The 60,948-nt window shown below is 40.4% G+C and overlaps 1 protein-coding gene across 1 annotated transcript; it reads right to left on the bottom strand.

Moving 5' to 3' along the window:
- Positions 1-30,962: 30,962 nt before the first annotated feature.
- Positions 30,963-55,168, bottom strand: LOC102564503 (transmembrane protein 182). Its single transcript, XM_006266099.4, has 5 exons — positions 54,965-55,168; positions 52,022-52,139; positions 49,103-49,201; positions 43,894-44,031; positions 30,963-32,933 (listed from the first exon to the last, which is right to left on the bottom strand). Exons 1-5 carry the CDS (start codon positions 55,115-55,117, stop codon positions 32,704-32,706), a joined length of 738 nt encoding a protein of 245 aa, XP_006266161.1. The 5' UTR covers positions 55,118-55,168; the 3' UTR covers positions 30,963-32,703.
- Positions 55,169-60,948: the final 5,780 nt, after the last annotated feature.

The raw sequence follows: 60,948 nt of genomic DNA on the forward strand, positions 1-60,948 counted from the left end.
AAGAAATAATATTTTGGGTTAAGGAGGCTAAATGATCAAATTCTTTCCACTGATATTGTCCCAGATGGAATAGAATGGCAGGAGTTGGAACTAGGTCACAATTGCCGAGGTATATTATAGTTGAAAGTGGTTTGGGAGTGCATGAATCATGTAAATCCACACAGAGAAACAAGAACCAGCTAGCAGCCCAAGACCTAGGGAGGATGTGATGAGACACCTGGAGGGTCAGAGGTGTAGTCCACTTGGAAATTGTGATGCGTGGTCCAACCCTTTCTAAAGAATTGAGGATGCTCTTATGACTGTATCAACTTTTTATTTACATCTGCTAATTAAGTCTTGCTTTCCTTTCTTCTTCTACATATAGAAAAATAAAATAATTGAAAATAAGGGTTGGAAGGGAATTCAGGAGGTCATCTAGTCCAACCCCCTGCTCAAAGCTAGATCATCCCAGCCAAGGCTTTGTCCAGCCGGCTCTTAAAAACCTCCAAGAATGGAGATGCCACAGTCTCTCTGGGTAACCTAGTCCAGTGCTTTACTACCCTCCTAGTGAGAAAGTTTTTCCTAATACATTAAAAGCTCTGTTATCTGGCATCCCCCAAGACTGGGGGATGCCAGATAACAAAATATGCCATTTAATTGAACGGCCCCGGCCGTCGCTTCTCCCACTGTGTCTGGGGCATCCCTCCGCCCCTCCCACGGCATCACCATCCCATCTGCCACATCACCGCCTGTCCCATGGGCCCTGTGGGCCCTGCAGAACAGGGAAGCGGGCCCTGCACAACCCCGTGCAGCCTGTTATGCCCCCAGGCTGTGTGGGCTTGGCAGCGCAGGCTGCTTCACCCCCAGCCATGGGGGCTCAGAGGAACTGGAAGTGCTATGGTGGGCACTTACGGTCTCACTTTATCTTACAAGCCAGCATGCCAGTTAGCGGAGCATGCCAGCTCGTAAGATGCTGGATAGCTCAGCTTTTACTGTATCTAACTTAAACTTCCCTTGATGAAACTTGAGACCATTGTTCCTTGTTCTGTCATCTGCCACCACTGAGAAAAGTGAGAACAACAGAGAGACTATGCTTGTTTCTCTCTATATAGCATTTTATGGAGCTGTATGTGGAGAATGTAATATCAAAATATAATTAGTCTTATTTCACCTATGCCATTGGAAAGTAATCAAAGAATTTCAAATGTGCTGACCTGAGTCCTGATGTGGATTAGTTCATAGCCCATTAAAAGGTCCTGGCCCATTTGTCCTCTTCCTGAACCATCTCTACTACCTCAGACTTCTCACCTTCACCCCTTGCAGTCATGGGCAGGGAGGGTCCAGGTTATGTATACTCTCAGTTTAGTGGCAACTCGTGTTGTCTGTACAATGACAAGCTGAGATCAAAGTGTGTGATTGTACATGCAAACAGATGTATACTGAGCTAAGGAAGGTCTTCTCTCAGTTGCCTGTTAAGTAATGGCTGCAAGGAGCTACACAAACCTGTTGGGGGGTGGGGGTGGGTTGTTTGGGGGGGGGGGTTGCTAAAAAAAGTACATCAGAGTATAAGCATCTAGCAAATTATTAGAATGGAATGTACCAGATCTTGCAGTCTGGTAGAAAAGTACAGACTCCCTATAAATTGTCCTGCAAGTGTTCACAACTGAATATACAGATTTCAGAGAGGCTGGCTTTACACTCCTGCAACCCAGCTCTTTCAATAGTGACCTGGAGGTGCCAGCCCTAGGCTAAGAGAACACTTCATTTTTCTGTATCCATTTGGGCCTCAAACTGCTAGAAAGGGTTCCAATGAGAAGCAATTATGATGGTGTGTAAAGTGATTTACACATGCAAGAAGTAGATGAGGCCACTAATAAATGATAAAAAAAACCCTAACAGCCAGGTGAAGATTACAAATTTTGGTTTCTTTTGGCTTGGTCTAGTTTCAGACCGTTCCCTTACAGTCAAAATTAGAATTGTGGAAATATTGAACAAGTGAAATTTACTTGACATATTAATGGAAACAGTATGAGGAACAAATAACAGGGCAGTGCCTGAAAGAACCCCTAAATTCTTTACCTCTAATGCTGGGGGGGAGGGAAGGGGAGCATTTCAGGAAAGTTTAATGTGAAACTTCCAACTAATTTTCTTTTAATAACCATGTGGTATTTATTTAACTTCTTATATCCGCCTGCATTTAAATAAATGTGTAGTTTGGCATGTTCTTGAGCTATAAACTAAAATGTTACCTAATATCCTCAAAATGGTCAACAAGGGCACCTAGACACATGTGCCTTGTTCTGCAAACTGAATAAACCTGTTGGTCATGGACTTTTTCGGTAAAAACTGCCAACCAGAAGATTTCATTGGAACTGTCAAAGAAATCTATCATCGCTTTCCTTGCTTGGCTAAGGCACGGAGGCATCCAATACTCTGTAGCCATTGGAAAGTCTCTAAAACAACATATTAGAGTTGCTAGGAGTCTTAAGGTAGAATTTCAAGACCAGGTTCTCAGCAGGTGCCAATTGGCAAAGCTTCATGGAAGTCCATGGAGCTACACTGGTTTATACTGTCTCAGGATCTGGATCTGCCTATATTGTTCTTTAGCTAGACTTCAGAAGTAACAACAGGTTCTGCATAATTAACCTCTTCTCCATAAAATTCAAGGACTGGACATTATGTTTTTGGTAAATAAATAGGAGTTGATTTAAAATATAATCATTCTGGAGCCCATTGAGACAGTTACTTGGGAGGTCAGGTCAGAGATAGAGTTCTTGAGCCAGACTCTCTCTCATATTCAGTATTAATCCTTGCTCTTTGAGTTCCCAGCTACTGCCTCTTGGCTGGCTACCCTGGCTATATTTAAACATCTTGTACAATTACTCCTTCCACTGATGGCAATCAGTCTGCTGCAGTCCATTGTCAGTGTATCAATCGAAAAGAAAAAAAGCATCTTAGTCAAAAGTCCTGTTAAAACTTAATTGATTGCTTAAATTGAAAAAAAACCCCACCAAATCTTAATTTGTCTCTACAAAAAAATTAAAATGTGTCTATGTAACTCACCATGAGAACATTTCAGAGAATAAAATAATAGGTATAAAATAAGGATATTTGCTCTTCTCTAGCACCTTCCATTCAAGAAGGTCAAGATACTTTATGACCAGTTAAATCCATCTCACCCCATCCCAGTGAGGTAGGGAAGTGTGTAGTTCCATTTTACAGATGAGTACTGATAATGAGTCAGTAACAGCCCTTGTTCCTCAGTTCTCATTTTGTTCTTTAGGTCCTTTTCTAAGTGCAGTATTCAGGAAAACAAAGTGGGACTGAACCTCATAACTCATAGATTTACCTTTTTCTTCTCTCTCTGCCCCTTCCACTGTAAGGTGTTCCAGGCTAGGGACAGAGATTACATGTAAACCGGTATAAGTGACTGGAAATTGGTTCAAAGCTGTAACACAACAGAAGTACAGTACAGATAAACCACTTTCAAAATGGCCAAAACTCATTTAAGATACACCTGGATGGATGTATTATGAGACGTAACTGATTTAGGTTAAATCAATTTATTGAACTTCTGTCCCAGATCCCCTCCAGATGCAAGTTAACTCACTGTCTCACAGCATCCCAGGTTTGCACCTCCTCTGCAAACCATGCTTTGTAAGGTGGGTGGGCTAGCCTTGGTCCAGGCTGCTTCAGGGCGGCATGCTCTAGCACCCCCCAGCATCTGGCCTGGCCCACTGCAGGAATGTGGCTACATTTCTGGAATCAAACATGAATGTCTGTTCACTTACTTGTTAGTTCAATCTCCTCATTTTAGACTAACCTACGAAGATTGAATTGATTCAGCCTTGGACTTTTTGACTGGCTGTACTTAACCCTAGTCACTACTTATATTCAGCTGAAAAAGAACTCACTGAGCTCCAATCAAAACATCAGCAAATGGCCTATTTTGAGGCCAGTATTTTGACACAAAGTGGAATGTTTTGTGGGGTTGAGGTAGACTCACCAGATGTAAGTGTTCAGTATTACCCTGCAAAGTAACTTAAATTCAGAGAAGCCTAAAGTTTCTCCCTCCCTAGGCAGCCACTCTGTGGTTGAAGTTTGCTCAGTGTGGAAATCATTGAAAGTCTGACCATTGATTTAAATGTAGTTCGGATAAGGCACTTACAGCGTTCACCTACATGAGACACTACTGCACAGTAGTGTTGATGGGCACTAACCGTGACTCATTGATACTGCACAGTAGCACCTGAAAAAAATCATGCCGAGATGCTACCACACAGTAACACCAGTACTAAATGACTGCACAGTAACAACTGCGCAGTCCGCTGCTCATATAGACATGGCCACAGTGTATGTCATTAGACACTGTCGTAGGCCCTATGCTATGTTTAGTTCAAGGAATACCTTGACCTGATGTAATGTCAAATAAAGCAGTTTTCTATTAGAGTTTTTTTCTTGTTTATATATAATCTGCTTCTTCTGTATAAAATTTAAATCACAACAGTGCTAATTAAAGAAAATATTTTCCAAGGGTATTATAGGTATGTCATCCAGCACTTAAGGAAAGCAGCAACCACATTTTACATGAAATGGAACAAATTTCAAATTTGCAGTGAAATGCAAAAATGCTCACATTTTTTATTTTTATGTATTTATTTATTTTTGTTGCAAATATTTCACTCCCTCTGCAGTCAGTGTTATGTAATTGCAAAAACACCAACAGAATTTCTGATGCTTCTTGGTTTCTGATGTAAAAAAGACACTGCTGGAACAACAGAATTTTATACTGTTCTCTGGAAGCTATTCAATTCCAGAAAAACACGAGCATCAGAAACCTATCTAAAAAGACTAAAGCATTAAAGAATTATTATTCTTATTATATAGAGGCAGGTTTCAGGGAGTATCTGTTTTCTAAACCTTGACCTTGCAATATCCTGCAACTGATCTTCATGTCTTCATGAACATTCTGGCTTTTGTTGCTGCTGCACCATTCAATCAGTCCCAGTGAAACATTGCAGCTGACATATTGTCACGTAATGGACCCTACCATTTTACTGGGATGAAAACAGTGAATCAGCTCTGAGAGATTTTCAACATAATTGTGGGAGGCATTGATTTGATGACTTTTTTATTTTAGAAAGAAAACATATAGAGATGGTAACCCAATCTTTTATAATTCAGAAGGCAAACTGTAAGCAGCTTAAAATATCAAGGCCCTAAAAGTTTAAAGCCGAAATACTGAACGTCAAATGACCAGGACACATATTTGTTACAGGTTTTGATGAAAACTTGTCAGGAAAAACATTATAGTGGTTATTTTACACACACACACACACACACACACACACACACACACACACACATACACACACACACACATATATATATATATCCTATATCTATCTATCTATCTATCTATATCCTCTATATCTACCTATATCTATATCTATATAATGTCACAAGAGGTATTACTGCACTGGTGTTTCCTCTGCTGTAAACCCTGGGCTATTCTTGAATACACACACAAATGCAGATGGAGCATCAAATGGCAGATCACATAAAAATGAAATTCCTTTGCAGACTAGCTTATGTATAGTTTAGCATCTAATCAGCCCTGGATTTGCTTCTTACCTGCAGCGTGGCAAATGACGTCAAAGACAAGTCTGTATCTCTTCTGTTCTGTGCAGTCAAACAGGTTGTCAGTGAAGGAAAAGGAGAAAGAATTTTCAATTACACGGCCTCTTTAGATCTGACACAATAATATATCAAGCATTTTCTTTGACTGCTTAGGAAATAAATGTGCAGAATTTTTGTTGACACAATTGGCAGCTGTGTACCTTAAACACTCATTGCTACCAAAATGTCTATTTTGTCTCCTAACTGGATGGATTTTGTTTGAATTTGCTTAGTGCTCTCAGTAGCTGTTTATGCAAGATGTGCCTCTGTCTGCTTTATTTTTCTGGGTTCATGGTTAACATTTTTAATTTATTTTTCCATAACCTTTCTTTTTAGCCTTTCTTTAGTCACATGATTGTGTAAAATCACTGATTCTGAAATCTATGTTTATTTTAATTATGCTACATATATCACATAAGGAGAAGTAATGAAACAGCAAAGCCCAAATGTTCTAACATGTAAAATTAATAAAGGAAAGTGAGAGATCACAAATAAACTATGAAATTACAGTAACTCACCAAATAGCAGGCTGACCGTGTTCATACTCCAGTCAAAGGGAGCTTTGCTTTCAATAGGATAAAGTAAGGATAATATTTAGTATGTAAATAAAATTTACATTCATGAATCTCAAAGTGTTTTATAAATGTGGGTAAATAGTTCCATTTTGTAGATGTGGAAAGTTAGCCACAGAGTTAAGTGACTTACAACAGATCATTAGTAAATTAATGACAGGGTCAGGTGTGGAAACCAGGTCTCCTGACTGAGCTTGGTGACTTCTCCAGTGAAACAGGCCTTAGGGATTTTCTTGAAGTGGAAAATGCTTTCTGTAAACAGATGCCTAAAGAAAACCACAGACTGAGATCCAGCTCTCAGCTGAATCATTGACCAGGAGTCTTAGTAGAGCCACCAAATATATGCTGCATCTCTCACACACAGAGAGCAGGAATTCCTCTGTGAATCACCAACCAGGTATCTGGCCCTGCAGTGTGGAAATGTAAAGCTAGTCAGAAATTCTCCTGAAAATATCTATCCTTCAAAGGTCAGGAATTCATCATCGTCAAAATGTTTGGGGAGACCATTTGATTTTGACAAACCCAGATAAAATGTTATGCTGCTATAGCCCACAGCCAACTTGCTCATGCCTCCCCTTCTTAGATGGTAAATGGCAGTACTATCCACCAAAGAAATTCTTTGTTTTAATCCTATTCTCCCCATCTTTCTCTCTCTCTCAAACAACCCTCTAATGCAATCCAGTAAATGGGGAGGAGGAGAAGACACTTACTTCAGTATATAAAAAGGGAGGCTTCACTAAGAAATAAGGAAACCCTAAGCATCTGAACTGGAAAAAACACTGTATGTGATTAATATCCAAGAATAAACCAAACAAAAGAAAAAATCTTAATGAAAATGAGGGCTGAGGTGAGAAACTGGATGCCAGGCATGGCAGGGAAACTGTTTTTTGAAACTGCTGAGTTTTTAATCAGGCATTCAGACTGTCTCTGCACCATATTTCTACTGTTTATTTTTACAATGTATTCATCATATGATAGATTTGTCCAATTTAAGATGAAATATTTCAGAAAACCTTCTGTTTTCTAGAGCTATTTCAGCAATATTGTATGTAACTTGCATGTCTGTCAGGCCTCAAAAGAGGGCTTTTGGTGATCTGATTTTAAAATACTGCTTTCCCTTTCATTGGTTGTAGCTGATGGGGGTAATACAAGCAAGATTTTGCCTTATGTGCACAATTGTGAAGGATTCTGAAATAGGATAATTTTCAAAATATGAATTAATTTTCTGATATTAAATACTTTATTTTTAGCAACAGAAGGAATTGACAACCCCCCCTGAAATTGTTCAGTGAACATCCATGGGAATTATATTATGAATTCAGTTTATCTCTGCTCATCAGTTTTTTGCCATTCAGTTCCGTGCATGCTCTGTTTCAAGCCCACTGCCTGGAATGTTCCTATATTAAGGCAGTGGGGCCAACCTTTTAGGCAGGCAAGCCACAAATTAGCCTTCCACCAGCCTTGAATGCCACTCCAATCCATTTCTCTTACCCTATCTACTCCCTGCCCTGTGCTCCTGACTAATCTGATGCTTTGTTTTCTTCTCCCTGCCCTATCTGCCACTGTGCTGTTGTCCCCTCCCCAATCTGCCACATGCCATACCTAGTGGCTGCCCATGACACAGGTTGGCCACCTCTAGATTAAGGCACAGGCATTCAATGTTTCTATGACTGGGGATTCTTATTTCATCAGAATTTCAAATGTCATATTTAAATTAAATACTTTCTAACTCTCCTAGTTATGCAGAAAAGCTCAAAAAGTAAAATACATTGAAGAAGGGCTGACCGACTCTACAGACAACCTGAAACGGTAGCTCTGAGAAGCATGATCTACCTCAACACCCCCCCCCCCCCGCCCCTCCAAATAAGACATATACCTTGTTCTGGAAAGGCAGAATAAAGGCAAAAGGATGTTTCCAGAGTCATTATTGAATGCAGACACATGGAGCAGAGTCAGTCTAGCCTTCAGTGTCACTCCCTCCTTGCAAGCTCCAAAGCTCAAGATTTGTTCCCATCACAGCTGCTGCCCAATTGACAGCAGCTTTTGGCTGAGCAGCCAGTTCAACAGAGACTGTGACAGGGATAAAACTTTGCGATGCAGGTTGCAAGGAAAGCAATAGTAACCTGAGCCACAAACTCCACCCCATGAAGTGAGGAAAGGAAGCCATTGTAGCATCCCCACACCTCCATTTTGGCACAGAAATCAGCTGTAGACTAAATTCTGGAGGAAGGTGGATTTGAGAGTAAATAAGTATTATCCCCATGACCCATTTCTATGGAGAGCACCCTGACCACAACAGCAGACTCTGGGACAGAAGGAAATAAGCAAACAGATACACACGGCCTGCTAGGCTAAGTATCAGGAACCCCCTGCTACAAACTCGTATCTATTTGCTCACAGAGCAGAGGCAATTTTTACTGCTGGTTTGCTCTCTAGAAAGGCAGAATCCTACCACCACTCTTCCAAGTGGGTATGGCTGTGATCTACTTAAGGCCTTGATCACTTTGATCCTGTCTTGTTCATGGAAACTAAATGTTAAGTAAATAATAGAGAAGGTTCCCAGGTAACCAATTTTACAATCATAAGTTGAAGTATTCACAAGAGACACTAGATCCTAGGAGAGGTACCCCCTGAGAAAGCTGAAAAAATATCATATGGCCCATGTAACCAATCATAATTAATCAATTAAAAGCTGGAATTTTGACTATTAAGTATTGCAACAAAGTACTCAAGATCCATCTACAGACAGACTTATTCACCAAAATTATTAAGTCAATAAGTGTGAATAATGTGAATAATCAGTTCATACAAGAAAGCTATAAACTGCAAAGGAGGTGAAATTTTCCTTGGATAAGTTATTCACTTCAAATTATTCACAGATTCACAGAAACTTAGGGCTGGAAGAGACCTTGTGAAATCATCAGGGCCAGCCCGCTGGCTCTGAGCAGGAAAGACTACTGGGATCAAATAACCCCAGCAAGGTGTGCGTCTAGTCTCCTTTTGAAGTTCTCCAGGGTAGGTGCCTGCACCACCCCCACTGGGAGTCTATTCCAGAGTCTGGTCACATGAACCATGAAGAAGTTTTTCCTTATATCCAGTCTGAAACCGTCTTCTAGGAGTTTATGACAGTTGCTCTTGGTTTTTCCCTGGGGCACTTTGGTGAATAGTTGTTCACCTAGTTCCTGATGCTCTCCCCTGATATATTTGTAAGCTGCCACCAAATCCACCCCCCCCCCCCACCCAAAGTCTTCTCTTTTCTAGGCTGAACAGTCACATATCTGTCAGCCTTTCCTCATATGGCTTGCTCTTCAGGCCTTTAACTTATGAGTGGCTCTTCTCTGGACTCTCTCAAGCTTCTTCTTGAAGTGTGGTGCCCAGAACTGGATACAGTACTCCAGCTGCAGTCTCAACAGTGTTGAGTACAACAGGAGAATAACTTCCTTAGTTTTGCTTGAGATGCTTTGGTTGATGCATGCCAGCGTATTGTTTGCTCTGCTAACGGTAGCATCACACTGGTGGCTCGTATTCATTTTATGGTCAATTATGACTCCCCAGGTCCCTTTCAGACATGGTGCTAACTAGCACAGTACCACCAAGTCTGTAAGTTTGTTGTGGATTTTTCCTCACCAGATGGAGCACTTTACGCTTCTCAATGTTGAACAGCATCTGGTTCTGGTCTGCCCATCTAACTAATCTGTCTGGTCCACCTGGATCATTAGCCTCCCTGAGGTGTGGCCACACTTCCCCACAGCTTAGAGTCATAGGCAAACTTTGCCAGCATGCTTTTCACCCCCACATCCAGATCATTGATAAAGATGTTGAAAAGCACTGATCCAAGTACCAAAAACCTGGGGGACCCCTCTGGCTACCTTCTGCCAGGTCGATTCACTCAGTTTTAGTAACAATGAAGTGAAATATGGATTTCAAGGATAATATACTAGGCAGGAAGGGTTTTAAACAATACAAGCAGAAAAGGGTAGAAATAATATAGCAACGGTAACAGTGCCAGTGAGATCCTGGAGAACCTTTCTGTTTATGTGTGTCCAAAAGTTGGGCATACTTTTTGTCTTTAGTTAAACAATAGTGTCTCAAAGAGCACTTGTATGTCTCTATTTCCTCAATCTATGTGGCATTAATAGACAGAACATCAGTGACATTCCCTAAAAGGTCTACTATGAGCCCTTTAGTTAAGAAGCCATGCTTACTATGAGCATTTTTATTAAACCTTTATGGTACATTCTGTGGACCACAAAGTTTATTGCCCCAAGATAAAGTTTAATAAATCATGGATCATCCTGGCTGGGTTTGCAGCAAAGATTATGTTTTGTTTTCTGTATATTGTCATGAACAAACTAGTACTGGCAAACGCCTCTACTCATGTTCAGAGGTCTTGGATATGTAGTCTAAAACCATAAATTTATGTATCTGTTGCTGCCATGGATGTTCATCACTCTGCAAAAGAGCCCAAAATGTTATATATGAAAAACAGAAAATCCTGTGAGATTTTATTTTAAATTTTCTTGCCCTGAGAGCATTAACATTCGAACTGATTGTTACTTTAAAAAAATTAATATGTTCCAGATTTTGTATGAACCAGAGCAATTCCATTGGCTACAATACAGTTATGTGAATTTACTCTAACTGAAGATCTAGCCCTGTTTTTAATTCTGTGCTGATAATATTCCCAGCTTTTTGAGACTCCATGTTTGCATCATGCCTTTGAATGAGTTAGTCTCTAAGGCCACATACAGATATTCCGTTTCTCATAGGAAAGTCACTGCTTTTCCTGGAGAAACCATGATTGAACAGATAGATGTTCAGAATTTTTCTCCCAAAGCAAAAATGGCCACTGCAAAAGAAGAATAACCTGAGAACAATAAGGATTGAATCATTGGCACATTGGCCCAGCACGAGCACCAGCCGGCAAGGCATGCCAGACAGCCAAAGAGGCCTGTGTCAGGCAGCAGGGATAGGGGCACTCTGTAGAAGGAAAGATCAGACCCTTTGGCCCTTTGGCTGCCACTGGTGCTGAGCTCCAAGGGGCCTGATCCGTCCTTCTATGGAGTGCTCCTATCCTTGCTTCAAGACACAAGCATCCCTGCCCCCCGACACCTTCTTGTGTCTCTGTTGGGGCTCGGGTCTGTGACAGCCCAGAGCAGCCAAGCAGCTTGTGAGTCTAGCACATCTCCTTGTAAGAAGGGGGCAGCTGGAGGGGCTGCAAAGGCCTCTGGGATGCCGACAGACAGCAAATTAGCATGAATCAATAGGAGATCTGGTCTAACCTAAACTGATTAGGTCTGTTACTACCTCCATCCTTGTCTGCCTTAGACCATTTTTAGAGTCCCCACATTGCGTTGCTGAGAGGTACAGAGTAACCCTGAACAGTCTGAGTCAGCCAATCAGGGCTGCCATGTGCACTGCTGCCACTGTCTCCAGGCAGACAAAGACTAAGTACAAATATTGAAAAAGCCTGAAGCAGAATTGATCAAACCTTTGTTTATTTTTCTAAGCTGCATAGATTGGATAGGGAGCAAATGGCACACAAGTTTGTCATTTGGTGGGGGGGCATGCAGAAGCCTGCACTGGGTGAGGCTAGAAGGTGAGGGTGCTCCCAGAGTCCCAGAGATTTCAGAGGTCAGCTGAGCATGGCCAAGTGAGGCCATCCTGTTTGGCAGCCAGGAACACCTGCCTGTCCCCATTGCCCAGCACAAGCCTCTCAGGCTCCCCAGCATGTCTTGTCAGAGCCCAGCACCATTTTTAAACTAGTCTATGTGCACCATTTTTCATGTGTTTTGAACAAGAATGAAACATAGATATTTCTTTTGAAATAAAAAATGTGCCATTGTTGCAAAAACAAATTAAAACTATAAGCCAAACTTTTAAACCATGAATGCAAAAGGGCCAAATTCTGGATCCATGATAGATAATGGGGGTTTTGCCATTCCATTTGGTGGGTTCAAGGTTTGACTGTATTATACCTGGAAACCAAATCAAAATGGTCTGATTTTTTCTTCCTCAGAAGCCAGTGCCATTTATCTAGTACCTCTGAAAACTAAATTTATTTAGGTCTCTAAAAATGTATTTTTAAGTGTTCAGGTCTGAAAAGGTTAAGCACAATATACAATAGAGACAAATATAATGCAGAGTCAGAATTTTGCACGGCATCTTAATTGCAACAATTTTATGTACTCCAAGCCTAGATTCATAATGATATAAGAGCATTTTTGCTTGATGCATCAATTTTCTTTGTAATGACTCCAGCATTTTGAAGCGTTAAGTGATAGGTCAGTCTGTCTATAAAGCAAGTGAAATTGCTGAAATTGACCAACTAAGTCAATGGATTGCAAAAGTCAGTAAGTCTATAGTATACAAGTACTTCCCTCACCTTAAAAAAAGTTGAATGACTTTTTACAGGTACTCACTCACATAGGCTTCATGCTAAAATAGGATGAATCCTGACTCTAAGCATCTCGATTAATTATCATTTTTTTAAAAGGCATTTTTTTTTAAATATGTCCCTGTATCCAGACTCTGATAAGTAGTAAAATGTCCTGTTTTCCTCATAATTAATCATTTTGTTAACACTGATCAACAGTTCTAAATTCAGGAATGCTTGAAATCTACCTGCAAGAGCAATGTGGCTTTCAAAGAATTAATGAATAAGCCTGAAGGGAATTCCATGGGTAGATTATATATTTTCAAATTTATCTAAATGCTATGCTGAAAAATCTGAGAGACCTGTAAGGAAGCATATGCATGAGACCCCACTACTAGAAAACTGAAAATCCTAAGGGAGATGGACCCTAGTGGAAAACTCTCCAAATTAGTCCAGTTAAAGAACCTGGGAGGAAAGAAGGAAAGGCAGATGTCACCTTTTTCAGTAATCAATCAAAATATCTCAGGTTCTGTTGACTGAATTCTTCAGAGTGATCCCCAAATTTCGCAGGAAGTCACAAAAGGCACAGTGAAAGCTCTGCGTATACAGGAATGGATTGAATACTTCATCCAAATTATTTTGGTTTTTCTCCTGCAGCCTCATGTTAGACTTTGAAAAAATTAAATATATTTCAGAGTCACTGAACTGTGTTCACATTAACTTACATTAAAATTATTTTTAATTAAATGAACTTCTCTTGTTTGTAGCTGGAAGGTACTTATGTGTGATAAAAACTCCATTCTAATATTCAGACTCACCACTACTTAATTAACGTCACCATTCAAAATGAAGAACCAAGGAGAAGAGTGCAAAGATAGGTTTTCTCTGATAAGCAAAAATTTAGAGACAAAAGCTCCCCCTGGTGGCTGAACATCTGTGTACTATAAACAAACAGCCTGTCGTGCATCACATCAGCAATTAATATATAACATAAGATTTACACATATAATTGATACTCTGAGTTTTTGCATGCTATCTGAAGCATGCTGGGATCAGAAATGATACCAAGTATTTTGCACAATTTATGTCAAAAGCAATTATAATTAACATTATATTAAATATTAAGTCAAGATCATAAAATGTTGATTGGTACTGATTAGCTGTATTATCCATAATTAGACATCACTGCATCCTTCACCAGGTACTGCAATGCCTTGCTTATGAGTTCAGCACTAAATTAAATGAATGATTCAGCTTTTGCACTTAGTGTTGTTTCTGCATTTATTTTAACCCTGAACCAAGTTCAAGTAAAAAATAGCATAAGCCATAAAGGACCTGCAAATACTTTAAGACCTACAGTCCAAATTTAACTTCTCCATGGGCTAGGCTGTGACATCTGTACAAGAGAGAGGCTACAGAGAGAGAATAGGAACTTCTATACCTATACGAAAATCTTGGGTACATAATTTGATAATTTGCTCTCCTTCCCTTGCAAGAGATGAGAAACATGCAGGAAATGGGCGAAGCTGTGTCTTCCTATGTATTCTCTGGCATTAGATAGTAAATGTACTGCTGGTATAAGCTAGGAGTAAATTGTTCCTCTCTCTTCCTCTCCCCCGTCCCCCCTCCCCCACCAGTGGAGAATAGTGCAGGGGTAAGAGCTTCCTTTGGCATCTCTTGGTAAAGGCACTGCTCTATACTCAAAGCTGTATATAAAGTCACAATCTAACTTCATGAGGATAATTTGCTAGTTATTTTATAACTGGTCCTGGTATAGAAATGCCCCTTGTAGAAACTTCTATTTAATTAGCTGTTTGACTCATAAAAGGACAGAATTTAGAAAAGGAATCCCAGTTAAAAATTGAAAGGATCTTTCAAATGTTTTATTTTTAGAGTAAGTCACTAGCCTGCAGCGCACATGTGTCTATTACTTTTTTGGTAAACGTGCCTGGCTGTAGTCCTTGCTGTGATTTCCATGGTATACATAGATTCTTGATTTCCTGTGATTTATAGAGTCTTGATTTCTCTGGTAGGCAGCTGAGAGGTATATGCTGCGTTATAATTGACAGTCACACAAGGTGAGATTGTGGGGGAGCCAGGAAAGGTTAAGGTATGTGTACAAGTAGAAGCTAACAATCAAATAGCACTGTTTGAAATCTGTAGGGGTAACCCCAGAGTCCTGGCCAACATTTCCCCTTGTAAGGAAACAGGTTGTAATGTCCAAGTCTGTGCGAGAGCTATTGTTCAGCATATAATGGCTGCTCCATTTGCGTGCACAGACACTAAACTACCAGTATTTTGCTCTTTTCTTTGTAAAGTACTTTGAGATAGCTGGAGAATGAAAGTCGCTGTATAAAACCAAAATCTATTCTATTCTGACAATCGGGAGCAAACCAGCTGTACCTAGTTGAACTCTGCCAGCTTCCTGCATAGCTTTCTAAGCCGAGGTATTCCTGAGGGGACTTTACAAGATCTGTTTAGAGCCTGCTGGCACATGCAGTGTTAGAAAGGAAAAATATACAGTAATAATTTCTATTTTCTGAGAGTACTCTTAGGAGTCCAATGGAAGAAAACTTTTCATACCTTCTACAATTAAAATGCATGCTGTAATCTCTTGTGCCTATTAATATTACTCAGTAAAATCAGAATAGTTACTGTTGAAGATCCTAAACTTTTTCCTTGATAGGTATAACTCAGCCTAACCATGAAAATATGCTATTTCAAAGACATTAGGGCTGGAAGGGACCTCGGAAGATCATTGAGTCCAGCCCCCTAATTTACACCAGTTAATGATCTACGCCAGTGGTTTTCAATCTGTAGTCCACAGACCACTGAGAGTCCACAGATTATGTCTAAGAAGTCCACAAAAGATGACTATGATAAATCAAAAGTATGTGAATACCCACAATTACAATTCAAAGGTGTCCATACCTCCATTCACAATTTTTTTAGGGGTCCACAAATTTTAAAAGGTTGAAAACCATTGATCTAAGCTAACCTATACAATATGCAATGTTATATCAAGTAGGAGGGTGTAACAGGAGGCCTTCCTGGGGCTAGTTCGATGTTGGCCCGCCCACCTGTCTCTGAGCTAACCACCTGCCGCTCTCGCCTACCACACCTTGATGATACATGATAATGATGTCACTCAGGCAGGAGGCTGCCCATTCTGAACCCCAATGTTAAGGGGAGTATACACAGCCCCGTTCTACCCCTATACTGTGGCCCAAGCCTCACAGATGGCATCACAGGCAGCTAAACTCAGCTGTACCCTTCACCCCATTAGCTGTGGTCCCCTCTCTGGGACCTTCAGCTCCCCCTTAGGCCCTGGCCCCATCTCAGGCCAGTCAGGATCACAAGCCTCTTGTTCTTTGGGCATCCTTCATGGTGGGCCCCTGGCCCTTCGACCCCTCTCTGGGTCCTGGCCCCAGCATGGGCCAGTTAAGGTCCCTTGGGTCAGGTTTAAGCTGCTTGCCTGCTTTTACCCTCACAACTCTGCTGGCAACTGAGCCACAGGCCTTTCTAAGCCCTCGTAGGTCTGGGCATTACCCAGCTAAGGCTGTGTGGGAGCTGGAGGTTATTAGGTGCCCCCGACCCACTTGTCACCAGGGAAGTTCACAGCCCTGGCATTTCATAGGGCTGCATGCCACCGGCGGTCCCGCCAGGCCTCCCTTTCCTGGCAGGCTGGAGTTTTAGGTCATACCCAGGATCTGGAGCCTCCTCCATCTTCATAGCCCCAGCTCATACTTCCAAGGTGTTCCTGGCCTCAGCTCGGCCAGCTGATGTCTCTCTCACAGCAGGGCAGTAGCAAACTGCCGCTTTACCCCATGTAGCCTGTCTCTCAAAATGGCCGCCACAATCAAGCACCTGGCTGCTGTCAGCTCCAGCCCTTAAAGTGGCAGGCACTCTTTGCCACAGAGGGAAGTATGTCTAAAGGTCCAATTGTGAAAAATATGAAACCAAAATGCCATTTTTTTCATTTTTCTGGGAGCTAGCAAAATGAATCATAATAAAGGTATATCCCCTAATTAGGCACTGAATGCCCTCAGCCAAGACAAAGTATAGAAGTGTTGTCACACTGAAATAGTATGTTGCCATGGAATAACTTAATGTGCACGCTCTCTCTCTCTCTCTCTCACACACACACACACATACACACACACACACTTTTATAACTTTTTACTAAAATGAGTGCAGGTTTACAATTACATTTTGAAGGGCAACATGGCCCAGCCGAGCATAATCTCCTTGGGGCTGCTTCAGGTGCAGGTTACTTCTCTTCTGCTCCGTGGTCTTCTCATCATCTTGACACGGCTTGGATGCAAGCTAGCCAGCAGGACTGCAGGGATCTGTGGTGTAAGACACACCATCTGCAATGTCTTTGAGCAGACATGTAAAGTATGGGGCTCCTTGCTTGTCCCTGTGGAGCTGAAGGAGGTGTCTAATGATATAGTTCTTAAATTTCTCTCTCCTTCTTATACTCTGCTTTCTACACATCCTTTCACAGCAGCTGATGAAGTAGACTTAGCTTCACAAAAGCTAGTGCTCAATATCTATATAGAGATATATGGATATATATCTGTAGATATTGCTATAGATACATCTATCTATCTTTATACACAGACACACACATATATCATATTTAGTTAGTCTATAAAGGTGCATGCCTACCCTGCCTTCTAGTTCTTAAATAACACAGTTCCAGTGATTGTTCAGCAATCCCAAATGATAGATCCAAAGATTGTATTTACATTGTAAATGTTTACACATTTACTATATTAGAAGTTTGAAAAAGAGTACAAATTCTACAAGTATGTTAAATAATGGCTAAAGTACACATGGCCAGGTTTTTAGACACATACACAAATCTTAAGAACAAGGTGTTTTTCAAAATGTTTACAGCTTTTCTTTTCTAGAGTTTCAGTGCTTCCATAGTGGCTGATCTAGAAAATAAAGAACATCAGTCTGATGGATCCAGTTCTGTAGCCCCTAGGCAAATATACTTTTGCTTAAAGACCAAAGGATTTTATTGTGATGGGTGCTACGACACCTGCAATTCATTGGAATCCCTCAGTCAATCCAATCTGACTGTGTCCAGAAAAGGGAGCTCAGTACCAATTATAATAGTGCTCACAAATAAGCAATGCAATGAATACGCATCTTCCAATAAGCAGCACTAGTGCCCCCATTGCAACTGAAGATACAATGGAAGCTAAAATGAACAGAAACAGTAACAGAGAAACCTAGAACAGATGGGCAGAGAGAGAGAAAGGCTTCATTTTGGTGAACCTATTGTTATTCCAATACGTAAGTGGTTAAGCACTTTAATCACATGCTGAAGTCCCATTGAGATTTAGTATAAAATTACATTTGCATCCGCTTAAAAGCTCTGTTCCATTGTCAGGATGGTTTAAATGGGCCTTGCTAAAGAAATGAGAATTAGGGCCTTTGGAATCCAAGAACTTTATTTACCTGGGGAATGCATTTTACTGTCAAATTTGATGGCATGGGGCAAAAATTAAAAGCTCTTGTAATTGGCCACGGCTCCATTCCATTCAGTAGATTTGTAGCATCTTACACTGTTTAAAGCTGCCAAATGAAGCTTGCCCAAGCATTTGATATGAAACTAGACAGTAGACTACTGCCTGTATTATTGCTATTGAAGAGAGAAAAGCAGCCATTTCAGAATGGCTGCCACTAGTGAGCTTCTACAGCCACTGTTTAAACACTGAATATTTTCATTTCAAAGTCTGTTTAAAGGCTTGTTTAATCTCAAATTGGAATTTTTCAAGTGAAAAAAGAGCTTCAGAAATGAATCTCAAAACTATTTCTCCTTCAAATTTTTCCATTTTAATTAATTTAAAATGAATGAAAAGTGCTTCATGCCCTAAGATCCTAAAATCTCCAGTGTCAACTGAAACCAGCACTTCTCATCTCAGCTTCAGCCCTAGCTGCGGGCATCTCCTGCCTTTGAAGTCTTTGAAGTGTCTGTGGCACAGGCTAAAGCTCTCTGCAGAACAAAACTGTGGTTTCTTTCTCTCTCCCTCTCTCTCACACATGCACACCCCCACCCACACCCACACATGCACACAGACACGCATGCACACTTTCTTGTATCTTACAGAAAAATAAAACACTGGTTCCCTTGCTGAGAGTGGCTTCATCCTGAGTCATGAAAACTTCACAAACTGAGAACCAGAGACTTGGGCTGAATCTGAAACAAAAATAGCTGCTGGCTCTGTGCCTGATGGTGATCCAGGGAAGAGCCTGTAGGCTGGAAAAGCTGCCTTGTGGGAGACACATTTCTTCCCCAGACCTCAGCCCTAAGGAGACAGAGTGGATTTGGCTTCCTTCTCACCATAACATTTCTTCAGTAAGGAGCTGGATTTCACTGGCTTTTGACTGGTGAAGGGAAACCTGAAAGATACAGGTGTAGTGGAAACAGATAATATCTGCCTCATTCTCAGCCTCTCTGGATTAGCCAGCTGTGGGGCTGTGGGGTAAAGTAACTTCAACAGAGATTGAGCTATGCTTACAGGCCACTTATTTGTCTCATCAGACTCCCCATTTACCAAATGAACCTGCTGAGAAAAAGCATGTAAAAGTAAAAGAGAGAGAGAATGGAAATCATTATGTAATGCCTCCCATGGAAAAGTAGGTTCCCAGAGCATGAAATATTAACAGGAGGCAGCAATCTGCATATTACATAACTACTTCTTGGATCCTCACTTCAAAACTTCAAACTCCCACGACACCTAAAAGTACCAAAAAGCAAATGAAATGGATTTTTGTTAGAGGGATTTTTAAACCTCTGCTGCCCTGTGGTGCTGCCTCTCTATTTTGTATGCTTTCTTATTTTTCAAACCCTAGGTATTTTTTTTGATCTCCGAATCACCAGGCTACAGCTGAGCTAAGGCTTTCCCCTCTCATTTAAATTAAACCTGTGCAAGAGCTTCTTACAAATGCTTAGTGCATGTCATTTATTGAATGTAAAACCAGGGTCCGGTTCTCACATAATGATTGGACAATAATACTTTAAGACCATTATACAGGTGTTGGTGTTCTCAACTGGATGGGAAATTCAAAAACGTTATTTGAGCTTTCCATTGTGTGTCTAACCCAGATCACCTGCGTGGTATGTTTGATACAGTGAAGAGCACAGCTGGGATGCCAGTCTATGTGGAGTGACTGTGTGTGGGTTTCTGTACAGTTACAATAGCTTTTAGTATTCTTCTGATATAAAATAGTAAGGCAATTTTAAGCGCAGATAGACTCACATATATCCAAAGGGAATGCTGGTTGCAGCACTGCACCTCAGAAGACATTCACCAGTGGGCAGAAAGGGTAATATTTCCACAATCATCATCCATTGGAGAATGCATTTTAGTCCACTCAGGGTTCCATAAGATTCCCATAAGATCCATATTGAATCACAGTATGGTCCCTTCCAATCAGCATTGCAGTAGCATTACATTGTCCCTAGAGTTAAGAGATGCTGGCCAGTATCAAGTGACCAGGTTATTCGCTTTTACCAGCCTGATTCTTGTTAGTTGATTTTGGCCAGGAAAGAAAAAAAACCCAGTAAAGGCCAGTAATCTTATTACACGAGTGCAACGTTGTATATTTGTTAGAAGTAGTACCCATTTTTTAACAGTTTGGCTACCTACAGCTCACATACATTCTGAGAGATCTTAGGAAGCTACAGCCAATTTCTCCCACCACCATATTACTTTACTGTACTTTCCATCTTTTGCAGTCCAGCAGGAGTTGGGATAAACCAGTGAAGCCTGATAGCTATTGATGGAATATCTAGCTTTTAGAAGACAGCATGAAGATTGCAGGATTGGATCTTATCATATCAATCATATAAAGAAACTCATTGCTCATGAAAATGAGAGATTGGAACCGTTCATTGTGTTTTCCCTATAGAATCCATTCCCGCTCCCCTTTGCAGCATTGGTTTTCTTTCTGTAAAAACTTTAAGCCAATAGACTTGGCTTGAAAGCATGAGACTAAGTTGAAGAACATTGCTTTAAACTTGAAGCATTTAAGAACTGAGATGCCTTTAAACAGGCCATCTGATGACAAAAACTACTGAAGCTTACTAAGTAAACATGTAAAGATAAGCATAAAGTCTACTGTGAGTTGTAGAAATTTTAATCACTGTTGAATTTATTCCACCTCATGAATTTCTTGCAACATGTCTTGAAATAAGAGTACAATAAATTTGATTCATTATTGATAGGATATCAGAGATACTTATTTGATTCACTAGCTAGCAATCTTAATTTTGAAAATGTTGTATTTAATTTGATAGGTGTCATGTCTAGTTTAAGAAGAAGCTATCAGATATATCTCAGTACATGAGGTATCCACCTCACTAAGCAATGGGTCTAATTCAGTGGTTGATTTGTCTGAGTTGCTAAGTTTTCCTACTTTTTTACTGGGGACAAATTCAACTGATGTCTCTGTTTCAGTATGAACTGAATCATATTCAGCATGCATTGCAATTATTTAGATGAGGTGTTAGCAGTAATAAATGTTTCAGAATTTAAAGCATTCATTTTATTGTATAATATTTCCAAAGCATTTCTGAATGGTTGGATGAATGGTTTCTTATACAGAATGATTTTTGCACTGAGGAAAGAGAATAAAGATTTTTAAAAACATCTGAAATGGAAAAAAACAATTACATTCTGTGGCTTTACAAAAATATTTCTGAGGACAGGTAATATATTTTATCAGGGTAATGTCCCCATCCTCCAAATGCTTCACTCTTTTCACCATGTGTTACATTTTTAATGGAAACCATGCAGGGAAATATTGGAAGATGAAGAGAGAAAATATAATTAACCCTGTGTTTCTCACACAATTGCCCTTTATTTTACTTTATTTTATTTTTTCCTTGCTTTTATGAAGCCATCATTAATCTAATCAGTCAAGGTCAGACAAGATTTTTTTTCTTTTTGCCAGTCCCTAAAGCTCAGACAGCTTCAATCTAACCTTTTATAATCAAATGTTTAGTACCTACCATTTGGGTTAATTAGAATGCATTCTTTACAGCTCTGATAATAATTGCTACTATATCATCAGAGTGTTGGCTGTACAGCATTTTTTCACATTGTTATTCCTTTTTAACAACAAACATCTATGTATTCACATGATTCAAACCACTGTTTTCCTTTGGGTTCAACCTATTGTTCATGCTACAGTAACTTCAGTATTTCAAGTTCCATAAGATAAGAGCATCGCAAACATTCATTACAACTCCCAAACTAAATACTGTACACATCTTGAATGGATCTCAAAGGAAAGTAATTCTTTTCTGAAATGAGCAGAGAGTGTTCTTTGGATAAAGCTGAAGAGAAAAAAAGGAAGATCCATAGAGTATCAGCTACTGAATTAGAAACATGCATTGACAGTCAGTGTGGAAAAGTAGCATACTCCAATCTATTTGTATATGGCATTACTACTGATAATAGGACTTTTTGACTCAGGAGAAGTAGCAAGGAATAACAAATAATTTCTATAAACAATACTTTACACTTGCGGTTTTGTTTTTTTTTAAGAAAAGGGGAAAAATCTTCTTATCAAATGTCAAGCACTCGACAGACTAAAAATAGATCCCTGGAATAAATAAATTAACCCAGAAGACAGGATTGATGCTCCACAGGCATCAGGGATTAAATAAATTCACTGAATTCAAAGTGGTCTTCTAGATAAGAATTCTTTGTGCTGTAGCATGTACAAGTTATTGATTATAGGATTGAGGTGCTGGGACTCTTGTAAAATGTTGTCTAGCTGATGTGTCTTAATCCAGGAGTAATATATAGCATAGTGTGAGAAGCATGGCACTAGTTTATATTTACTTATTTGATTTAATTTTGTTTGTGCTTTAATGTGCTGCGCTGCATCTGTTCCTTCTTCCACCTGCTACATGGCTGCTTCTCATTGCCACATCAGCACTTCACCAGGCAGCATTTCCTCTGGACAACTGACAAGATGTACTTCAAAAGATGCTGATTCATCAGGACAGGATGATAAGGACAGCCTGCCGAATGGGAGCAAGTGGGATGTGAGCCATGTAACTCTTGAGTAGTTAGCTTAGCCTCTACTGAGAGACAATGCTTGAAGACCTCTGTTTTCTTCTGAGTGTAATAATATGAGGGAGAAAGGATTAGCATCTTTCCATCAAAATGGCATATATTGTAGCAGGCTTACCTTTCAGAGCTTGGGTTGAGTCCTAGGCTTGAGATCCTGCTGTTTTGATTGGTGGAGCCCATCCACCAATCAGGAGGCAGCAAGAGAAATAAGATCACACCCCTTTCCTGAGGGGAGGGGAAGAAGAGCTCCCCTGGACCTGACTGAAGACTGCAAACTGTCAGGTCCAGAAGACTTCAGGGGTGGAGCCCCGGAGCGTATAAAAGGAGCTGCGTGCCCAGCACAAGGAAGATGTGTTGGGGACTTGGAAGAGAGAAGAGCGGGGCTTAGAAAAGCTGAGGAGAGCTGCTCAGCAAGGCAAAGCACTAGCCCAGGAAGAGCCCCTGAAGATTTTTATCAGCAGGGAGCGGGAGACAGCTCCAGCGGTTCGGATCTTGGTGTGCAGCATGGTGCACGGTGTCCAGACCCTGGGAGCTGTGTGAGGCAGCTTAGGTCTGCAACCTCTGGTGTGTGGCCAGAGACACGGTGCACAGGCCAGTGCACAGAGCAGGATCTTTGGAGCCCCTGGGGCGGCTCAGGTCCTCATCCCCCAGAATGAGGCTGGGAGCTCAGTGCAGGAGGCGCTGCATGGAGGGTGAGAGATCTTGGGAGCTGCTTGAGATGGCTCAGGTCTACAGCTGCTGACACAGGGCAGCAACTCAGTGCAGACGACGCTGCCCAGAGGGTCCAGGAACAGACCGAGCCCTGGTGCTGCACAAGACTGTCCAGGCCTCCAACCCCTAGCACAAGGCAAAGCGCCCACTACACGCAGCGGTGCATGTGGCCCTAAGCCAGGATGGCAGCAGCAGTCAGGCAGCAGGAAAACCCAGCAGGGAACAGAGCTTGACCTGGAGAACAAGAGGCAACCCTCCGGGACTGTGGAGTAGTAAATTACCCTGGAGAGAGAGTCCCCACAGGGGAGGGCCCCCCGCTTCACCCGAGACTTGCGAAGGGGCACCATGTGGGCCGTTTCTGGGTGATAGTGGGGGAGCTTAGGAGTCTTTGGGGTCTTCTTCTCCTTTTTCTTTCCCCCACCTCCTTTCCTGTAGTGGTACCTTAGGAGTGGGGCCCCTGCCCTGGAGGGCACCCAGGTAGTCAAAGGACTGCTGATTATATTTGTGGACTGTGCCTTACAGTTTATGTGAATAGTTTGAAGTAATAGTTTGTATATGAATAGAGTTATAAGGATGCCCAATCAATATCCTTTGGTCTAGTTTGTTCTATTGTTCATCTGTATTTTAAATGATAACTGGGTGTGTGTATATCTGTATATATATATATATAATAGGGTTTATTGTTTTGTTAATAATGTACACACACACACACACACACACATATATATATATATATATATATATATATATATATATATATATATATATATATCTTTACTCTTTAATGGTTTTGTTGTAATAATAAATCTGTATATAGTTAAGTAATTGATTGACTGGACCTGACTCTTTAGGGGACGGTGGTGGCCACTGAGCTGGTGTGGCCCTCCACAGCACACTGCCCTGCCAATAATTCCTTCAATTGGAAAGGGAAGTACAAACCCGTGTTCACCTGGACTACATATTTTCCTGGTGATGTAATGATGTACGGTAAATGCTGTTTTCTTAATCATTCTGCCCTATCCAGATTCTTGTACTGCCCTCACTGCTGTAGTCTCCTATTGTCTTCTAGTTTTAAAATTAAGCAACGTGACTAAAACCTGCCAGGTGAGGCTTGTTCTATATTTCCTTCTGCCTCTTTTTTAGGCAGTTGTGTGCAGTGCAAGGTTTTCCTTTAGAAATATTCTTTTAAATGTAAATGTACTGGCAGTGAAAGCTGATGAGATCTGTGAGAACCCTTAGTTTCTGTGGGAGTGTGCTCCATAGTCTTGAATTGGCCCTAGAGTTCTGTCTCCTGTGGAGGATTAATGTTATACTGGATACTTCCAACTGTGCAGTTGTTACTATGCAGTCATTTAGTTCTTGCTTTACTAAATGGCTGTGGAGTAACCACTGATACTGCACAGTCCTTGCACCACAAGGGTAATTTCTGACCCTAATGTGGACTAGCGGCAGCATCACAGTTCATACCCACTGAAGCTACATCGCTGTAGCGACAAGCTACCTCACCATAGCTCATCACTATGGTGACATAGCATCTCATGTTGACATGCCCACTTTTGCTAAAAAGCTTCAGTCTGCCCAAGGAATGAAGTTGTTGATGATTGTCCTCATCAGTGGCTCTTAGCATTTTGGGCCCAGGCCACTGAGGTCTTTAAAAGTAAAAATTAGCATCTTGCACTTGACTCATAATTCTATGGGAGAACAATGAAGAGAGTAGAGGACAGCCCAGGTATCTCTGTAGTAGACCATGTTACTAAGGAGATAGGTTGCAGCTTTCTGTGATAACATGGTCTGTATCACACATATACCTGGTCTGTCCTCTCCTCTCTTCATTGTTTTCCTACGCTTTTTGGCAAACTCCCACATCCAAAGTTTCCTTATATCTAGCATTGGCGGAAAGTAGGGAAATATGGCCCATAACAGTTCAGACTGCTTATCATTGTGAACAATGATCTCATCATGTTGGCTACCCACACCTTTCTGTCTGATCATATACTTGGTCATATCCTTAGGTATGAAATAAGTAGTGAATTGCTCATCAAGAATGATGGATGAATGACGACTTTCTTGATGGCAACTTTCTTGATGGCATTGTGCATCTAATTGTCTTCTCACAGCGGCATTTTCTTGGGAATCATTTGCAAGACTTTCTTGATTACATCATGCATTTAATTGTTTTCTCAGAGTGGCCTCCTCTTGCAATTCATTTGCACCACATTCTTGATGGTGTTGTGCATCTAGTTCTCTTCTCACGGTAGCTTCCTCTTGGGACTCATTTGCATGGCTCTCTTGATGTCACTTCAAGTTCAATCACCTTCTTCATGTAGCTTGGTCCTCAGGGCTTAGTCCATCCATCTGTGTGTCTGTCTGTATGACAATATGTCCGTAACACTCTTTAAGGGTGCCAGGAGCCTGGCGCAGCAGGGGGGGCAAACAGAGAGGCCAGCTGAGGAAAAGCCAGAGCCAGGCTCCTGGCTACTGTGAGGCTACTTTCTTGATAGCATTGTACATCCAATTGTCTTTTCACAGTAGCCTCACAATAGCTGGGAGTCCAGCTCCCACGTTTCCTCAGCTGGGCCCTCTCTCTGCCTTTCCCACCATGCCAGGCTCCTGGTGCCCTTAAAGAGTGTTATGGACAGACAGAAAAACAAACAGATGGACTAAGCCCTATATATACATCGATTAGTCCTGAGGAAGTATATGACCATGTATATGATCAGATAGGAAGGCAACAAAGGTGTGGGTAGTCAAGGTAATGAGAATGTTGTCCATAAGGATGAGCACCCCTAATTGCTATGGACCATATTTCCTTAATTTCTACCAATGCTAGATGCACGGAAATCTTGAACATGGGAGTCTGACATTCATTTTGATTAACCCATTCCTGGTCTCTTGCACCTACTCTTTCATTATGAAATGTATGTACAAGGACTCCTGATTTGGAACTCATGCCCATAGCAGACTCCATTGTTTTAAGTACCAACATAAAGTACCACAAGCCCAAATGTCCACCTGTAGATAACGTGTATAGGCCCAGCAATTTATTCACCCCACATCTTATTGAATGTTTTTTCTGTGCTTTCAAGGATGTAATGCAGTATTAGAATAGGCAGATATTAACATGGCCACATTGCTCACGGATTATCAAGGGTATGAATATAATGGTTTCTGTGTCTTTGTCCCCTTCCTTGGCTCTTTCAGTGTGTTGTGCTGCGGTGTTAAGCCTCCTACTCATCCTGGGATGGGATCCTCTCTTACCTGCAATTCAAATAGACTATCCAGTATATTAACTGCTAATCACCCTGCAGGTCTGGCTGGTTTCTAGCAACTGTGAGATTGACCTACAGCTTTTAGGAACCTGTGATCAAGCCCAGTTGGGCTGACTCTCCACCCCCACACCCAATTGCAGTGGGTGGGCAGGGGAGTGAGCCCAGTTGGTCTGTGTGGAAAAGAATTACCCGCTGAAGCTGGGAGGCAGCGGGATGCTGCGCCAGGAGGCAGCGGGGCGCCGCACCAGGAGACAAGCACAGGAAAAGTGAAACTGCGGCAGGCAGAGCTGCCATGGCAGAAGTTCAGAGAAAAAAATTGGACAAGCTGGAAGGAGCCAGGGACATCTCCTGCATCAGCGTAGGCACATTTTTTACGTGCCTACCAGGGATGATTGGCTAGCCAGATGCCCAGGGCCAAGATAAAAGGCCCGGAGGAAGAGCAGTGGGAGGGGGGGGTGGGGACTGGAAGCAAAACCCCCAGCCAGTCCGGAGGGACAGGAGCACTCCCATGGTCCCAGGGAGGGGACCTGGTGGGCACTCCAGGAGCGGGAAGCCTGAGGGATCCATGGCCAGCATGAGCCGGGGGAGCTGCCCACAGAGCCAGAGTGGGCACTGACTGGCACCACTGAAGACTGGGTTCCAGTGGGGACCCAGCGGCACCTTAAAACAGATGCCACTGATGGGCAGTAAGGACCCCATCCAAGAAAGGGACGACATGATGGGGAATAAGACGGTGCCAAGGACAGACGATGCCTAAACAGGGAAAAGGGGGCTACAGAAGATGCTTAGGGAAGGAACACCACTGATTGAGTGTGGCCATCAGACCCTATGAATTCGAGCGTTGAAGACCATCTGGGACATCACCCTTGACGATGTGAGTGATAACATCACGGTTGGCAGTAGGTGGGGTGTAGGGGAGGTGGAGCCCCACATAAAAGGGAGCAGTGGAAGCAACCAAGGGAAAGCTTCCAGGGGACAGGACCAAACATTGTCCTCCTGATTCAAACAAATTAATCATCAAAGACGTGATAGGAAGGTCCCTGGGGAACTGCCCCGAAGTTGCTTGGTGACCAGAACATCCATTCCGCAAAGCCATGGCAGGGTTTGAGAGGCATCCCTACCTGCGACGTGCAGGGGAGAGACACGGGAGGTTGCAGCCTGACTCTCCACCCCCATACCCAATCGCAGCGTGGAGGGGGTGGAGTGAGCCCAGTTGGGCTGACTCTCCACCCCGCACCTGATTGCAGCAGGGGGGGTGGGAGTGAGCCTGTTGGGCTGACTCTCTGCCCCCACACCTGATCACCGTGCAGGGAGGGCAGAGTGAGCCCAGCTGGGCTGACTCTCCACCCCCACACCGATCGCAGCATGGGGGATGGGTGGGAGTGAGCCCAGTTGGGCTGACTCTCTGCCCCGCACCCGATCGCAGCATGGGGGGGGCGGGGGAAGTCATCCCAGCTAGGCTGACTCTCTATCCCCCCCACCAGATCACAATGCCCCCTGCTGGATTGCAGCACTGGGATGGGGAACTGAGCCTGGGCTCAGTTCCCTTCCCCTGTGCTGTTATCAGCTTCCATCAGCAGGAGACAGGGAGAGCCAAGGCTGCGCTCCCAGCTGGTGCTAGGAGTGCAGCCCTGGTTCTCCCCTGTCTCTCGCTGCTGGCTTCAAAACTTGAAACATTTTGAAACTTTCAAAATGTTTCAACTAGCCTCATTTTGTTTTGAGGCTGTTTTAAAGCCCTTCATTTAGATTCAGTCTCACTGTTTCAAGCTCAAAATTAGTCAAAACAGTGTTGAATCAAAACAACCGGTGAAATTTCGCACAGCCCTAGAAGAGAGCCCCACCCTTTCTACTCTGGAAAAACCCAGAGGTTTTAAAAATTCTGGCAGTATAGACTTTGCTCATGAATGTGGAGGAACAATGGCCACTAAACTTCCATCATTTGAGAATGGAAATGTTTTCTATTATTGTGCAGCAGAGCTTGGTAGGAGAACATAGAAAGGGGTATATCAGTTCCATCAGTAGACCCTGCCCAGCCTAAGAAGCCCAGTTATACAAACCCGTCAATGATCTCTTGTACATTTGCCAGCACAACCTCGTAACTTATGAATAGCAAACTCCAAGGACTTCCGAGCCCCAGACTAGTGACTCTCAAGTGCTGTCCCAGTTATTGTCAGTATAAGACAATCTTTTCACACACAGTACCCTGTTCATCTTCACAGCCTGGTACTGCTGCCTCAAAGTCAGCTCTCCAGAGAAGTAAAGTTTCTTTTCTCATCCTGAGCTTTTTCAACCAAAGCTGCTCATTCCAGTTTCCAGAACAGTGTGGTCCCACTGGCTCGTGGTCCTGGCTGAATATGGCACTTCAATCTATGAACATTATCTGGGACAGGTAGAGCTATTTCCTCCAGAGGTTGAGCAGCATTGGGCAGAGGTTGGGAGGCTTCCATCATGTATTCCATTAAGTGCTGATCTTCTTGTCCAGCCCTAGGCTGGAACTGCTAGGGTGCACTCTACATTTCCAGTTAAAAGTTGTCTTCATAATGAACAAACTTTAGCTATTATTCTTGCTTCAGTTTCAAGACACAAATGTGAAAGAAATGACTGAGCTATTAACGGTTCAATTCTTTAGTATCAGCTCACTGAACAGCAACCATTGGTGGCAATAGCCTAGAGGAGTGGAGCGCAATAGCATGTGCATTCTGTGCTGAGACACAATATTCTGGTAGGCATCAAAATGACCTTTAGGTAGAAATCCTGTGGTGGCTTGATTTGGAACTGTTCTAGTGACTTTTTGATACCTCCCCTCCCTGTTTCAATTCACTGACACTAGTCTTTTCCTTAAACTAACTGAACTTTCATCTCACTAAAACCAAGCCTCTTAATCCCAAAACATGCAGCCTCTCATATGTAACCTTGCTTTCTGACTATGATCAATAGGGCCTGTATTTTAACACCCAGCACTCATTAATATTTCCTGCAGACTGTCAAATGAGTAGCAAATAAAGTAGGAAGTGTCCCAGATGTTTGAAAGAAAAAATAGAATTATTCATTGCTTACTAACGTCAAATGCTAATGTGAGAAAAGCATCCTTGAAGAGAACCTTGGCTAAAATTCATTAGTGTGAAATGGAATCACCCCTTTTAATTATACATTTTTGAAAATGTGTTTATTAAGCCTGATTCTGATCTGCATTATAGCAGTTGTATACTGAGGTGAGTGCATTTAATTCACTGGAATTGTTCCTGATTTATGCTGATGCAAGTCAGAACAGAGTCATGCTTATAGCCTTGGCACTGTAGTGTTCTATCCTTTTGTCAAACTCTTTCAAATCCAACAGATGAAAAAGACTGTGGCAGCCTGAATTTCAAGACCACATCACTGAACCCAGTAGGGTATCACCAAAAATCCCCACCCAAAAACCCTCAACCAACCCAGATTCCTGAGGACAATTTTGTCTGAGTTATCTTAAGCCTAGGAAGTATACAAGCTACAAAATAAAGTAATTTCTTCTGTATCTCCACAGAATATGTTTGCTGAGTACTTAAGATGGCTATTAATGATGCATTTTAACATAGGCTTTAATTATTTTATTGTGTCACTGTACTGTATTTACCATAATGTCATCATGGTGCATCGAGCACAAATAGGTTTAAAAATCTACTAATTCCAAAATGATTGTAAATCTTGCTTTTTCTAAAAGAATGATTGAGTTTTAAACTATTGCTTGTTCTAGAGCTGATCCTGAGCTAGTAAGTCTCTAAGGGATGGTTACTCCCCAGGGCATGAATGCATGATTAAGCTAAATGTATTCCATAAATGCCTTGATGACATTAAACTAAATTTTTTAAAGAACAGATGGAGAAAGTTAATAAATATTTCATTCTATAATATAAAATTCACTTCTATATTCACAACTTCAGGGATCCTTAGCTTCAGAGATATCAATAAGTCTGATGGATTTCTTTCTGCATTTTTGTACTTGTGCCCTGGTGTCTCTTATGGGATCATCATTTCTGCATGCTTGAATTGTTTTATGGGATCAGTGAAAGGCAAGTGACTGTAAATCTTGACCTCTTCTGCTCCTAGATTATATACTTTTTTTCTTTGTGGCCATAAGTGTTCAGCTCAACACTGAATAGATAATTAAATGACAAAAATTATCCAATGAGACAATTTATAGTGAGAAATAATCACTTGAAGAACTGATGGGACGCAAGCATAACCCTAACAGATATCATTAAAAAACACTTTAACATTGACAAATAAACCATTTAAATATCTGTGTATTTCCAAATGCCATGAAACATCTCTTCACTTAAAAAATACAGACTATACTGTTTATAGCCATCCTATTCAAACAAAATTTCCATTAATGGGAATCAGTGTGAATTTTATTAAGTGAGAACTACAGACTAAGCCTGTTATTCATACCAAAAGAGAAATCTTTACATGTTGGAATTACAAATGCTCATTCTATGCATGCCATGGATCTTGTAAAAAAGTAATTAGAACTTGCTCCATTGGTTGCCATCAAAGGACAAGAAATGCCATACTTGAGAAATATCTGAGAAACAGTAATAAACATTTTTATACCTCCAACAAATTTCACTGCATTCTACAACAGATTTACATCACATTATTAACTAACTACATCTAGTCAATAGCCTGGCATATAACTCAAAGATATATGTTTAATTCAAACCATGGCAGTCACAAATAAAGCAGATATTGTGAAAAGTTTGATTCAAATATTATGCAAATCAACTAAGCAGGCAAGAGCCTGCCACAAGCTACTTAAAGCACTGAGATCACTAAAAGAAAACACATAGTGACAGGACCAAATCTTATAATTTCTCTCATATTTTTTACAAATCTTCTTGTACAGTACAAATAGAAACTACTTTGCCCTTAGGGTTGAAACAGTTTTGCCTGTAGTGTTCTACAATTAGCATGTGCTACTGTAATGAAAGCCTCTGTACACATGTACACACTTGAGTACTCAAGCACTTATTTACCTTTATACTGTATGTAATGTATCTGGGATTGTCTGTTATTCTGCATTTGTACCTAGCACAATAGGGTCCCATTTTGGTAGGCCCATAGGCACCATCACATCAAACAGAGTATTATAATATTGTTGTTCCCGTTCCCTTCCCCTAGCCCTGTCAATTTGCCTGTCCTTAGATTGTTAAATTCTCAGGGCAAGGACCATCTTGAGGGTTTGGAAAACATGTAGTACACAGTGGAAACTACTGTATCTACAATAACTAAGTGATTTATTTCCTGTGAAATAACGGCTCTATTCCCTTATTTAAAGTTGGGTAGATGCACCTTTGTGTTTGCAGGCTTGAGACCTTAAATGAGCAGGGAAAAAAGTGCATCTCCTGGCATTATGTAATAGCTGTCCTTTAAATGTCAATTAAAGCTAACTTAGAAAAAATCATGCTTAATTGGTTTTCACAAATAGAGCTTAGAATGTATATCATCACAGCCAGATTTGATTACCTTTAAAACAAGAAGCAAGGGTACTAGGAATAACTTCACATCCCAATCTCTCTGAATATTTATAAATATTGAGACCCACAGGCAGGTTGTAAATATGCACAGCCTATTAAAAATAATATCTCATTGACTGAAGCAAAATGGACCAGGCCTGCAAAATTTGGGTCTGAACCCAAACAAAAATGTGTCTACAGTTCTTCAACTTGGTATCCAAGTATCCAGGCTTTGGTCTTTCCAATTAGAGGCAGATCAAGAAAGTCCATATGAACGTTTACACAGTATAAATATTTGGAGTGTGGATTTGGGTTCAGGACCATCTTTTTTTAAATTACTGGTTTTGTATTTTTGCAGTGTTCCTTCCTTGCCTTTATTCAACAGTGACTCTTGATCAAGCATATAACCTGACAAAATATGACTACAAAAATTGTCTAATCTCCAAAATTGATGTGACTAAATTTCCAGACAGCATTAAAAGATTTTATCAGAACACATCTTAACTCTACAGATTATTTTTACTCCAGTGCTTTCAGAATGCTTTGGCCAACAAGGTAAAAGAGAAGTCCTGAAATTAAAACCAAGGGAACCCCAGCTGCAGCAAACATAAATGACCATCCATAATACACATTCACAAGGGTGTCCTCCAGGCATTTTTCACTTCTTTCTAGAAGTATGTATTTCTGCAGATCAGCTGCAAGCTCCTTCCATATCACAAACAGAAATACAAGCAGGAAAAACAAACCTCCTAGGAAAAAAGACAAATATCAATTATTTTCAGTGTGACCAGCAGATAAAATTCTAAATTAAAATATTGTTTATGGATCTGTACTGGCCATATGAATGTATTTAATTTTTAGAAACGTGCTTGTCATTTCATCAAATACACCGCTTGACTATGAAAAATTGGCCCCCGCACTTTTGAAAAGATACAGCAAGGTTTGTAAAGTGTTTCTTTCATTTGCTACAGAGTAAAACTTTGAGCTGCTTTTATGTTAATATAGTACATTTACAATAAACATAAATTCCAATAAATTATTTAAAATTGATTCAAAAGGAACATTGACAAAATACAGAATTTTGATGCTTCAGACCATACCTGCAGGGTTCCTAATAACTGAGTTTATTGGTGGTCATTATTAATTAGAAAATTGTTCTTGGAATAACAGTTACAAGGTCTGAGTTCTCTCTCATTGGGTGAAATTGAATGCTCAGTGAAAGCTTCATCTGTGCAGATGGTCTGCATGAATGATAAGTGTTTTCCCATTTTGTTTTCACCCACTGGAATTAACTGCAAGGATCCCATTAACTTTAATGGAACCAGAATCAGGGGTTAATTGTGAATATGGATGAATTTCACAATATTTGCCTAAAATTTGGCTAACCATACCTTGATTCAATTTTGCTTCCAGAGCTATGTTTATCTGATATGAGTAAGAAAGGAATATGGACACAGTTAGCAGACAGTTTTTTATATCTTCATGTCTTAAAAAAAAAACAAAAAAAAAAAACCAAACAATCCAGTTGGAATCAGCATTGCAAAAGGGCAAAAACATGCAAGGGATTTGTCTCTGCTGGTGGTGAGATTTACTTTGCATATAGTGCTGTAAACTGCAGTTACTTCCCAGGGTTGACAGAACAAGCACAAAAGCTGCAGCAGCTCCTGCAGTGTGTTTGTCATAGATTATGTTTTCTTTTTTTAAACTAAGCCTCATAACAAAGTATCAAAACTTAGAGTGGTATGTATAGAAGATAGTATTTTATAGAGAAATAAAACCTAAAAGGGTAGAAAAGGCATCCAAGTTATGGCATAATCACCTCAGGTAGCCTGTTTAATAATACAATAATAAATCATTTCTAATGAGAAGCTGCGAATTCTAGTTATGATACAATTTTGGATGTATTACTATATCCTCAAAGAGCACCTTGATAACCTTCTTCTACAGCCAGGTGGAAAAAGAGACATTTAGCTCACAGTCAGTTTGAGATACTGGATTAATCTAGAGTTAAGCTTGGCTATCAAGCCAAGAATAGATTTTTGAAGCTAGGTTCCTGTTTTATGCAACAAAACTCTTACAGGGTGTATTCATGATTTTTTGATCCCAAATAGCAGGCATTTCATAAAATCTAGTAATTTCATTTAGATCTGAGTGTTTATGAATTACAATGAGATGTCAGTCAAATCTGAAATATAATCAAAAGTCACCTCCAGGATCTGCTACCCTCCACCCCCAAAATGCATCATGTTCCAAGGTCTGGCCCATCTATGAAATGGATTAATTCAGTGGAGGTGGGGAAAAGAGACCTGTTCCCTTCTCATATAAAAACTTACTACAAAAATATACTAAAAGTACTATTTATTGTGTTACTTTTAGTACAGCCAAAGTCAACGGTTCATCCAAGGTCAAGTAGTCCATAATGCTAGAGTGATCAAAGCACACAAGTTTCTGTAGTAAGGAGTACCCATGGGAGTGATGTGGCTAGCATCATGCCTGACTGACTTAAGTACCCTGCCTGAATGGCCAGATAGCCATTTACAACTTGGTTGACAAATGGTGGCCTTCAGGACAGGTTTGGAGCAAGTTTCAAATTCACACTGCTGAATCTGGAGTAAGACGCATAGTATGAGTGAGACATGGCCACTGCACCTCTAATACAGTCATCCCTGTTAAGGTCAACACATTAATCATAGTCCTTCAAGATTATGGAAGATAAATCATGAATCATAAATACCTTCTATAACCCCAAATACTATAGTTTGGTAATTGTAGGTAGGTGCTGTATTTTTAATGGTAACCACTATATTAGTTAAAATTAAATAAAGAAGTGTAATAATCTAGATTGTCATTTTTTAAGTAATAGAATAATTTTATATTTGAATTGGTTTAATTCACAAGTCACTGTAAAGTTTTACTTGGATATTAACAGCTTCTGTTCACTTTAGTTCCTTGTAATTTTTAAATATGGCAGCTTCTAAACTTATTTACTTTTTGCAGCTTCTAAAGCAGAGTTGTCAAACTCATCTGGCCCCTCAGGCCAGATGAGCAGCACAGGGCTGGTCTATGGGCTGGATCAGGCCTATAAACCCTGCCTCCTCCACCCACATGCCTGATCCAGCACAGGTGGCACCTGCCTGGACTGGTCTGGGCCTGGCTCCAGTGGGCAGCACAGATGGTATAGCCTGGGACTCCCCAAGTGAGCACCATGGGCACCGCAGCCAGGGCCCTAAGCAGACGCTGCCAGTGGCGTAGGCTAGGACTGGCCTGATCAGTCGCTGTAGCCTGAAACAACCTAAGCAAGCACTCTAATCAGCACATGTCCTGTGCTCTGCATGTAGAGGTGGCCTGGGCTGGCAAAGGGGACAGCACCAGGGGCCAGATTTTGAGACTGTGGGAGACAGACGCAGCCCATAGAACATGTATTTCACTATAAAGCAAAACTTCAACTTCAGGAAGCAGCTAAAGCTGTCATTGACTATTTTTGCTTCAGGAGGGCATATGCAAAGGCCCAATTCAGGGAAGCATTTCTATATATGCTTAAATACATCCTTATTCAGGAATACACTTACGTGTATTCTCAGTTGGAAGCCTATGCCTCAGTGCTTTCCTGAATTGCAACCTAATAGCATCCCATGCAAAAATATATAGGCTTTATAATATTCTGAAGTAAATTCCATCTATGTTGTATATGTACATGAAAGCTAAAAGGCCTGTTTTGTTTTACTGAAAGAACAAGCCATCTCTCCAGTACCCTAAAATTTGTAATCTAATTTTAACAACGGAAAATTCATTGACCCTATGAGCATACTGCATATCCCAGTAAGATATATGTATATGTATATAATTTAACCTTAATAAAAAAAAAAGACCCTGGGACTGGCATTCAAGAAACTGAAGGCTATCTGTACTATTAGCCATAAGTTCATTAGAACTTTTGGTAACATTTTAAGGTGTCACAAATACATATTTTACATGCAATTTGACAGTTGTATGCTTAAAATGCCAATTATTCTGCTATAAAAAAATTGCATATAAATTAATAGTCAGACATTCTTCACACAATGCAATATATTGATAAGAATATAATTAAGTCTTTATTGCTAATGTAATTTAAAATTAAATTAATTAGATAGCAACTGAACCTCGATAAGTGGCTTTCTTAGGATCAATTTATATTTCATTAGCATATAATACCTGTATTAATATACTGAAATAAAAAAAATATCCCTGATGGGCAGAGGACAGTAATATGATAACATACTTATTTAGAACTGCCTTTTATCCACTGGTTCTTTAAATTTTTTACAACCACTCTTCAGAGATAATCTTCATCCCTTAACGACAAAGGTGAAAGGGAATAAATGGCATTCAATAGTGATGTAAAATGATTTGAAAGGCTGACAATGAGAGGAATGGAATCCAACATTCAGGTTCTCAGAGTGTTAACAAGTAGGAAAATGGTTCCTCAGTTCTCAGAAGGGAAGTCACCAGATCTCAACACCTAATGTTTTATTATTGAACATACTGGAGACGATAGCTCCAAAACAATATGGGAATCTATATTAAGAACAAATTTCACACACTTTGAGGATGACAAAAATGTAACAATAGCCATATATATCTTCTGAGGTAGAGGATAGTCCTTGAAATTTAGTTTCAGTAATGAGAAAACAGAATAAAGAGGATAGGTAATATAGGAAAACAGAGATGGAAACACAGAAAACTAGAGACAGCTAAAATTTGGGAGGTAAATTTTTCCTAAAGTATGCATATATTAGTTGACTGAAAATATTTGCAAATTTGTATCAAATTCTTTTGGCTGAAAAACCCAAAGAAAAATGTTTCATAAAAGTAAATATTTCATTTTGCCTCAAAACAAACTGTTTTGGCAGTTTGGTTTTGAAATGATCATTTCTTCTTTAATTTTACCTCTAAAGTTAATTCATTTTAAAAGTTTTGTTTGAATTGAAATATTGGGGGGAAGGGAGGACTTATGTTTGAGGGGGGCAAACATTTTGACCCCAAATTTAATCTTTCTGGATCAACCTGCTAACTGAAAACGCAGGTTTTTGCTCAGTCCTACAAGGAAATGTTGGAGTCAACACACCTCCTTCAAAGCGATGGCAGAAGAAATAGAAGGGTCACAGGGGAATTAAGTTCTTAAGATTTTAACTACAGAAATTAAACAGGGATGAAAAAGTCGATCAGACTTCTGACATTTCTACAGCTATTATGCTATAAAATGTCATTTTGGGTCATGCTAAGGAAGTACTACAGGGTTTGTTTGGCTTCAGCTTTGTGCTAATACTTAGAAGTGAAGGGACAGGATGGCAGCATGCACTAGTAAGAGAATACTGAACAAGACAGAAACTTCCTCTTTAAGGGTATAGTAGTGTTGTCTCGGCTGTTGTGTGTTGGGTTCTGGTAAGTGTTAGTGACAGGCTTGTCAAATGAAACAATCTATACATTCCTCTTAACAGCTCTGTGGTTTCTGCTGGCTGGAAAATTAGCAGAGTGATCTCTTTCTTTCTCTCTCTTTCCCCCTCTGCCTCTATTCATTAGGTTGGCATGGGAAAAATTAACTGTGAAACTCAGTCTCAATGCTGATGAGGTCAATGGCATCTTCTGGGGAGGGGCTAATTGCAAGAAAATTGAACTGTGGTATTAAATCTTCTTCTCTGTACACTAGTGACACCATCTAGGGGCGAACTGCAAGACAACTAACCTCTGACTCTCAATCTTCCCACTCCAAAGGATAGTAGCACCTTAATTGTGAGTAAATTGAAGTCTAGCTCTGTCTCTTTCTTTTGCTCTCTTTCTCTTGCTTTATATGACACCTTTGTAGCAGCTAATTATAGGGACAGGTGAATGAACTTAATTTTTAATGCTTATTCCCTGGAAGCTAAAGAGTTTTAATATAGTTTGCTAATTATAGGAAAACTGAATTTTAACTATTAGTGTCTCATTCACTTTCTGGACTAGAAGCCTCCTAAAGTTGCTAATAAGAAAATAGAATGCCATCCATGCTAGCCTGTATAATATAGGAAGTAACTGGAGATTGGCAGAGTATAGAATTCATATTTCAAAAAAATCAACTGGAGCACAGAACACAGAAATCCATAGATAAAATTGACATAGCTTATCTTTAATATTGCAAGCAACTAGCATTAAAGAGATGATTAATCTGAGCATATACAAACATGCATACCCCTGAAACATCCTGCTCATATAGTTGCCTTTAAAATTATCCTACAACATTAACACATTCCTCTTTATTACATATTGGTCATCAGAAAGGTCTGATCTTATAATATCCAGATTTTAGCTGGCATTTGTGTAAAACAGTGCCATTCTGGAATCCTACCATAATATTAGTAATACTGTACAATAACATTCTTATCTAAATGGCAACCGAAAAATATAGACAGTATGGGATTTTGTGTATTTTTGTTTTCTATTTTAGAGACAGCTGGCAATTACCCCCATGTTCAGGCTGTTACCTCTTTCCATTATGTCTTGGGCCTTTTCTTTAAGACATTCTCAGAATTCCCTTTTTGCTTTTTTTGTTCCCTCAAACTGTTTTTTTGCCTCTACTCCACACAGCAGTTAAACTCTCAGTCACTTTTTCACTTCACAAAATAAAATGAAATTGATTGCAATGATTTAGGATCAGTTCTATAGGGAAAATTCTTACCGTTAAACTTGCTTGCTAAAATACCCCTACTATAAAAACAGAAGGGGCACTGACACAGCAGAGTGAAATTAATTTGAAAAGTCTAATAACATTTTCTGAAAATATTTTGCAACATTCATTCAGCTCTACTAGTGACACAGTAATTATAATTAATTATATTTTCATCTGACTATTGAAACAAGTGACAATTAGTCACCAGTTAATGTCTTTTTTCTAATAGGAAGCCTTAGAATGAACTATGGCAAGCCACACATGAAGAAAGATGATGCCCTGGTTAGCTTTTCATGGGTTTCAGTCACTTTTGGAAGCAGGTTGGCAAGAACAACTGTTAAATTAGAGAACAATATCTACAAATGAAACTAGCAATAAATGTCAAGCAGTATCCGGTTCTATCTACCAAGTTACCCTGCACAGTAAATCAAAGAAGATGAGTTGGTTTTACTGAAGGACCTCTCAGGAATACCACCCACAGAGCACTAGATTTGTTATAGTAGATGGTAAGCTATCTGACTTGCCCTCTGAAGGTACAGTAAATGAGAGTGGTTCACAAGAAAACCTAGAAGAATCCAATGCATTGAACTCAATTTCCCCTGCCCCTGTGATGGGGGAACACAGAGATTACTGGTACCAATCTCATGATTTAAAGATGGGGGTCTCATCTTCAGTGCCAGTGCTATATCCTCAAGGAAAAGCAGCCAAGTGACCTTTAAGATCTGTCTGACAACACGATGCAAAATGATTACTTTCAGTTTTACAGTTGATGGTGATTAGACTGAAGGCATTTTTACCTAGTTGTAAGAGGCAGAAAAGAATGAAGACTGGAACAATTTGTAGTATATATCTAAATAGATCAATAATAAATGCACATGGTAAGTGATCTACTTTCCAAGAGAAAGTTAGGAAAATCTGACTACCAATAAATGTGGTTGGCAGTATATTTATACTTCAGGTAGACTCAGAACCTTTCCATAAGTAACTGTTTACTGCTTTACACATATTACCTAAGCCTCAGAACAGCTCCCTGGTGTAGGAAAATGTGACCAGAGTAAACAAACACAAGGAGGTTAAGGGCTTAATAATTAGGGCTGTGTGAAGCCTCAGTAGCTGATTCAATTCAGAGGAGATTTAGCCCTATTCAACGGCCAAATCTCCAAATCTGAATCAGATCAGGAGACCAATTAAAAGCTCTGAATCAAATTGGAAGCCTCTGAATCAATTTGGAGAGATTTGGTGCTAATTCGGAGATTCGGCCATAGACTAAACAGGCAGCAGTTCTCTACCACGCTGGACACAGCTGCCTAATCTGTTGTGGTGGGTGGAGGGGGAGGGAAGGAGAATGGCAGCTGGGGGGACAGATCAATGCCCCCACAGTGAGAGACGGATTCGGGCTGGGGCTGGGACAAGTTGCCCAGCTGAAGTGGGGAGGTGCAGGACTCAGGGAGGGGGGCTCCCACCACTGTGTGCTACCACACACCGCCAGTCCAGGAGGGCATGGGAGCGGGTGTGTACCCCCAGATCTGCACAGGGTGGGCTGGGCTGTGCTCCGGAAGGCTAGCCCCAGCCACCCGCTGCCGGGCTGTGCTTTGCAGGGCGGGTGGAGCCAGGGCTGCAGTCTAGGTGGCTAGCCCCAGCTGCAGCCTGAAGCACAGCCCTGCCTCCGCCCACCCCACAGAGCGCAGTGGAGCGGGGCCTATGGGGGGGGCTGCAGCCACCCTAAAATTCCCTATAGCCCCTGCCACCATCCCCTCCCCAATCGGGGTGCATGAACCTGCCACCATGCCCTGCCACTGCTTGTCCAGGAGGCACGGGGAGGCTGGATCAGCTTCCACACCTACCCACCACTTGTCCAAGGCAGTACAGCAGCACTGTCCCATGCCTGGGGCTGGGCAAGCAGCAGGAGGGCATAACCCCTGCTTGCAGCGCCTTCCGCCTGTAGTGATCCACGCCTGCATCACACCCCCGCCTCTGCCCTAGCTGGGCAAGTGGCAGCAGGGCATAGCCCTTGCTGCCAGCGCTGCTCCACTTGCATCCCGCACCCCTCTCCCACCCGCCTCAGCTTGACAAGTGGTGGCAGGACAGAGCCCTCACTCCCAGAGCCTTCCATCAACATCTGGAGTACAGCCCAGCCCAGCCCACCCCACATAGATCCAGGGGCACATGCCCACTCCCATGCCCTTCCAGACCAGTGGTGCACAGCACCGGTCAGTGGCAGGAGCCCCTCTCCGAGTCGCATGTTCCCCTGGCCTGGGTGGGCAGTTTGTTCCAGTCCCAATCCCTCCCTCACTGTGAGGGTGTTGATCTGCTCCCTCATGCCCCTTCCCTCCCGCCTCTGCCTACCACAACAGACTTAGCAGCAGGAGGCAGCTGTGTCCAGCTTGGTCGAGGACTGCTGCCTATTTAGTCTATAGCCAAATCTCTGAACTGGTGCTGAATCTTCAGATCCAAATCAGCTGAATTGAATTGGTACAATGATTCAAATCACTGAATCGAATTGCTGTCCCTCCAAATCAGCTGAATCTGAATCGAATATTTGCTGCTTCACACAGGCCTATTTATAATGGCTTGCTATAGGACACCTAGTGAATCAGTGGCAGAGACAGAACTCAGGAGTCCCAAGCCCTAGCTGGAAAATATAATCACTGGACAACACTCTCTCTTGATGAAGTGTAAATGTTTTCATACTTATTAAAAGAGAAAGCATTTTGTGAAGAAGGTTAATTAAAACTGACCTACAGGCCATGATTAGAAGGTAAGCTTCCTATTGTATGATTGGACAAAATTCTGTCTTCCAGAGGAAAATAGATGGATAGGAAGTCAAACCATCTGTGGTCTCTTTGTCCCTACTGAATGGCAGTGTTGCAAAATATTTTCAGAAGGGATTATATTTAATAAAAATAAAGGAAATAGCTACAGAGGGACATATTCCAAAGAATTCAGAGATTCAATTTTAGTAAGAACCCAGAAGTTTGATGCTTATCAAAAATTAACTGATGAACCTTTGGAGTAAACTTTGCTGGAAGTATGACCAGAATGATCATTTTGCAAGGTTTTCAAATCTTTCTGCTTTCTGTTTAAAATTGAAAATACTGTGATAAGTCACTTTGTAGGGAAAGACACTTAATCAGAATGGCTCCCAAAGTATTGAATTAGTTTAATGCTATGGTTAATAACAATGACTGCTGCTTAAGTGGGACATTCTATTCAACTGCTGCACCTTTGGCTAATGCCAAGGGATTCTATAGTATATACCCAGCTATTTTAAAAATCATGAAATTCTCTCTCCTGATTTTTTTTTTTGATCACTGCTTTCTTTTTTTAAAAAAAGAAGAGTCCCAAGAAAAAATACCAGAGAGAAGTTTTACTGTGATTTTTTTTTTCCCATCTACAGTAGTTTTTTTTTTCAGCTCTGAAAACAATGACAGATTTCATAGTCTGTTTTTGGTTATCTTTAATGGGAGTGCTCATGTACTTCAATTTATACACATGCTTATATTTCTTGATGAGTTGGAGCATAAGTAGAATAACCAGAATGCACAGTTTACAAAAAATTATCTGTTTGTCTTGATCTTATGAAAAGTATTATGACTAAATGTATAGGTGGGTTAACTTAAGGGGACTGCTCACATCCATAAAGCAAGACTGTTGAATAAATGTTTGCAGAAGAGACCCTATAACAATACTTCTACCAGCCCCTCATTAGAATTTGTGGGAGAAAAGTTAACTTGAATGAAACTTCTACCATCAAACTCTGTAAAATCTTCAATGTTTGGTTACATGTTTTTGTTCTGATGAATTGGGTGCAACTGTCAAACTTTATTTGAGATAAACTGCGGCTTCCATTCCTAAAACAAGCACATTACTGCCAAAAATAAAAAGGCATATGTGGACAGAAAGGTGTAGTTAAGTGTTGTTTTGTGAAAGGGGGGGGGGGGGTGTCTGTGAAGGGACACAAAAAAATCTAGAGAAACTAAAAGAAAAGGCAAAGGAGGCACAAGATATGGCCTGAATAAGCACTGAAAATATACCCTTACTTCAGAGAATAAGCACTGGCATTATATCCCCAAGGGGTTTAGCGTAGTAAGCAAAGACACTCCATCCTGTTTGTGTTGAGAGAAAAGAGACTTGGAGAACTCTTAATAACAGTATTGCATCAATAAAACACTTGACTAACCAGCTTCTCCTACTAGAGACTCCCAAGACATTACATTTTTAACTATTCAGATTAAAAAACAAAACAAAACCACTGCATTATTTTTAAGTTTGGGTCAAGGATTTAAATTACATGTAGACATTTATACTAACTAAACCATTCTCAAACCAAAAAGAGAGAGAGAGAGAGAGAGAGAGAGAGAGAAAAGCCCCAAATATTATAAATCCTAGTGCTATTGATAATTCAGTAATTACGAGTATTATGCTGGAAGATGAATAAACAAATATTGTAGTTTATTTTCCTGATGTGATAACACTTTTTCATTTTATTTGATCACCTCCAAGTTTTTTTTTTTCATTTGGAATGCATTTGATAGCCCAAGTACTGATTTCTACCCAATGCTAAAAGAAACACAGCACAAATGAGAAGACCAAATTGCTGAAGTGGGGCCCAGCTAATTACAAAATAAGATGCTATGGTCATAGACTTAGGGTTTAGGTCACAGACTTAGGGTTTAGGTTTAGGGGTCTGTCCCAACATTGCATAGCAGGATCTGAATCTAATAGAAGAGGAAAAAAAATCTTTCTGAAAGAAATAATCTTTTATGGCTAAATAATAATATCTTTCTAAAGGTTGACTAAGCATAAAAGTTCATTTTTACATTGCAGGGGAAAACAGTTTATTCAAAGTCAGCCCTTAAATGTATTGCACATATAATTTACCAGAGCTCATATCTTTCTGCTGTAGTGTCTCATTATTAGTGTTTCTACCCTTTTCATGCACACACGCACGCGCACACAAAGAAAGATTTGGTCTCAGCACTCCAGGCACTAGTATATCCAATTACCATGACTTGGCAGCTTACCAGATGTGATGAGGAATCCGCCTCCTACTTTATAAAATCTAGCATTGACAAAGGGCACACCACACACCAACAGGAATCCTCCCACCAGACTGGCAGCGACAGCTACCATGATAAATGCAGTCCAGAAGCCTCTGTACACTGTACAATCGAAAAGAATAGAATTATAGGAAAGGAAAAAAATCAACCCACATAATCAGATCAGTTTTCAGAAGTCTGTGAAACTGAAGCATGTAACTCCAATTTCAGTGACAATAAAAATAATAACCTTGCTGTAATGAATACCAGGATTATGAACAATTTTTAAAATATTTTTTAAACTTATTGAGCTGTTGTTCATGTTCAGAAGAGATGTGTCAGGCATGTTACTAACTCCCTTGAGTGCAATTGAGTACGTATAGTATATCCAGCACTTGCAGGTTTAGGTTTTGTGTCGTGCTATACCTCATGCCGTAAGAAATAGGGCTGGACTAAATACCAGAGCTCTGATGAGTGGGTCATGAAGGCATGGCATAAAACAGTTTTAATTGTGAGGACAACACATACTGCTTGGTAGAAGTTTTGTGAGAGAGCAGAGTTTGGGGTAGGAAAGAAAGAATGAAAACTAATCATAAGGACAAACATATAATTGTGTCATCTCCCCCCCTTAAATAATGCTTGTTGAAAGTGTTGAATTCATAGTCCTGAATAATGTAGTCTTTTATGAAGTTACAGAGCAGGCTATGCCCTCCCCAGTGCCCCTGCTGCTTCCTAGATGATCCAAGGTAGATCATAAGTAGAGAAGGGATTTAACATCTTTGGCATCTTGAGTCTTGGATTTCCTACTGCTAGCAAAGACCAGACAGGCTATTTGTATGTTAGGGGCATGTCACAGGATGGGATACTCAAGGACGGCCGTGATCTCCTAAGGCCCTCAACCATGCCAATTTGGCCCAAAGGGCACCCTCAGTTCTCGCCCGCCACGTCTTTGATAGAAAATATAAAAATAGGGAGACTGCCTTTAAGTCATCTTGGACACGGTTTGATGGACTCTCTGAACCCCGTGGGTTCCCAGACCCCTTGTGGGTCCCATTTTACAATGGGCGTTGCAGCGCACCCTAGCCTTATGGGCTAGATGCATGGCTCCAACCGTCCCTTTACCAAGCTCCAAGCCTCGCAGATGGTACTGGCATTGTTTTGTCTAGGCCTCCTTATAATTTGCCCCCTTGTCCTCACTGGGCTCTCCACAGCCCTGTCTCTGTACCCTTCGGTGCCGGGGTCAGTGCACTGCAAAATGCCATGCCCTCTCTGGCTCCGGGGCCTGTGCCCCCCAATGAGGCCTCCTCCTTCCCCAAGTAGCCTCACCCAAACCACTGGTCTTATAAAACGGCAAACAAAACATAGGCCCGTGGCCTATAACATAACACAAGGTACATAAGGTGTGCTCGGCCCCTCTACATTACCTGGAGCAGAACCCAGTTAGGCCTCCTCCCTCCACTTACTCCAGGAGGGCTCCTTCTCTCTTGGCCACCAGCAGAGAACTGCCTCCTAGTCCCCGTCCTGGGGTTTATGTGGGCCCAGGGCCCTGCCCCTTCCGGCTAGCTGACCAGGTACAGATGCAAGCTAATTTCCTCATTAGCTGGTTGCCATGGAAACCTGCACCTGGGCTCCTGTCTGGCTGTTTGGGCTCTTCCCAGGCAGTTTCTGCTCTTTTAGGAGCAGGCACCCTGCGACAGGGCACTTTCCAACTACTCAGAATAAAATTCAGATAACTAACCTATTTCACTGAGCAACCAAAATCTTTTGTTCAAGTACCATATAGCTGGTATTCTTTAAGCAAAACAGTTCCAAAGTGTCCCACTATCAATTTTTCTGAGCTATCCTGTCCCCTTTTGCTATCAGCTTTCACTCTGTGCATTTTTTCTCTGAAGTAGCAATTACAAAGAGTTGAATCAAGCATGAAAAAATGGGTAATTCTCTAACAATTCACATTTGAAAGAAAAATGTTACAAAGCAAACATATTTTACTCATTTTTAAATCAGCCTGACATGGAATCCACATAGTAAAAGATAAGAATCTTGAGCACTTAAAGAAACCCACAATCCTTATGCCTAATAGCACATCACCTTCCTCTCACAGGGCCAAACACTTCTCTTACTTAATAAGCTACTGATTTGGGTATAGCCAACAGCAAATGTAGCTCCTTGTGCATCCTCCAGCTTTCTAGTATTTTAACATACATTTGCTTGAAATAAAATGTGTACTGAATTAGTACCAACTTGCTGCAGGTCTCAAATGTGTTAGAGTGCTTCCCTAACTTTTCCTCAGCATGTCCCCATTTCCTCATCATAGCCCCTCACTCCCAACCCACCGCCCCCCAACCTTGCGACCCCATCCACTGATGTTGTGACCCCATTTGGCATTGCAACCCACAGTTTGGGAATTGCTGCTTTAAAGTCAGTTAATGTAGCCTAAATACCACTAGTGAGGAAAACATACTCACCCCAATTTTGTAGATGAGGATTAAACTAAATTGAGGGCCTGATCCTGCCACCCTTATTCACAATGGGTACATTTACATTCACACATTCATACAGTACACATTTTATTTCAAGCAAATGTATGTTAAAATACTAGAAAGCTGGAGGATGCACATTTACATTCATTAATGTGTTGTGATTACACAGTGCATTACGTTTAGTACCTGTAATTACGTCCTAAACTCAATGCGTCATAATCGGCACTACTGAGCATTAGCACCAGTGCACACTGTTTTGTGACACTAATGTACAGTAGATTAATTCTACTACACATTAGCACATTAGCATGGGTTTTGCCTGCTGCGCTAATGATCAGTAGAATTAGTCTACTGCACTTGAAGCGTCTTGTGTAGACGCACCCACTGAGCTGTATTTTAAATTTGGGTACAAATGAAAGTAAAGGTTAGCTCAATAGGCAGTTGCCCAGTAATGGATTGGATGCTAAACTTGAGTAAGCACTATACATGTATAACTTTCAATCCATGCAGAGAAGAACATGTCTCCTCAGGAGTCATCACTGCATCATCTACAACCCAACATAAGGCACAATCTTGCAGCCCCTGGGGCAAGTTAAATTCTCTTTGCAGATCAGAGACTAAAGAACAGAGTTTATAGTTAAGGATATTCCTTGGTCTGACAGCTTTTTTGCTCAGCCATGGCACTTTAAGCAGTAACAGTCTTGCAGAACTCAGTCCAAGCAAAGATTCCTGAGAGGCAGCTGAGGAGTTTGTTTCATAGCAAGGACTGACAGACAGGGACAGATGGCTTGAGGGCCCTGTACTTCGTACAGAAAAATTAGCCTGTTCATTAGCAAGATCATTCAGAAACTAGAACCCACGACTTTTTCTTGTAAGAATTAAAAAAACACGGCTGCTTAGCCTGAATAGTGTTTGTTAGAAAGAGCCTGTGCTGGAGCCAGAAATGAGCTGTTCATTTACTGTCACAGACGCATCATATCCATTTTACTGCAGTGTGCTCCCTAGGGCAGAAACCTTACATAGCAGAGGGGAAAAAAAGGCAGCTACTCTCACTCAAATGCTCTTTCTGACAAATATATTTTTTTAAATTAGTTCCCCATTATAAAAAAGGTATTGCTAAAGGCTAAAGAAAAGGTCAAGATGTTTGTTTGTACTCCATGCCTGCCCTGGGTCCCCAGAGGCAAAGCAGAATGATACACACTATTTAAAGAAATCAATTAATTTCAAAAACAAGATCATTGAATTAATTCTGTCTTCTGCCACCAATTGAGCAAATTAAAATTCCAAACGGCACCTGATTCATTACAGACCTCCAAAAATATATGGAGACATAAATAAAAGGAAAACAATGGGGGAGAATCTATTCAAATTTGTTCGTGTAACTGAGAGTTTGGGCTCTTTTTTTGGTGACTGATTCATTTGCCTTTCCTAATGTGGGTCTTCTAAGAAATGTCTTTATTGCTTTTTCTTTTAAGAAAAGAACAATAAATCAACATGATAGCGCCCTTGGTGCTGAGGCAGGCACTATGCAAAGCATCAGGGCTAGGCTGGTAAAGCCTGTATTCAGATATAGGGGAATAAGGCTCTTGTTACACAAGAGGCAAAACAGACAGGGTTGGTACCCTGGGCAAAACCTGCAGGGGAATGGGGAAGTGCCAGAGGGACACAGGTTCTGAGAACCAGGTGTGTGGGGAGGCGTGATCTCCCCACCCCAGCTGTTGCTTTTACAGCAGCAGCATAGCATCCAGGTATCCAGTTGCTTCTGCAAGAGCAGCACTATATGGCTGCTTTTGCTACCATGGCATAGACTTCATGGGGGTAGCAAATGATTCTGGCATCCTTGCTCACCCATCCTTAGAATTGCCACTACTGTCTTGCTTGGGGGAATCAAGGGCATGCTTTTTCTTGTGACCACAACTCCCTAGTTTTAGGGAGCAACAGTGCTCTGCTCAAGATACTTCCCACTGATAATAAACAGATGAAGGGTACGCAGGGAGTAGATGGAGCCCTGGCTCTGGGTTCACACCAAATAGCCCAAAGGGTTGTTCTATACCCTTTTAGGAAGAGAAGTGTATTTGAATGTGTGCAAAATAAATGAATAAATAAAAAGAGATAGGGGAAAAAAGAGCAAATTGATTTTCAGTTTACATGTATTTATTAAGATCCATAAAAAGCAAACTATCTACCAATAGGAGAAAGATCTAGAGATGCAGAAAGCTGGCCTCTTTTATGATGAAAGCTCAGAGTGAATACTGAGGACTTCCTGAGATGATCTACCCTGAAATGAGCACGGAAAAGTACTGCCCAGTTATTAGACCTAGGACTAAACTATAATCAGACTTGTGCTCTCTGCTTGCTAGCTCTCCTAAATTAAATTACTCCAGTCTTTTACAGAGAGCAGGTTACTGCTCCCTGGATGTCCTCAGCCACCTACTCTGGCCAGCATGGTAGATCCCTGGGTCCTCCTTATCCTCTCTGCTTCCTTCTTGGCCACTTGGCCACAGGGAAGAGCATTGTACAAGTCGTTCCTGTTCTGCCTGCAAAGGCCACGAAGCTTAATCTGAGCTGGGCCAAGAAAAAGCATTACATGGTAGCGTAACTAATGAAAATTACAGTACAGCTCCACACATTAAATTACAGTACAACTCCGCACATCTCCATGTACCATTAACTCTGTGGAAAGAAAATGTGACTATGACTAGTTAGAGACTAACCTGCAGTTGCATCATAGGAAGGATGTGGAACAGGTCCATGAGCAATGGGCATAGGAAACAGGTAGCCGTGCATGCAGAACTTGGGGTGTGGTTGGTTAGCTGTAAAAGAAGTGAAGATCAAACAGCTTTTTGCTTTTATTTTATGGAAATACAACCACTAATATTTCAATAAACACAGCTAGTTCTGCAAAACCCACAAAAACACCAGGTGGAGTCAGAGGAGGTGGAATAAAGTATATTTCCAATCTGTTCTAAATGCAAAGAGTGCAAATGTGTTCTAAATGCAAATCCTTCAAAAACAAACTAGAGCCAGACAAAAATCTGGAACTGTTTGTGTTGAGACCTCCCCCCCTGACTGGGTCTTGTCATTGGCTTTTTGTTTTCCTCCCAGATACAGTACATGCCAAAGCACCTGAAAAAGACTAAACTATCTAGCCATTAGAGCTACCTACAGTACAACAGTTCCAGTTTGTGGGAAAAGAAAGCACAATTACAATAGAAGTGTCCCATCAATATTAATACAACTGAGGTTTATCATGATTCATGGTAATGGAATGAATGTTAAATGAATTAATTAATGATTAGCCACTTATTTAAATATGTTCCCCAGCTCAAAGAACACTTTATGGTAGATGGACATTAGTTCTTGCTAAACTGACTGTGAAATACCTATTGAATTAATTATTACATCCACAAGAGCAGCAAATTAATTTGCCATGATCAATCCTATTATAATAAATACCTAAAGTAGTAATACAGATTTGCCAGTTATTTAACAATGGCTTTCTACTAAAAGCATTTTAGTTGGTGGTTTGTACCCCCATTTTGCTTCAGGCAAGGTCAGATAATTTAGTATCTAATTGTCTTATATGGGAATAGGTCTGGCCCTCAGGGCATTTTTTACCAAAATTCCCTTTATTTTAAAAATATAAAACAGCTCTTGTAATTATTAACTGCATAAAGCTAGTTAGTGTACTAACCTATATAGCAGTCTACAATGAACAGGAATCATCTGACATAATGATCATATCGGGTTGAAAGTTTACTTTGAGATCCTGACAGAAGTACATTGTGAACTTATGACAACGTTGCAATGAGAAGATCACACTTTGCAGTCGCTTCATTAAACATGTGTTAGAGATGGACTTTACCAATTCAGAAAATACTAGCTGCCTATAAGCAATGAGTAACTCTAGTGTCTATAGGTTGGTTGTGGTGATGGTTGTTTTACTCTATGTAGCTTTTTAATACAAACCAGTTCCATTTTCTATGATGTTATTACACAAAGTGCATGCCTCACTTTAATGCAACACCCCTGAGAGTTATACTGCTATTCTGGAAACACTGGTTGGTATATCTCAGTGATATTCCCTGAGGATTGGCCTTGGATGAGGAAAGTCACCAAAATGGCACACCCAAGTTACCATAAAACATGTCATACCTGAATACATATCCTTTAATGAAACAGGTTTATGAATGATAATTAATTGGATGACTAGGAACCCTTTTTAAATCTGGATATAAAAAGAGATTTTTAAAAGATATTTTAGTGCTTATCTTATTCTTTTTGAAGCTCAGTAAACCATGATCCTATCCTTATCCACTGAACTGTGTGGCAGAATCAGGGCCACACCAATATAAGTACCACCCCACTTCTAGCCACCCCTATGCAAGAAAATAGAGCCAAATCCTTGTGATCTATTTTGTCCTTGGCTTTGTTGTTGTCAAAGATGCTGTTTAGCATCAGTTGTGTGGTCATGCTGTCATTTGCTTTTTGTAGTGTGAACTTCTGTCTGCTTGACTGAGACCACTATGTCTACTTCACATAGGGCACCATGCAGCTATCAGATTGACTTGATTCCAGCTGACACCCCCAAGTTATTCAAGCAAAAGATTGCAACAATTCTCCTTTAAAAGTGTTTTTCAATTACTGTACTTTCAAAAAGGTGGAATTTGTGTCTCTGTTTTGTTTGTTTTTTTGTTTTCTGTAAACTGCATTTACTAAAGTACTTTGATGCTCATAATTGTAATGATCTGGGGAAAAATAAGTAAATAGAGAATGATTTCAGTAAGTGTCCTAAATGCATTTAAACACAGATTTATTGGGCATGGTCTTCCATGGTTTCATAGTTGTTTCATAATTTCATAGTTGTTAGGATCAGAAGGGACCTGAGCAGATCATTGAGTCTGACCCCCTGCCATGGGCAGGAATGAATGCTGGGATCAAATGACCCCAGCAAGGTGATTATCTAGCCTCCTTCCAATGGTGTTCAGTATCTCCTATAAAGTATGAAACTGCTTCCCAGATTTAAAAAAAAATCAATATTGGGATCACTTGGCACCTAATAGGACTGTAGCATAACTAGGGCAGCAAAGATAAGGGGCAGAGTTGCAGATCTGCAGTCAGGCAACTTCTGGTAGTGCACCCAAGACGTAATGCAAATCAGTCCCCAAAGCGAGTTGCATCCCTGGTGGATGAAGTTACCACCCCCATAACGCTCTGAAAGAAACATTGATTTTTTTTTTAAGGGAAAAAATGGCTCCTACAAGATTGCAAAAGACCATCTGAGAGCAAATTTATGACTTAAAAGGAGCACAGAAAGAGAGATCCTTCTCAGGTTAGGTTTTGGCCACCTGTAATTTAAAAAGGCATAGATGCATCTTTTGAAACGTAAAATAAAAGTAGCAAAAGCTAGCTTCTCATCTGAGAGAGATGTCTTCACGAAGTTGCAACTCAGATTGGATATTTATAGATGAATTATGACCCAGTAAAATTATATAATCTTATGATTCATAATGGCAGTACTGATAAACTCCAGCTACGGCAACATGCTCAGAAGAACATGCTAAAGCCAATGCTAGACCTAGCCCACTAAAATATTTCCAAACTAAGCTGGAAACCATATCAGGAGCACTCACTGAACCAGAAGTTCCATATGGTCTCCTCATAATCCTTGCCAAAGAACCAACATCTCCAAAAGAAACCTTCATGATGAAAAGTGAGGATCTCTTTTCTGGTCTCGCCCCAGACTTCGACCTGCAAAGAATAAAAGCACAAGGCATGTAGTGAATATAAGCTTGTATTCACTGCATGCAACAGGGAATTCACTTTTATTTTGGTTCAGTCACTGGGCTAGCAAAGTTCTCTCTCAATTTATTTCCAGCTGTGGGGAGAAATTTTCTTATTTGTTGTTTCTTTTGCACTGCTAAAATGACAAACAAGAGTGAGTAATCAGCATCTTGAATGGATTGCCTTAACACAGACACCCAACTCTGTACTGTCCTGTATCCTTCAAGCTTTTACATGTTGCTTTCTGAATTTCCTAAGTGAATCATTTCCACAGATCTCTGAGTAAGCAGGATGTGGGCCCAATCTGGCAGCTATTGTGTAGCCAAAACTACAACCAGCCTTAGAACTCTCAGTGACCCCTCTTTAACTGGATCAGTGGTTTCCTAAAATCACACAACCCTTGCATATCAATTCTTCCGTGGAGCCCCTGGCCCTATCCACAGAGCCAAGCAACTAGGCCCAGCAATGGCAGCTCACCATCTCCCAGCCCAATCCACCATTATCACCAATCTCTTTGCAAAGAATCCCTGGTGACCGACTGTGAACCCCCAGGGTTCTTCAGAACACAGTTTGTAGTGAACTAGATGATCCAGAAAGGTTTGGCCCAACCCTTCTATCTCTCTATTTCTTTGCTCAATGCAAATAGGTTATCTCAGAGAGGAGTTACTCCTTTTATATATCAGTCTCCTCATTTTGGGAATATTAGCATCTTGATGCATTTTGCCCCATCCACTGCCATGTGTACAAAGGTTATTCAAAGCACAAGGTCATTTCAAAGGCTATTTCAAGAGTGGAAATGTCCCAACTGTTCTGCTGGGAAAATAATTAGAGCTGTAATTAAATCAATTGTTCTCATGCACAGTTTGATAAAGAAGTACTATTACTGTTGTAGAACTTGACTGGGTGAAGTGTGGAGCAGCTCTTAGAAAGCGTTATATTCAAGGGACCTGAAGTGTTCTATATGTCACTGGATAAATCCACCTGGCTTCAACGGAGAGAAAGAGTGATGGGGCTCAGTTAAGCGGTGTTATACAAGTGTCCTAAACCCTCCAGGACTTAAACACCAAAAGGCCAAAGTAGAGCTTGTATTAATTTGGCAAGAGACACTCTCCCCCTTGAAAAGCGGTTGCTTTCGGACTAGGTCTGAACCTAACTCTGACAACCTAGAAGATGCACAACAACATCAAATGGGCAACTGATGACTTGCTAAATCTGCACTTGCATTTGGCCACCAGTTGGTCAATAACCAAGACTCTCAATGGCTAAAGTCTGCCTGTTACAAAGGGATGAGCAAGGACAAATATAAACTGCAGCCTAGGGCATGGAGCAACAATTCAATTACAAAGACACTGCATAAAATAAAAGCAAAAACCTCAAGGGCAAAAGTTAAAGTTGTTCCTACTCCCAACTGGCATTTTTCAGGATCCCTCTGAATGTGTCATGTGCAAACAGTTGGCCTAACAACATATGTGAAATGTCTGAGAGGTTTGTTTTATTTAATGCAGTACATCAGCGCTAGCCTTGTAATCCTTTCACTTTAAATACAACAGAACATATTTTTTTTAAATAAGCGATAGGAAAGAGAATGTCATTTCATTTCCTAAGCGAAAAAAAAAATCTGAACTGCACTTTTATGCCTGTTAAAGGTTTACAGTCTGCCATCTTCAGTGTCTTATTGTGCTGTTTTATACAAAGATTATTTGTCTGCTGGGAAGTCATCTTTCTATCATCATTTTGCTTCTTGAGATAGACAGTCATTTGGAAATCTGACTCATACAGCCATGCAAGCTATTCTGTATTATGAAATCCTCAAACTATGGAAGATGCTTATTGCTAACCTCATGAAGTTTTCCACAAGTGAATCACCTAACATAAAAATCAAATATAATTGGATTGAACTTTGAAGTAAAGTCTGCATAACAAAAGAATACAGCATTTCTGAAAATTGGTAATAAAACCATACACGGGGACTGGAAGAAAAATGTTTGAGAAGAATTTAGTTTCATGAAGCTGATTCAACCGTTATTCCATAAAGCTTAATAAGAAATTAAATATTTCACCACAAGTAAATTCAGCTAAAACTCAAGGTTTCAAAGAGATCTGTACATGAACCATATTAGAATGTAGCAATAAACTATCAATTTTAAGTATTCAAAATGCAATAAAATGCTGCACAATACTGCAAAAATTAGACAATGATCCCTGATATCAAAAATCCTATTTTTCTTAAAACCAAATTTTGAAACCACTTAGCCATCTCACCATATTAAGTAAACAGACAGAATGAGTTCTTATGTACTTTAAGCCACTACATTTTGTGTTCCCTTCACTTGACTATCTGTGTTAGAGGCACTTGAGATTTAACTGATCAGAAAGACCTACATATTAAATATAAAATATTGTTCCTATGCAGAAATGAAAGAATAAAACTTCAATGATGATATCATCAGGAAATAAATGCCTTTAGAAGCAAAATGTTGTAAGTGAATAAATCTATTATATCTTAAATTTCAACTTTGTGTCCCATGTTTGTCACAATAGCATAAAGGTTTCTTCTCAGGGCTTCCTATGTATTCTTTAAATCACGTCTTTGTTAGTAGCATAAAATATGGAGGTGCTGGTTCCTGCTTCATAGACTGAGTTTTTATGCACTGAATGTGTTAACAATGATCACATATTTAAAAACTAAAGCACCACCAGTTACATTATTTTCTGTGGCAGGTTTAACATTTTTATGGAATTTTTTAAAGCATGTTTTTCTTGCAGAATATCACAAAACTACTTGCTTTTACCTCTCCAGTCTGAAGAGTGTTATTTCCAGGTTCAAAGATACCACATGTCTCTGTAGCTAGCAGCCAATAATCTGTTCCAAAAGATGTGAGAAACAGTAGAACACCAATCCCACCAAGGATTCCTGCTATAAAAGCTGCTATCCCAACCTTCATGGTAGAAGAAGTAGTAGGCTTGAAACTCGGAAAAGAATTAAAACACTGAAGTGCCCAGAGACATTGAAAGGAGGGGTATGAGGAGCAGGTGCTATTTTTGGACTGAGATAAGCATCTTTTTCATGACTGGTGTGAGTTTCACAGGGCACTGGGAAAAGGACTAATAAAAGCAGATGACCTGGTACAACCAAACAGCTGTGGCATTAAAGAAACATGACAAATAGCTATAGAGATACAGTATGAAGATTTCCAAATACAAACACAGGCATTCATTTTATTAAAACAATGTAGAGAGGTCACATTAATGGTGTTGAGCAGCTTCTATAGTCATTTTCATATTCATTTCTACTGAATATATTCAGTCACATTCAGAAAAGTGGCAACACACACATTGTCTCTTCCTTCTGTTCTCACTTCTTATTTCTTTTACCTCTCCTTTAAAACAGGAAAGCACTAGTTTTCATTTCAAATGAAAAATATAGAGGCTCAGAACATGGTATTTAGATTCTGGCCAGTATCATTCATGTCTCTGTGTTTAAGAGATGATGCTTTTTCGACAGGTCTATATCCTACAGCAAGTGTATTTAATCATGTGATGCTACTCTGTTATCCAATGTTAAGTCAAAATGTAAATCAAGTTTTTAAATCTAGTGCAAATGGAAAGATAGCAATATAGGTGGTCTCTTTAGGTGGTCCTGAGAAAGGCTCTTTCTTCTCTGCTTTCCTGCCACAGCATATTTATTTGCCCCTACCAACATGTAACTGTATCTCTAAGGAAGTGTCCCATCAGAAATGGGGGGAAATTCCAACAGAGTGGAGTTTTCATTGCTATTTGGTTTCTAATATTCTCTTGTTTTCTTCAAAAGGATTTGTTGCAGGCCATTGCCAAGGACAGGATATCAAACAAGAAAAATTTAATTCAGTATGTCAACCGCTCTGTTCTCATGACATGCCAACAATGTGGTCATGGGGACAGATCATTTGTATAAGACAGAATTCAAGCTCTTTTGGCTCTTGAAGACACTGAACTAGCTTACTAACTTCAGTCTTGATACTCACTGTAAGCTGACATGTAAATCCCTCTTCCCCTCTCCCTATGGAACAAATCAACTGCTGTGTACTACAAATTATTTGTGTTGGCAGATCAATTTTTGAATATGTTTAATGATTCAGATGAATTGTGCAAGCATCCAATGAGCACTTGAAATCAAGCAAATGTTCTGGAGTGTTCTTTTTTACTATGCCTACCCAAATGATAAGCCCTCCAGGAAAGCAGTAAGTCTATCTATCCAAATCTATTGTTTTATGACTGTGAAGTTTTAAATTGCCACAATAGGCTTTTCTATCATCATTGTTATTTCTTAATATTTCAGGTATGGAGTAGCCCTTCACTTATTATATTGGATATCTATTCCTCATCACAAAAGTTCACAAGTGGACTTTCATGATAATTGCTCATCTATGTCCATAAGTGTTTAAAGTACCTTATATAAAGCATAGAACATTCTTTTTTTGCCCTAGAATAGTCCACATTCTTTCTAAAACATTGCAGGATGTATAATAGAAGAGTTGAGCAAGGCTCCATGAACAAGATTATGCCCTAGATAGTTGTGTTCTCCATACCCCTCCTTACTAATCCATCTGAGGTTACTTTGTGGAGGCACTGTTGCAAAAGTGAGGTTTTTGAGAAAGATATGAAAAGATCAAATAAGTATCCACAGAATGTCTCACATGTGGAGTAGGATGGGATAGGCCTAGGAAAAAATATACAAGAACACCATGGGGTGGTATTTGGGCTGACATTACTGGCAGTGTGGTGGGTAATTCAGCAACATGAGTGGAAGCCACTTGTTTTACACATTCATCATGCTTCATGACAGCTACTCATGAACCCCCTACTCATATGCATAGGTCCCCTTTGCAAAGGGGAACATGAATGAAGACTCTGTTACTCAAAAGCCATATATTTTCCAGAGTTTTCCCTCCAGTGTGCATCTGGAAGGAGTTGTATATATCCCATAGTCCCTGTATGTTCACTAACTAGAAATCATTTCTCTCAACTGTAGTAGGTAAATGGGGGGGGGGGGGGAAATCAGATGATCCAAAACCTGGAATGGGGCCAATAAACCAGGGACTCTTAATTCTGCCAACATGCCTGCTAGACCTTTTTTGGAACTAGCTCTAAAGAACCTAAATGACCTCCCCACAGAGCTTGACATGGGGTTGAAGGTCTGCCTCACAATGCATGGAGCCATCCATATATATCTGAACACAGAGCTGAAGTCAGCTTTTCAAGGCACAGTTCCTTCACCTTGGTTTCTAATCCCTGAGCCAAGCAACCAAAACTCCTGCAGCTAAGTTTTAAAGTGAACAGCCCAGCAAGGGCTCTGGTCAGCCAAGATAGGACCCTGGTTTCAAAAAAATAAGAAGCAAGAAGAATAAAGAAGCAAGAGATCCTCTCCATTCTCCTCTTTCCTCCTTTCTTCTCCTTGTTCCTCCAACAGTAAAACAACTCCTACTACCAATGAACCAACTCTCCACCTTCCTAACCTGCTACTTATAAAGTGCTGGGAAGGCTCACTTAATTCAGAACAGCTGGCCCAGCCCTGCTACCATGGCAATTGTGCACAGCTGCAGCCTTTCTTTCACTGTTAACCCTCTTCCTGCTAATCCCTGAGTGCTCCTTTACTACATATACACACACTTTTTACATAGTTTTGTGCCTTAATAGTATATATTAATCTTATAATCATCTGGTTATTTTATATGCAACTGGATTACCTTTTTGACTGAATATAGAATAGTTAGCTAAATACAAACTGGTGTGTATTTATCATTTAACTAATCTTCAATAAAAGTAATTTTAAGCTATTTCTATTTAATTAGAAATAAAGCCTGTCTTGAGTGACAAGGAAAATCAGTTATCTTCTATACTTGTGAACTGTATCTTAAAGCTGAAGACAGTTGAGCTAGAAACCTTGGGGATTCTTTAAAACACTCACTGGTGATGCTCTTGCATTGTGTCCTATCTAATAATTATCAGAGATCTTTAAATGAAACCATAATATGGGCAATTGTGCCTTAAAGAATAGGTATTAATGATTTTTTCACTCTTATTTGCATACCTTCTAGTCAGTTGGATTTGGCTCTGAGTCTATATTTATGCTACATGTATTTGTAATTTAGCTCTTTCTGCTATTTGGAAAGTTTCCCCATTGAATTTCAGATCCACTGGAAAAAACTGTGTCTGAGGTAAAGAACCAGGCCAGTGCCCAGGCCTGGTTTCTGATAAACTAATATGTGTACAGGCAAATACTTTCCAAATTCTTCATATGGAAAATAGGAATTACATTTACGAAGTCAAAACGTCACTCTGTTTAATTATCTTCCTTTCTTCTCAACTTTCCCATACATGTGTTCTTCACCATTAGGATCTGAAAAATGCCTGAATATGATAGACAACAAAATTGTGCATTGCAGATCAGAGCCTTGAAAGCAATGTAATGGAAAAGAGTCTTGTGTTTTCAGCATGGCCCTTTCCATTCATGCTTTGGGGTCTACTTGGTTTGTTAAAATTATGTATAAAATAATTAGAAATGCTAAATCAGAACAAGGACATCTCCAGCATCCACAGCTGTGGGGAGTGGACTAAATTAAGAGCAAAGATCCCATTGACATTCAGTGGGATTTGTGATTCATTTGTGTTCCTAACTCACTCACACCCTGATCCTCAGAACTACTTAGATACCTATCTGTCCCTTTAACCACCTAAATATTTAAAACTGCTTCACCTGCCACCTAGGGTCCTCTATATCCCAAGCAAGCGCCTAGGATGTGGAGAATCCCAAAGTTATATTGAGGTCTCAGTATATGCTTGGGCAAACAGGAGAAGCTTCATCTTGGATCCCAAAATGAAACAGATACCAATTTGGCCAGATAGACAATTATGTTTTCGCCAAGACTGCATCTTGGGTAACTAAACCCTGTCCCTTCCCTATGCTTTTCATCCCTGAATAATGTATGCACTTCCCTTCTTAGCTGGCTTCTGAGGTTTCTTTAGATACCAATGTGTCCCCAAACTTAGAAAGTGAAGCCTGGGTGCAAGACTGAGAATTTAACTAGGCACCAGGATCTGGGACTTGCAAAATACTTCTAACTGATATTTGCTCACAATTAACTAAAACAATTTTGTAAAGGGATTGTTCCCTTCTTGGTAAGTGCTTGGTTGAGCTGATAAATGAAGATAAACTCACAATATGATATATTCTCCTAACAATAATGTAATCTCCAAAGAACAGGAGGCTAATAAAAAAGAAGGTTCCTCAGTAAATTTTGCCCTTCAGAGAGACATGGTTTTTAATTATGAAATATTTTCCTGTTCTGTTTTTGAAGGGTAAATAGTTTTTAAAAGTTCTCCTCTGTTAAAAAAAGCTCTTTATTCAGATAGATTTAACAGTGCAGCAGACGTCCTAAGAACAGAAAGAAAGAAGTAACAAATGGTCTAAAAGTCATTCCTGCCCTGCACTAATGCAGCTATTGAGGAGTTTTTGAGGAAATGATGTTATACCAGAAAATACCAAAACCAAAACTATTGGCAGAAAAAAATTGGCTAGGATGAATTTCCTTTTTGAAAACAAAAGTTGGGGGGAAAGGTTAAGTAATAATTTAAGCATCTCATTTAAGTAGTTTCTAAATCTCAAAGTTTCATTTTTAGAGTAGAAATTACTTCTCAGTTTGAAATTTAAATTAATGCCTATTTTAAACAAATTGTGAGGGATCTAAATTCCAACAAATTGTTTTGAAATTATTTTTTATTTAAAGTTTCAGTTGACTTACTCCACTTGATTTCCAGATGACTGGCTCAGGAAACTGCAGACACTTTACTACTGTCCTTTGTTGCACTGAAGTTAATTGACTCATTTCAGCAGTAAAGGTAAACACATGCAGGATCAGGGCCTTGTCTAGTATCTGTCATCTCTAGATCACAGCACACTTCACAAAACTCAGTTAATTTAGTTCTCCAGCATTCATGTTTTGTAAGCGAGTAGTACTTAACCATCATCACAAAACACTTGCAAACATCAATTAATGTTATTGATGACATGAATTCTCAAACCATACTGTAAGCACAGGCCTGCCATCTACTGAGATATGGGAGATAGTCCTCCATTCTCTACTCTCCAATGCCTGTAGAATGCAAATTATCATTTGCTTTGCCTAATTGTGATTAAGCTTCTTTCCATCTGCAAATAGAACTGTCACAGAGCATGATACTAGTTACAAGCAATGGGTTAATTGATTTGGAAAAAGAAATAGGTGTTCTCCACCTCTGAATCACAAAGGCAACGTAGAATCAAGCCCGGAGGAAACATTCTGAAGTGTTTGGTTAACTTCTGTCTTTGCCGCATCTTTGCAGACTTGAGTTCCATTGAGAGTCAGATCCAGACCTGTAGGCAGTGGAATCCAACTGGATAGACTTATTTCCGTCTGGTTTTTCAGACTAAAGAGGTGCGGAGAGCCTTTGGGAGAAACGTCCAAACTGATAACCCCAAACTAACCTTCCACCTTCTCTCATTTCAAACTGTACATTTGATACAAAAGCTCAGAATACCATAGCAACAGGCAGAAGATCAGCATTTTTCTATGGAAGTAGACAATGTAGTCCAGTAGATAAACCAAGGTAAGCAAAAGGGATCCTGAATTCTGCTCTTGTCCAACCACTAGCCCTGCTATGTGATCTTGAGCAAGTTGCATCGTCTCTCAGTGCCTCTATACAGCAAGAATTCCTGCATTCATTTGGAGATCACTTTATGATCTATGGATGAAAAGTG

Source organism: Alligator mississippiensis, chromosome 8, assembly GCF_030867095.1.
Source record: "Alligator mississippiensis isolate rAllMis1 chromosome 8, rAllMis1, whole genome shotgun sequence".
Classification (NCBI taxonomy): Eukaryota; Metazoa; Chordata; order Crocodylia; family Alligatoridae; genus Alligator; species Alligator mississippiensis.

What these genes read in the sequence shown, in the direction of transcription:
- LOC102564503 (XM_006266099.4), bottom strand. Translation starts at nt 55,117, where the DNA reads ATGAAGGTTGGGATAGCAGCTTTTATAGCAGGAATCCTTGGTGGGATT. An exon ending in TTCCTATGATGCAACTGCAG is followed by an intron (nt 44,032 to 49,102) that starts GTTAGTCTCTAA and finishes TCGATTGTACAG; the next exon opens with TGTACAGAGGCTTCTGGACT. An exon ending in CGGATTCCTCATCACATCTG is followed by an intron (nt 32,934 to 43,893) that starts GTAAGCTGCCAA and finishes CTTTTTTCCTAG; the next exon opens with GAGGTTTGTTTTTCCTGCTT.